Source organism: Carex rostrata, chromosome 9, assembly GCF_964058835.1.
Source record: "Carex rostrata chromosome 9, lpCarRost1.2, whole genome shotgun sequence".
Classification (NCBI taxonomy): Eukaryota; Viridiplantae; Streptophyta; class Magnoliopsida; order Poales; family Cyperaceae; genus Carex; species Carex rostrata.
In genome coordinates, this window is record NC_135926.1 from 7,545,992 (window position 1) to 7,618,080 (window position 72,089).

The 72,089-nt window shown below is 34.0% G+C and overlaps 4 protein-coding genes and 1 long non-coding RNA gene across 6 annotated transcripts in view; 2 read left to right on the forward strand and 3 right to left on the reverse strand.

Moving 5' to 3' along the window:
- The first annotated feature begins 19,786 nt into the window (after window positions 1-19,786).
- Window positions 19,787-20,209, forward strand: LOC144559928 (monothiol glutaredoxin-S2-like). The gene has a single exon (XM_078309096.1). The coding sequence runs from the start codon at window positions 19,787-19,789 to the stop codon at window positions 20,207-20,209; it is 423 nt and encodes a 140-aa protein (XP_078165222.1).
- Window positions 20,210-20,285: 76 nt separating this feature from the next.
- LOC144559860 (uncharacterized) lies at window positions 20,286-20,882 on the reverse strand. The gene is made up of 2 exons (XR_013513274.1): window positions 20,808-20,882; window positions 20,286-20,759 (listed from the first exon to the last, which is right to left on the reverse strand). It is a non-coding gene; the product is annotated as an uncharacterized LOC144559860 (long non-coding RNA).
- Window positions 20,883-33,000: 12,118 nt separating this feature from the next.
- Window positions 33,001-38,077, reverse strand: LOC144559012 (auxin response factor 15-like). The gene is made up of 11 exons (XM_078307909.1): window positions 37,439-38,077; window positions 37,292-37,348; window positions 36,945-37,112; window positions 36,471-36,555; window positions 36,287-36,377; window positions 36,046-36,210; window positions 35,592-35,711; window positions 35,440-35,515; window positions 34,561-34,729; window positions 33,838-34,481; window positions 33,001-33,172 (listed from the first exon to the last, which is right to left on the reverse strand). The coding sequence occupies exons 1-10, from the start codon at window positions 37,694-37,696 to the stop codon at window positions 33,874-33,876; spliced, it is 1,797 nt and encodes a 598-aa protein (XP_078164035.1). The 5' UTR covers window positions 37,697-38,077; the 3' UTR covers window positions 33,001-33,172; window positions 33,838-33,873.
- Window positions 38,078-61,212: 23,135 nt separating this feature from the next.
- LOC144559013 (uncharacterized) lies at window positions 61,213-67,406 on the forward strand. Its single transcript, XM_078307910.1, has 12 exons — window positions 61,213-61,777; window positions 61,863-62,024; window positions 62,123-62,188; window positions 62,784-63,140; window positions 63,222-63,407; window positions 63,537-63,626; window positions 63,708-63,842; window positions 64,019-64,141; window positions 64,664-64,749; window positions 65,135-65,747; window positions 65,819-65,896; window positions 66,008-67,406. Exons 1-12 carry the CDS (start codon window positions 61,496-61,498, stop codon window positions 67,037-67,039), a joined length of 3,210 nt encoding a protein of 1,069 aa, XP_078164036.1. The 5' UTR covers window positions 61,213-61,495; the 3' UTR covers window positions 67,040-67,406.
- Window positions 67,407-68,469: 1,063 nt separating this feature from the next.
- Window positions 68,470-72,089, reverse strand: part of LOC144559570 (NAC domain-containing protein 73-like) — a 5,035-nt gene continuing 1,415 nt past the window's right edge. For both annotated transcript variants that reach the window (XM_078308632.1, XM_078308631.1), the window contains exons 2-3: window positions 71,614-71,809; window positions 68,470-69,432 (exon numbers count right to left, since the gene is read on the reverse strand). In XM_078308632.1, the coding sequence (XP_078164758.1) occupies window positions 68,885-69,432; window positions 71,614-71,809 (744 nt within the window). In that variant the 3' untranslated portion in view covers window positions 68,470-68,884. The remainder of the gene's footprint in view (window positions 69,433-71,613; window positions 71,810-72,089) is intronic.

The following is a 72,089-nucleotide window of genomic DNA, read 5'->3' on the forward strand; positions in this document are numbered from 1 at the left end:
TTTAAGGTTAAAGGGGTCAATTTTACAGTATTCATTATTTTGATGATTTATTTGTGTGTTCATTAAATAAATAAAAAATTTAAAAATTATTCGGAAAATTTAATTTTGCCGTTTTATCACGCGTTTTGTCGAAATAACTGCTAATAACTAACATTAACTACTAATAGCTTTCTATAACTGCAATTTCTGAAAGTACAACAAGTGGTCCTTCTGAAAGTATTTTTTTTTGTCCTGTTGTGCAAGTTGCAAATTATTTTTAACAAACTTGGAACCACTTTGAATACTAGCTGGCTGGTATTTTATTAACAGACATATTTTATGTGATATATTGTGTAAATATAAAGCATGAAGGAACAGTTTTATAGCATTCGTGCAAGTCAAATGTCAGTTTTTATGTAGATAAACTGTGAACAACTAGTTGTGGACAATTAGACGCTTCATTTTTTTATTATTAAAAGATGAGGGTCTAGCCCCATTTATCATCACAAATATTTTTATTATAAGAAATATTTTGTTGAGTATACAGGGGAATTCTTTATAAAACTATTTATTTGCCAAGCCTGTTGATGAAGTGTTAAAAGTTGAGCCCAGGTCAGGGCTTGCCACCCCTTGTCTAGCTCTTGCTCACGGGCTTGCCACCTTATCCACATATTTCTTTCAGCAGCTGTGTGAGAAAAATAAAAATGAGCACGGAATTGGAGATCTCATAAATTTCAAATATTCAAATTATTCAAATTATTTCTCAAAAAATGATGTATGGATTAAACATTCTTATAATAGAAAATTTTCGGCCTCTAAAGCGCAACCAATTTCAAGTTTTCAACAGATAGATACGTAATTAAAGATTATTTAAATTGGAGACAGCCGGAAGTGTTGTATTGTGCTAGTACATTGTGGTTTAAATAATCATACTCCAAGCTAGTAAGCAATTACTTAAATAACCTTAGTCCAAGCTAAGCTAGTAACAAATTATCAATAAATTACAACGCAGAAAAGACAAAAATCCTCTATAATAAACTCAGTGCAAGCTAGTAACCAATTACCATTTAATTACAACGCATGTAAGACAAAAAATCCTCTATAATCTATACCAAACATATAGTCATACGGATGCTTAAAGAATAAGAGACCAATAAAAGATGGTTAAGAAAAGCAATGAAAAAGAATTAACCAATGGCAAGTTGGCAACCATGTAGGCATGTGAATAGAGTACAGAGTCACCACACTATGGTTGTGCACACGTGCATTTCCCTTTCTTCACGGCGCTCCAATGAAAAGATTCTCTTTATTTTCTTAACAACAGTTTAGAGTTGATGACTCAGTGTTACTGGTAAAACAATCTGTTGATTATTGCAATTTATGACCTGTCCAAACATAAAACAAATACTTCCCTTTTGGGTTAATGCCATTGACATTCCAAACTTTTTAAATTTTGTAATTGACCAATTAATAGCTAGGTTCTAAACTTTCTATTTGCTAGAATAATTAATTCTATCAAAAGTTTATTAGCTAGTCAGTAAATAGTACAAAGCACGAGGCATGCTGTCAAGATTCTTATCCATAATTGTCGCTCACTTCATCATTTTTTTTCAATGAAGTCATTGTAAAGTTGTGAGATAAAAAGTTAATTGGAGCTTGCATAATTTACATTATTAAATAAGAATTTTTTTATTTTTAAAATATCATCTTATCCTGCAGAAACTAAAATAAATATGCCCTAATAAAATATAAAATTTATGGAGGACAAATCAAATTTACAAAATGAAATTTCCATATACAAAGAATATACAATTGTTCAGATACAAACACAGATAAACAGAGGCTACATATTTACCAAGTTTCAAGCAGATCAGACATACTGAACAGAGAAACCTCAAATCGGAATGTTATAAGAAGAAATAAAAGCAAAGATTTACAAATTAATCTTGTGTATGGGGATTTTGCTCTCTGATTTATGCTCTCTAGCTTGTTGGGTTTGATCCAGTCCATCTCCTTCAAATTTAAATTATTGAATAATTGGAACTCTCTTATCAAGAACCATGCACTGGTAAAAAATTATTGAATCTTTTGAGTTCTATTAATTATGATCACAGTACTATTATATTCTTTTATTTATGCATTTATTTACTTTTTATGTGCTGATGTTGTACTGGCACGGGCAATACAAATAGGCAGAAGGTAATTTCATGCGATAATTTAAAACAGAGAGGGCAAGCAAACAATCCTGATTTGCTAATGGACAGAGATACATCTGAAAAGACAAAAATTTCCCATCAGGATTGATATCGACTGTTATTCAGATTCCAGACTTTTACTGCTAAATAGGTTCTATTAACTGATTCCTGTTCTTTTCAAGAGTAAGAACCACGTATCTCATCACTGTTACTTCACATGGACCAGTTAAATTAGTCAGTAAACTTGGAAATATACAACATTAATTGGAGCTATGTTATAGCATTATAGACATGTCTTAGGCACTGTTACGTCACAGGGCATTTAAGTTTGCATGTTTCATGCACATCCAAGGATTACTGATTTACTGTTCATTAGATATTATAATAAAAACAGAGAAAAAACTGTGGTGTTTTGTTGAAAGTAAATGAAGGGATTGATCAGTGCTATTGCTATTCTAGCTTATTGGAGAATTAGGCTCCAGGTTCCAGCCCATCTCACTGTATTTTAGAAAAATAAGGAGAGGATTATCAAAGAGGTATTAAAGAGATAAAGATCTTGACTGAAATTTGTGGGCTCTGTTTAAAACGCATCAAAAATGAAAAAGGCGGATGAATGATCGAGTAAAAAGGTAAATGGAATTTATTTTGCTGTTGACCAACAAATATACGATACATACTTACAACGAAGCCGACATTAACCAACCATGATTGATTGATTGATTGTGATTCAAGATCCATATTTCATTGATTGATTGTTATTCAAAATTCATATTTCAGACACGGTCCAGAATCTCTAAAGTAACTTAAAATTTAAGTTTGGATTCAAACCGTCCAATCATAGAATCCAGATCAATTTGATCCGAGGTAGAATTTAGAAGACCCCGTTAATATTTGTGCATATTCTCCTGAGATGATCCGGATCCATAGTCAAACTTTGAGTTACTTTAGACTGCTCCAAAACAAATGCAAAGAATAGAAAGGGAAAGGGATATCTCTAAATTACATTTCGATTTGAAGGTGAGAGATATCTCTAAATTTCTACAAAGCTTTTCTGAACAAGAAAACTCTCCAGTTAAATTATACAGGACTCATTTCATTTCACTTCTCTTTCTTTTCTTTAATCATTGAGTTGTGAAGCACACTTTTAGAGCGTGTTCTGATGTCACGGGATTACGGAATGAGAATGAAAATGGAAATAAGAATTTACTTTTGAAAAAGTGGAAACTCACGGGTACGGAATGCACGGAATTAATTATGGGAATATGAGAAAATGAGTGTTCGTTTGTATCATGAGATTAATTGTGAAAAATCTTTATTTATTTTAAAATATATATATTTATTTAATTATTTTAGTTTAGTTTAGTTAGAAAGGATTTTTTATTTAATTATTATTTTTGAATAGTATAGCATTCTGTTTTGTATTAATAAAATTATATAATACAATTAAATTAAATAGATTAAATAATAACATTAAATAGATGAAACGTTACCTCAAAATAATATTACTAAAATAGATACAATAGATGAAACATTTGCTCGTATAATTATTATTTAATTACAAAAATTTAAATTTAAATTTAAATTAGCAATTGATAACAATTTTTAATTTTCTTGAAATAAAATAAAAAAATATGTATATTTTTAATTTTGGTTGAAAACTATTATAGAAGGTTGGTTTTTACTATTTAAAAAATGAATTTCAATTTAAATAAGACAAAAATTGTACAGCATATGTAAAAAAAATAGCTGTAATTTGTAAAAAAAAAAATATGATGTCCGAATCTATCATATATATATGTTAGTCCCACGACTTATTTAAACAAATTCTACCTAATTATTTTTTTTGAGAGAAAAATTGGGAGTCAAGCAAGTTCTACCTAATTATTTATAATACTCATTCTTCGTGCTTGTGTTGTGTAAATTGGATGAGTCTTCAAGAATTATTTTATACGGAGACAGTGGAGTGAGTCCCCGTGGCAACCAATAAACTTAAAAAAGTAGTGGATAGACAGTAGAGAGAGGAGAGAGAAAGATTGAGAAATAAAAAATTCAGTCAGAATCCAGGTTCATTTGGCTGAAAAATTACACTAGTAGGGAAATTATTTGAGAAATTACAATGAAAACGAGGGGAATGAAAAAGAGCAACCAAACGGGTATGGGATAAATTGATGGGTTCTGCCCAAAATCCATCAATTCCCATCAAATTAAAAGGCATCCGAACAGGTCTTAGAATATAAATTCTATTACATCTCTTATTAGTTAATTATCACTGTATTTTACACAAATATCAACTTTAAATCAATATTCGACATCAATAATTCAGCCCGGCCGTCATTTTCATTAGAAAAATTAAAAATGTTTAAATGCGAGCACTTGAATGGTCAATCATCAAAAACCTGACGACAAAATAAACTTGTTAGGTACAAGTCGGCTCCTGCCACTGCGGTTGGGGATGGATAATGACGTAATATTTTGCAATTACTCGAGTCATAATCACAACTCATACCCCATAAACAGGGTATAGATTATTATATGACGTAATAGAGATATGGGAATCATGCCTATGAATATGGACACAAATAAACCGTCCTCGGTCCCTAGTCCCTACCATGTTAAGCTCGCTTAAAATTAAAAAGAAAGGGTTTAAAACAAATTCCAAAACAAAAAAAAGTGTATATTTATTTATTCACGTGACGTCATACATGGACCACTTCTCCTTTCTCAATTTGTGACAAGAGAAAGTGTCCTAATAAGTAACACATCAGCATTCTTTTATTTATTTGGTCTTCTTTTTTGAGAGAATATTCCTCATCTTTTGATACAATAGTGGAAGAATCTGGATCCTCTGCATTACCTAATCGTTTAAGTTTGAATCTGAATCGCCGGATTAGATTTGAAACCAATTCAGCTCAAGACTGTGAGTGCAAGCTCCGTTTAAATTTTGTGCCAATATATAACAAATGGACTAGATTCAATCTTACCATTTGAGGTACCTGATGACATGAATCTAGTAACATGGTAAGATACAGCATAACAGCAATCTCCTATCTCCCGGAGTAGTTCATTGGTTTATCTCTTAGTGCGTTTGGATCGTCAAAAAGTAATGTAAAAACAAATTTATCCAAATTAATTTGAAAAAATTGTATACAAAATCATCAATTTGAATAATGTAAAGTTTATGCTATTTAAAGTAGAGTAAATGTTATTTGTATAGTATGATTAAAGCAGCGTTAGTCCAAAGAAATATAATTGGGTTGCATCCAACACTATTTCGAGAAGAGAGAAATATCATCCGATGTTTCATCAAATATTATATTAATTAAATATAGACCGTTGCAAATTTTATATCAAAAGATGAACGTTCAAATTTGCATATTTTTCATAAATTTTTATGTACACGATGTATAAAGTATAGATTACCTTCTACTTGTCAGATTTTAAAAACACAAGTTATTTTTTACGATTATCAAATTAACTGGGTGTTGAACTGTTGATGGATCCTAGCTACTCAGTATAATAATAAAAGTAATAATAAAAAGTGACAATTTTAATTATGTAAATAATATATTTCAAATAATAATAAAAATATGATAATAACAATAATATTAATATTAATAACGAAATAATGCAGATTATATTATATAATCATAATAGCTCATAAAATATATGAATTTCAACAGTTTAGATTGGTCACTTAAAATCATTATGATATTTTTTTTAATTGTATTTACTAAATTTTTTTTTGTGTGTGAGCACATCATATTACTGTCCGTCACAAATTTACATATAATAAAGTTAGTTACGACAAAAAGATTGCAGGAGAAAATCATTTGAAATAAATTACGAGGACCCTTTTAATTTTGCTTCTCTCGAAGAACGATGGCAAGCTGCTTTTTTTTTTTTTTTTGCGATTTATGATTTTTTAAAGAATTCACCAATGTAACCATTATGCAGAAATGTGCAAGTTGCATATATTTGATGGCAAAGTTTCCTTCAAGATGTAATCTCTGGCTTTTTAATTCTTTCTTCGTTTTTCCTTTTCTGGGTTCTCCTTTGAGTGCGGAGCGCGGTTGCCACTTGCACAACATGGCAACGCTTTGGATACCCGACAAGCAACCTTACTCGTGCATGATCGGACCCACTAAGACCACACGTGGAACCTTCTTATTGGATTGATGATTCTGGTTCCACTTCACTTCCTTCTCACTTTATTTCGAGATGTATATTTTATTGAACAATATTTGGTTGTCTTAATATGTGGATAAAAGGTAAGGAAACTAAAGGAAGAGATAGAGGATTAAGATCCGGATAAAAGAAGGCTAAAGGAGGTGATCTTAATCCGCGTTAAGGAACCAGTGTTTGGCAGGATTAAATTACTAAAGAAGCTAAAGAAAGTGAATTAAGTCTTAAGGAAGCTTAATCATTTGTTGTCGAACAGCTCCAATGAGATATTTATTGCGATCTTGTTAATAATCTATTGCTGATGTATTTTTTTTATTGTACCTTCTTTTTTGCTGGTGTACCTTCCTTTTTTGGGCTGCTAAACGCATGTTCCAATTCCTATGTAACTTTTCAGTCTTTCAATCAATGTATAGTGAATTAGACATGCACGCCATCTCAAAAAAAATGCGTATCCTCTGCATTAACTCAAAAAGAAATCTTTTGAGTTAATGAATCTTAACTATCTAATATGTTTTAAGATTCATGCTAACTATATCTGCACTAATATTAAAGAGCTCTTATGTCATAGACAAGAGACGGATTGACTCCGTTTAAAATTAGAAGGTTGAGAATTTTGAGTAGATTATCCACATTATCCGCTCCGAATACGGATATGGTATTAGCATTATCCGCTCCGAATCTGCTCCGTTTACAACTATAATTTTGAGTAGATTAATTTGTTTACACCCGTAATTTTGAGTAGATTAATTTGTTTACCCTAAACCCTAAACCCAGTCAATTATGGACAATATTTTATATCTCTTTTTTTTGGGATTGTTGTCAGTGACTTTTCTGCACCGCTCTCCCTCAACCTCTGTGACGTTTCATCTGAAACTCTCTTACAATATCAATAAAAATCTAATTGCATAATTTGTGACATGGTCCGACCAAAAAGATTGAACAAGTACACTAGTTAGTTCAACTAAATATCGTTCAAGAGGAACAAATCTCAACCCAGGAGTGAATAAGAAGAGATAAACTCATCTCAAACAGAATAAAATTTGTATTAATTCATTAATCTCAATAATCTCATTAAAAATGACTTTTGGGTGGTTATATAGCCATATTTTTATTCTAGAAACTATCTAACATTTATTCAGAGGCGGATCTAAGGCTTAGCCAAAGATGGCTCAGTTATCCCTATGATTTTAAAATTTTAATTATACGTATAAAAATTTAATTGAATTTTATCTTTTTTTTTAATGTTTATATATATAGTCTAGTCACCATCAATAAATGACATATATTTAGCTACAACCTAGTGGTTAAAGCACTATTTTATACTTGAGATGTCTTAAGTTAAAATCCCACTCACTACAATTGTACATTTTAATTTTCAGTCACTTTTATCAAAATTTTCTAGTTCCGCCCTTGCATTTATATTACAACTATCAACTACTTTTGCACATGCCAAAACACATTTAATAACCTCCTAGAGACTCTAAAAAGACTCTCATAGAAATCCACAAGTAAACATAATTCAAACACAATTTTACACATTTAAAACTCACTATCAACTCACAACCAATTAATTAATTATAACACACCATCCAAAACTGACCACCTCTCTTGGCACGCCTTTTTGACTATGATGACTTTTGATTATGAAAAAAAACATAATATATCAAAGTTGTAGATAATGTTGTTAGCTTTTCACAGAATTTTGAATCACCTTAATCCGAGTCGTATGAGAATTCTATGGACAAAATACTGAAGTGTGTCAAACTTTCCAGAAAACGGTCCAGAGAGTTTGGTCCATTGCTGACATGATTTAGATTCATATTAACTTGGGCCATGGTAATATAAAATTGAAAGGCTTAATCCATCGTCCTCCAGATGGAGCATTTACTTTGATGACATGAAATATATTGCTTACATGGCTTGATAGGTTATCTGGGCAGAGTCAACTTGTATGTTCATATTTTTTTAGGAGACATTTCATATGTATGGAAAAAATAAAATAAAGATTTCTTTGATTACCGGTATAAGAAGTGAGCTAGCAAGATAGACCTCTAAAATGGGGAATGAAATCCGCTGTTATTCAAATTTGCTGCTCTCCCTGCTATCCTCTTTATCTCTCTACCTTTTCTCTCCACTCTCTCTCTCCTCCTCTTTTGAAGAGAGAGATAGACACATAAACAAAAGTCGAAACTGTTATTCTTAGAAGAATAACAGCAGATTCGTATCCCTGAAATGGAGTGGGTTTTTATCCAAAGTCCTTGTTCATTCAAAGTTGTTCTAAATTGTCTGATTATGTTAAAATTGATGTGAATGGCTTTTATTCAAGAAGTCAATCAAATTTATTAAGTTTAAAATTATTTGCACGAATCTTAATACATAACAGATGGTAAAAGTCCGGCTTTGAACGAGATTATCCAAAACTCTTTGGACAAAATTCAATTCATCTAGAATGAAGGTAATGACTGTATAATTAATGAAAATTTGAAATGAATTATTGTTTGAAGCAAGCACAAACTGGTAAAATATGAGATCTAAATCTATTGCTCTTTTTTAAAGAAATCCATAATTTTGTTATTTTCTTTCTCTCTCTCTCTTCTTCTCTTCTTTCTCTATGTCTTTCTCTAAAAGCATTATCATGCTATTCTTTAAGAAGAGCAATATATTTCAATTTGAAAAAATATGGGATCTATACTAAAACATTTTCATGTATATAGCCACAATGAGCAAATTATATCCCGGAATTATTATGTATATTTATTTATACTTAATTAAATACTAGTATTTATTTTCATGAAGTTCTGAAAACACAAATTTCATTAGAAATGAAGGATTGATGTTTATGGCATCGATTTATTAAAATTGACACATATATTCTAAATATTATCATCCACTTGTAAGCATATATGCACCAATTCATATCGATACATTAAATATTAACAAAAAGTCAAAAACAACATGATGAAATATATTTATAATACATTATGTGAATCTATTAAGAACTTTAAATAGTTGAAATCACATTCAAGTCCAATAATTATCAAAACTGACAAATACGATCGACATGTTGCCAACTTGTCATTTATTTGTCCGTAAGTTTATACGCACTTCAAATCGATGCATCAAATATAAAGCAAAAAGAAATATACTCAAATGCATTTCCAACACATTGTGTGCATCTATTCAAATTTATAATTAATTAAGGATACATTTGAAGTGAGTGGGGATCCTCTGAGATATTTCATATTTTGCATGACCGGCGTGTCCGGTGCCTATTCGGAGATAGCGCAGGAGGCAATATTATTTGAGCTTTAAGATTTGTGCAGAATGTATTTGAACATTTGAGATTTTCCAAAAAGTAACGTAAAATATGAGATATCCCAAGGGATGCGAATTCATTTGAAGTCTGACAATCTTCGAACCTATAAATATACTCTTAAATGTTGTACGTCGATCATCTGCTTGTCTGTGAGATTGTATTTACTAATTTAAAAAGAGAGGTAGCACATGCACTTAGTTAGAAAAAAAAGTCTTAAAATTATGATTACTCAAAAGTTTGATTTATCTTCACAACTTCACAGTTTCTGAAAAGGTTTTTTTTTTAAAAAGAAAGATTGTATTTACCATTGATGTATCAAATTCAAACATTGATCAAAATAATCTGCTGAAATGCATTTATTATACATTTATACTTTGTGTGTGTCTTTTCAGATATTTTAATTAATTGAGATCCCATTTGAAAGTCCAATTGTAATCGAAACTCACAGGTGTGTTATCATTTATTAGTCCGTAAGTTTACATGCACTAATTTATATCGATGACACAACTATTAAGAACAAAAAAAATATATTCAAATGCATTTCTAGCACATTATGTGCATCGATCTTTTCATTCTTTTAATTAATTAAGGTCGCGTGTCTGTGAGTTTATACGAATCAATTCACATGAACGTATCAAATATTAACCAAAATAAAATGCTAAAATGCATATATAATACAATGTATCTATTCAAATGTTTAATTAGTTAGAACCACATTTGAAGTTTACGAAAATTGACAAATTTGATCTACATATTGTCATTTATTTGTCGGTAAGTTTATAACTAATCCAAAAGATGCATCAAATATTAATATAAAAATAAAACAAATTTTAATATGTCAATACTTAATGTGATTTATTTTGAAAAAAATAATTACAACGAATACGGATATGATTTTTTTTTTAAGTTTTGTCCTTGTCTGGAGACTGGAGGTAGTTCAGTCCTCCGGTGTTTCGGACTGTGTGACATCGCACCTCAATTTCCGCATAGCTGACGTGGCACTCGCATCACAAAAATTGACGATCCACTATGCCCAATCTTGATCCACGCCGAGCAGACGTAATTAACCTCACACGGTCCGACAATGGATTGATCATTGATCTCGCACCACTGAATAAAATAATGCCACTTGGCTGGATCATATGGTGACGTCATCTGCCAAACAAGATAAGAAGTGAGGAGTCATCTAAAATTCATTTCACATGATCCGCTTGTCTGTTTATGATAATTCTCTAACAATTGTTGCATATTATCTCATATAGATATAGATTTAATAAAATTCTAAACAATTCCGATGTGCAGTTAATCTGACGGATAAGTGGCGTTTGAAATATTTCCGTAAAAGTAAGCAAAGAATTCGGAAGTAAGAAAATCGCGAATTAGATTCAAACTTATCAACTAATTGAGTACTAGATAAAAATAATTATTTTTTCACTTCTAATTTTTAATTCTAATTATCAATTAGAATTTAGAAAAAATATCTTAATTTTAACTCAAATTACAAACTAAAATTTCCGAGGACCAACAAAATTTCAAGAAAAATCAAAACTAATCTGAACCTATAAATCTTCATTAAAAATTAATTCAGAGGAGACGGTTGCCTCCTGACTTTACATGAGTCCGTCTCTGAAAGTAAATAACAGTGAACTTAAAAATATAAAATATTGGAAGTCATAATTTGTATGAGATAATTAAATAAATTTAAAATCTGGTGTATCGTGCAATCAAAAATTGCAAGTGCTTTAAGGATAAAATAGAAATCTCGGAATGAATTGTTTATTGAACACTAGAGTTCCCATATCAATCAAATATCTTGTCTTTTCTCAAGTAGTGCGATATCAATCAATGATAAGATAATATATATTAATATTTGCGGGAACTTTTTAAAGAATAGGTAGAAAGTGTTTTTCTTATCTCATTGATTTTTCCTTTCTATATTTACATAGAAACGTGACACACAAGAGTACAAGTGGGTGTGTAAAAATATTTAAATGAATGAAAAGGTGTGCTAAACAGCAGGAATAGAGACAGAAATTTAGTTAATGGTATCAATTTTGAGATTAATTCTTAGTATGGGAGAGAAAAAGATTGAGAGTAAAAGAAACGGAGAGTCACATGTGAAATGTTAATTTTTGGTAAAAACAAATATAAAATAATAGAGTACTCATATCAGCTTTCTTTTTTTAAATAAAAAAACGGTGATGGACAATATAAACTTTTCAAAAAAAATATAGAGGTCATTTTTAAGTACCCAGAGTATTTTGTCATATAATAATAAAATGAGGAGGGATGAAGTTACAACAATTTTTGAGTTACAACAAGTTACAACAAACATTTTCTAAATTTTAAAGTTCAAATCGTCAATCCAAACTGTTAAATGTAATCTCTATAATAAAATGTGCTTGGAGACCAAATTTTACATTTTTTGGAATTTTTTTACTATTTATTAAGATGGATACAAAATTCAATGGTTTGAATTTGACTAATTTTTGTACCCATCTTAATAAATAGTAAACAAATTTCAAAAAATGTAAAATTTGGTCTCCAAGCATATTTTATAGAGAGATCACATCTAACGGTTTGAATCGACGATTTGGACTTTGAAAATGTAGAAAATTAATGCTTGTTGTAACTTATTGTAACTCAAAAATTATTGTAACTTGATCTCTATATAAGAAAAACATATCTAACTAGTGGTTTTTGAAAAAAAAAAAAAATTAATTAATTGACCCCTCATTATATCTGTGTCTCCATTCTTAGTAAACAGTAAGAAACCTCACACCTTATAAATTTATAATACTACAATAAAATATCTTTTTTAATTAAAAAAAGAAAAAGACTCATATGCGCAAGCTAAAATCGCAAAAAAAAAAAAAAATCACAATTAGGAAAGTAGTAGACTCTTTGAATTCTTTTACATATTTTTTTAAATTTATCGTGTTTTTTTCATTGTATATGTTTATAATATTTTGAATTTTTTTTTGTGCTCAAATTTTCTGAATATATGTATTTTTTTCAAATAAACTTATAAGTGAGAAAAAAATTATGTAGAAATTAATAAAAAATGAAGAGAGAGACAGAAAAAGTACATCAGATTTTTTTTTATTAATAAAAAAAGTCAGTAGAATTTTTACGGATCCTAAAAAAAAATATTATGAATTCTACCAATCCAAACTAGTTTTTCTTTTTTTTCCTTCTCATTTTCTCCGGGCCTAAATTTATAGGTAGATGTGTACGACTTTGATTCTTCTCTGGCGCACAGGAAAAATCTTGCACGGGTCTGATTCCTTGATTTCATTTGAATATTTATCTATTCAATCTCAAAAACTCGTACAAAATCCTTTGTTTTTTCTGAAATACCATGGTAGAAACTATCAGGAGTATTTGCATTAACAAGTGCAGCACAGCACATCGATTAATATTTATAATTACATCATACATAGAACTAAAACAGTGCGCTACTCAAAATGCGTAAAAATGAAATAAAGTCTCTCATCAAAAACCCACATCAACAAAATATAAGAAACAAATAAAATAAGCCAAACTACCAATTAATCTACTGAAATTGGTTTAGCAGGACTTCCTCCACAGTTGAAACAAAACTCTTACAAAATCAACACCGTGAATCCGTGCGGATCGCATTCCGCTTTAAAGCCATTTTATCTGCAAATTATTTTTTATGTTGTCATATTTCTATTTGTTGATAGAGGAGAGTTCAAATAACTTTATTTTTAGTTTTTTCATCGTGCCTCCATTTTTAAGAGCTTTAATAACTCAAAATTTAAAATTTAAAAGTCAAAATAAAACTGTTGGATATGATTTACATCATTTATCTATGCACGTGTAAAAAATTATGACATTTCAACTTTATTTTGGTTATCATCAAGAGCTTGTAAAAACATAATAATGTGGATAATTTCTAAACGTTAATTTTTCAAATGATTGATTCATACAAAAATAAAGTCAAAATGTAATTTTTATTTTATAAGCACATAAATAAAATAACATAGATCACATCCCACAGTTTTATTTTGATATTTAAGTTTTACATTTTGAGTTATTAAAGTTTTTCAAAATGGAGTCATGGTAGAGACACAAAAAATGGAGGTATTTGAACTCTCCTCTTGTTGATGTATCTCTAATTGTAATCACGCAAGTTAATCACATATTTAGCTCATATATATATATATAGGGTCTGTCTAAATTGCTGCTGGCAGCAGTTCTGCCCAGGTGCTGCCGCGCGTGATGTCCAAACAACAAATCCAAACCGTTAGATGTTTAATCTATATTATAATCTACCTGGAGACCAAATTTTAAATTTTTTGGAATTTTTTTACTATTTATTAAGCTGGTTTGAAAACCGCTGATTTCAGTAATTTTCTGTAGCATTGAAATCAGCGGTTTTCAAACCAGCTTAATAAATAGTAAAAAAATTCCAAAAAATGTAAAATTTGGTCTCCAAGTAGATTATAATATAGATTAAACATCTAACGGTTTGGATTTATTGTTTGGATATCACACGGCTAAAAATAGTCCCGGCAGCACCTGGGCAGAACTGCTGCCAGCAGCAATTTAGCCACAGCCTATATATATATATATATATATCTTTAATAAATTTCATAGATTTATCGTACATGAAGAAGTAAGCTTTTCTAAAAAGTAAAAAAAAAATCAAATCAAATCCATTATTCGTTTTTTTTTTTAAACAGAAATTTATCATTAATGCCGGACATCTGTTTTGTATTGAAATTTAACATTTCCTGTGGGTATTTGTCTACGAAATAGGGCTGCAATTAAAGGAATCGGATATATATATATATATATATATATATATATATATATATATATATATATAGGCTATGGCTAATTTGCTGCCGCTGTTTTTTTTATTTTGTGATGTCCAAACAATAAATCCAAACCGTTAGATGTTTAATCTATATTATAATCTACTTGGAGACCAAATTTTACATTTTTTGGAATTTTTTTACTATATATTAAGCTGGTTTGAAAACCGCTGATTTCAATGCTGCAGAAATTTACTGAAATCAGCGGTTTTCAAACCAGCTTAATATATAGTAAAAAAATTTCAAAAAATGTAAAATTTGGCCTCCAAGTAGATTATAATATAGATTAAACATCTAACGGTTTGGATTTGTTGTTTGGACATCACACGGCTAAATATAGCCCCGGCAGCACCTCTGCTGAAATGCTGCCAGCAGCAATTTAGACAGACCCTATATATATATATTACCCATTCATATCTGAATATGTATTCGAATTTTGTTAGATTCAGGTATTCAAATTTTTGTAGATTCGGTATTCAAATATGAATACAGATACATATATAATTTATGTGGATATGTATAATTATCTTGATTTTTTATTTATTTAGTATTTTGGATATCTGTTTGTGCGGATTCGAATAATTATTTGTATTTGTATTATTATAATTTCTCCGATATCCGTTTGTACATATTCAGATAAGATAGAGATAATTATATGTATTCATATTAGTTTGTACGTTTGTTTTGGAATTATATATAATTAGACAGAAATATTTTTTTATTGATTTAAAATATATTCTTCTTGTGTGATTAAGTTTTGTTACAAGATATATATTTTGTAATGGCATTACAAATTTAACTTCAAAAAAATATTATTTTGATCATCATAATGAATAATAATTAGTGTCTGAAAATAATATGTATTTATGTTATTTTTATGTCCTTATGAAAAACATAATTTGTTTAATAGCATATTAATTTTTCACAATATTTATATTAGGTATCCGAATTAAATTTGTATCCGTAGTCGCATTATTTAATATCCAATACGTATTCGTATCTGTTTAACACCGATCTTTATCCGCTTAATATTAGATCTATATCTGCATTTGTATGAATCTAATTTATTTGCACCCCACTACGAAATGGCACCGACATTTTTATTTTTACTCAAATTTTAAAATATTTTAATAAAAATAATCAGGGTTTTGAAAAAAATTTAAAAATACCCAAAGTGCGGAAAAAATCCCCGGCCTGGAATTAAAATTCGGGAGTGCAGAAAAAATCCCCGGCCCGGAATTAAAATTTGAAAGTGCGGAAAAATTCCGTAGCTCCGAATAAAAATTCGGAACCATGGAATATTTCCAAGATCTGTGCTAGATTTAATTGGGTGCTTTAAGATCCATGCTGGATTTAATCCAAAGGTCCAAACAATTCAAAATTTCAATATGGTCTCATTTAATTGGTTTAAATTTCATTTCTTTCATAAATTCAAATCAAAAGGTCGTAAATTTTTGTAATTATATTCATACATATAATTTGTATATTTATTTTTCAATTTAAGACTCAAATAATTTGATTTCCTTTTATATAATTATATATATTCAATTAATTCTCTAAAAATCCTAAATGAACGAGTTTTATAAATTCTATATTTTATTTGTACGAATAATTTCGTATAATTATACTTTTAATTAGAATTCAATTATTTATTTATTAATACAAATCCAATTTTAAATTTCTTTTCTAAATGGTTCAATGGAACTTGTAACGAATTTTTGATTTATAACTAATTATGGGTTCTATACTTTATTTTATGTTGTAAATCTCAAAGTTTTAATATTCATTTTCATAGTTCATCTATATTTCAAAATTTTAGATTCATTTTAATTGGTCGTTCAAAAATTATCTGAATATAGAATTTATAAATCTCGTACATTTAGAATTTTTAGAGAATTAATTGAATATATATAATTATATAAAAGGAAATTGAATTATTCGAATCTTAAATTGAGAAATAAATATATGAATTATATGTACAAATATAATTACAAAAATTTATGAACTTTCGATTTGAATTTATGAAAGAAACAAAATTTAAACCAATTAAATGAGACCATATTGAAATTTTGAATTGTTTGGACCTTTGGATTAAATCCAGCACGGATCTTGGAAATATTCTGCTGTTCCGAATTTTTATTCGTGGCCGCGGATTTTTTCCGCATTCCCAAATTTTAATTTCGGGTCGCGGATTTTTCCTGCATTTAGGGTATTTTTAAATTTTTTTTCAAAACCCTGGTTATTTTTATTAAAATATTTTAAAATTTGAGTAAAAATAAAAATGTCGGGAAATGCCATTTGAATGGTTAATTAGCATCTAATTAATTAGTAATTTTAAATAACTGTCAAAGAGTAAAGAGAAATTAATTTCAAACTTAATTTTTTAACTCCTATATTTATGCAATCGATTAACAAATTCCTTTTAATGTTAAGACAGTAAATTCGATTGAATGTGAGAGAGTGAAAACGGAGATAAAAACTTTAATTTAGTTAAATCTTTCAAAAATTTACAATCACACGGCATCCATAAAAGTAAAATTGAAAATGTCAGCATGAATTTTAAATGTACTAATTAAGATTTTACAATTCAATTTACAAACATATAAAAATGTTTTTATCTATATAACACAAATAGGGGTGGCAAAAAAACTCATAGCTCGTGGCTCGATCGTGACTAGTACCTAACTCGCTCGTTATCGGCTCAAAATAAATGAGTTCAAGCTGGAGCCTAGCTTGTTCGCCAGCTCGCAAGCTAGCTCGGCTGGCATTAATTTGTAAATTTGTATGAATTTGTGTGCATTTTATACTGTTTAGCTCGGTCCAAAAAGTTTATATAATTTATTTTCTTCTTAAAACCAGATCTAGTCAGACTCAACGATCCAGCTCGTGAGCTAGCTTGGACTGGCTTGTCACGATTTCAAGCTAAGGTTTTAGCTCGGATGTCCTAGATCCAGCTCACTCGGCTATAGCTCGGTTCAAAATTAATAAACTGAGTTAGAGCCTAGCTCGACGCAAGCCAGCACGTTGACACCTCTAAACACAAATAGAGACACGGGTCCGGAAAGATATAACATAACAGATCATTTTAAAATAAAATTTATTGAAATACGACCATAAAGGTTACATGAAATTTAATGTCCATAATTTATGGTGTCAAAGTACTAAAATTTAAATTATATAACCTTTTTTTAATAATTTTAAATAATAAGAATAATAACTAGATATATATTATTTATTTGCATATTCATTTTGGGCTAATAAAATGAACGGATTAAATTTAATGATCAAAACCCCACTCATGAGAATTATCGAAATTAAATAAAAATTTCATAATTTTTATATACATATAACAGAGATTATTTAAAAAATATTTAATAATTTACATTTCAAAATTTAAATACCAATTTAAAAATTGACACCGTTTGCTAGTGTGAAAAAAATGGCACTACGGAGCCAGTTCCGTATCGGAACGACATGACATGTGTTACTGTTCTGTGCTGTGACTCGCGTGTTGTGTGCCATGACCACCCCTTAACATTTTGGTCACGGCACGTAATCACGCGAGTCACGTGTAATTAGAACCGTTAGGTCTTAATAAAATAGTGAATCTTGAATAAACTAATTTAAATTATGAAAAAATAGTTAAATGTGATAAACGTGATCATTTACGTTTGAACATAACATGCAAATCACAGCGTGACTCGTGTACCGTGACCACTCCTTGATATTTTAATCACAACACGGCACGGCACATATCACTATTCACTTAATCAGAGCACAGCACAGCACTTTTTTTCCACTCTACCGTTTGGCGATAATTACTCAATTCACTTCTGTCACATGACTTTTTTTTTTCGGAAGTAGAAATGTCGATGTGTCAAGTTTTTACTTCTGTCGCATAATTTGAGAAACGTACATATTCAACTGCGTAGCCTTTTATATTCTACAAAATTTCCTTGTTCTTTCTTTTCAAGAAGAAAACCGCGGGCGGCGGGCATTGAAATTTCCGGTACAGATACAAATTGAAATTGTTGGCTTGCTGACCCGCAGCAGGTTCGTCGCTTTGCCTTGAAAATTCGCTTGATCCCGGTTCACTAGGCCGAGAAGCATCGATCGTCTGTCCATGGTAACTTCAAGCACCTTTTCATGAACCCATGAGCCAGATGTTCCGGATGTTCAGATTGTACCGGTTCCTTTGCTTACACTGCCCCGTAGCCGTAAGCCCGTAAGCGAAGATGGGAACTGTTTGATTACTAGTCTCGTGACGCAAGCAAGAGCCCACTTTTCCCGTCACTCGTTTTCGTGACGTCATTGCTCCCATGTGATCGCTCTAAATAGTCCACCCCACAGTGTTTATCCTATTTAATATTGGTCTCTTTACCCCTTCGTCCTTCAAATATCACGTTTTTAGTTCTTCCAAGTAAATAAAATAAAATGAGAAGAAAGTACCACTGAAATACACCTAGAATTGGACGTGAACAAAGTTGAAATGTATAGAGCAATGCATCCGTATTTTCCTTCATCTGTCTCTATCTACTTTGTGCAATTAAATTTAGAAATAAAATTAATGTAGATCTTTCTTCTCTTCCTTTTTTTTTTTTTTACTCTCCATTCAACTATTCGAACTAAACTCGAAAGTACACTCTAAGTATATACAACACAAATAATAGATTAATAGAAGTCTCTTTTGGATACAAAATAAATATGATATCAAAACTAGTGTTGTGTAATATTGTTTGATATTTTTGCAGCAACATAATTTTTTATTATTTTTTCTTAAAGGGGACATATATTCGTAGATAATATTCTCAATGTTATGCTAAATTTGTAATCATCATTCAGGATATTTTAACTCTTAAATTAATTCATTTATCATGAATAAGTGTGATTTTCTCCCAATCATAACGTGAATTTTAATTTTACGTGATATACAACTAGATAAAAATTAAAATTATTTGTTAGATGCATCTTCTCATCATCTCATGCCATGCCAATAAGTCGTACAAAAACTCAGCACAAATAACAAAAAGTATAGGGAGTAGGAGCTAAATCATCCTGTTTAAAATCTATAAATCCTTCTCACTTCTCTCTCAGTCCTTACATCACAGATTCACACCCCGGCTTTAATTTCTCTTCCTTCCCTGTCCCTGCTCTCTCTCTTTCGACAGCTCTTTTACTTCTGCGCATAAACCAAAATTCATCAATAGAAAGACCTCAGAAAGAGAAGTCAAACTCCTCACACACATATCTTCTACAAAACAATAGCAACAATGCAAGGCGTACGATGCCTCCCCTTCCCTCCCAACCCCGACCGCGACTTCTTAACAATCCAAACCAACTCCAACCCGGTTCCCAGTCGTCAGCGGGGTCCGCGCTCACTGACGATCGACGCGGGGGAGGAGACTCCTGAGAGACGCATTGAGCGGCTGATCTGTGAGCACCCGGTCGTGATCTTCGCACGCCACGGATGCTGCATGAGCCATGTCATGAAACAACTTCTCGCTGCCGTCGGATCCCACCCATCTGTGATTGAGATCGAGGAGAGCGAGATCGGAGGAATCGAGGGGATCACTGGGTTCAGCATGCCGGCGCTGTTTGTAGGAGGCTCACCGGTCGGAGGAATCGAGGGGCTCATGGGTTTGCACCTCAGCGGCCACCTCGTGCCCCGGTTGAGAGAGCTAGGAGTGATTTGATGTAGGGCTGAGATGAAGGGACATCCAAGTATCAGCCTTCGGGTCTTCTTCTCGGCGGTGCTTATTTTATTTATATTTTGTTTTAGTTTTTTCTTTCTCGAGGGGTCTGGGGATTTAGGAATGGAAGGATCCGAGTCAGATTAGGAATTTAGGATGAAGTAGGGCGTGGCGCACGAGCTAATATGTGAACCGGAGAATGCATTTTAATAAGAAGTCGTGGGTTGCTTGCTGCTTACAGATGTTGTGCAATATGCAAGCTTGCAGACTTGCAGCACATATCAAGTTGGTTGATCCATTATGATTTATGAATGTAATATTTCATAGTCTCCTGCAATTGAAAATACATATTGTTATTTGTCTGTTCAATCGTAAATCATTTGATCGTTCTCATGTTATTTTCAGGACAGAAACAATAAAGAAAACTTTTAGGGGAGGACCAGAAATAAAAATCTTTCCCAATAATTTTCATACGTTTTGATCCTATTTATGACTGCTGGTAATTAAGTGGATATCACTGTTCAACAATAACAAAATATATAATTAAGTTGGGCTATATGCCTATACATCGATCTCACATAAAAAATTCATTTTAGAAAACTGATCGAATAGTTCAATTAAGTTGAATGATTTATACTTCAACAGCGGGCCTTCTTATCCAGACAAAAGGAAAAAAGGACCACCATTGCATACACATAAAAGGACTAAAAATGATTGGTTATTTCTCATTGATAAAATAGAGAAAAAATTACAAAATTGGCAAGGAAGTTTACTCTCTCTTGAAGATAGACTTATCCTTCTTCTTATCAGCAGTTTCTTTATATGCTCATATTTCGTATACTCATAATACAGATCAATTAAGTTGGAGATGGGAACAAAATGGAAAATTTACAGTTAGGTACCTATATAAAATTCTTAATGATAGAGGAAAACTACCTCATCAACCTTACTACGGTGCTCAGTACCAATTCCCTTGAAATTCAGGCTTTTCATGTGGCTTACAACTAAAAAAGAATACTTACCAAAGATAAACTCACCAAAAAAGAATGGATTGGTTATCAAATCTCAATTTTGTGACCAAAACAAAAGAATTGATCATCTGTTTGTTCAATGTTCATTTACAAGACAGGTTCGGTTCTAAATGGGGGCTTGTTAGACTATCAGTACATCCTGCCAAACATTCTCAGATGTGATAAAATATGCTTATCAACTACTTACAAAATCTTAAAAAGTCTTTTTGTTAATTAGTGGTCAGTGCAGTGTGCTAGACTATATGGGAGCATCGAAATGAATTGGGTTTTACAACATGCTCTCTTAAAAATCCTAGACAAATTATATTCCTAATATTGTCTTTAATTCATACTGGTCGGGTCATGTGCAGCAAAATATCAGGAATGAGACAACCATTTGGATCCCTGGAAATACTAATGAAATACCTATCAGCAGCTGGCACCCTGCACCCAGATGAATACCATGTGGTGATCTATGAAGGAGACACAACTCTTGCCAATGTTTAGAAGATATACCTATTATATGTTTTGTAATAAGCAGTTTCAACATACTTACCTCAGTCTTTGTTGGTGCATGGCTTAGTGATATCAGCCCTTCTGTGTGGTTTAGTGTTAGATTATATGATCTAACTTTGATTTCAATTTTATAGTGTCCATATGAGACACTAGACTGCAAGTGTCACATGGTATTATTTTGATGATGTGAGATATTTCTGTTAAAATTTTCCTGTAACTTAACTTGTTTCTGTAATGAGACTTAGACCTTGTATCCAAAAAAAAATCAGAACCTTAATTATTCTTGCATGTTAATGTCATATCAAAGCTTTCTCATTAATTTTGAACACTTGGATCTGACACTTGTATTTTTTGTCAATGGGCAGAAATCAGTTGAGCAATTACCGAGTCATGATAAGTTGTTTAAAACAACAATTTGCAAGCAACTATAAAATATCACCATCAAACATTGAAAACACAAAATTAAAAATACATTGTAATTGATGGTACCATGTTTGTCAACAGAACACAAGTCATGTCCTAATTATTTTATGTTTAAATAAGATAAAGAGCAAGTTTTTAATATTGTGTTTTACTGATAGAAAGAAAAACTCAATGAGTCATGAGCGTTAAAAGTAAGAAAAAGGCAAACAAAGAAAGAAAGAAAAAAACAAAACAAAACAGAGATTAACTCAACATATATGTGATGACTTATGAACCAACCGAACAATTGAAGGAAAAGCACCGTGAAAAATACATCCATTACAATGTGGGAATTTCACCAATAATTAAATGCCATATAAATTTAGTGTCACTTGATTTTGGATCATCATATTTTATAGACATGATATGTAAATTATATAAATTATGTTCACAATATTGAATTTTAAATTTTATTTTTATAAAATTATTGAAATTGTCACAAAAAAAACTCCCAATTAAGTTTGGTCCCCTCAAGGTGTGACCAGACAGACATTCAGTCGTTTCAATACTGTACCAGTACTCTTCATTACTGGTACAGAGATTCTGTGCGTAATCTTAATTTGCTGCACAACTACCTTAAAAGAAAAAAAAAAAAAAAAAAGCACTGAAAAACTGTGGTTGGGTGCACGAATAGTGCGTTCTAATTATTGAGAAACAAACCCAATGCAAACAGAGAGGTGGGAGTCCGCATCGTCTGCATTAACTCAAAAGAGCATCTTTTGGTTAATGCATCTCAGCCGTCTGATAGTAAATAGAACTCATCCGGTTCCATCTATAATATTGGAGGCCTTTAATATTAGTGCGGATCTAATCCGTACAAATCTTAAAGTTGATTGGACAGTCGAGTTAAATTAACTCAAAAGATTCCTTCTTGAGTTAATGCAGAGGATATGAATTCGAAAGGTGGGACCCGGATTTCATTTAAATTCTGTTATAATTCGTATTAAACGCACTCAAGGACTCAAAACGGTAATCATATGACATTAGAGTGATGTTAAAAGCTAAAAAGGTATATAAGATATTTGTACACTAGTTAACCCTTGATGAACATGTATTAGAATAATACAGAGAGGCTCCTGGCAACTTAACTAGGCACCAAGAAGCAGATCTGCAAAGAAGAACAAACGACAACCAACTGATATTTTAGTTCAATAATGTATATATATATATATTTAATAGAAATGAGAGTCATGCCCTCATTTATATTGAGATATAAAGTTCAGTTACATGAGAATGGTAACTACCACCTAAAAACACAAGAAAAATTGCTCAAACAATTGAGCAGTTACATGAAAGGGCAAAATAGGAAAAAATTGAAAAATAAAGGTAAAAGCTGTAAAAAAAAACCAGAAAACAAAAGGAGATCTCGCTGCTTTAACTTGAACTGTTGTTCTGTTGCTCTATTACTTGAAATTCTTCATCTCCATATACATCAACTGAGTTGACACTTCTTGTGCCAACTGTTGCGTATCCTTTTACAAATCTCTGAAAATTCTTGTCCCCCTCTCCCTCCATAGAATGAATTGTGTGATCAGCATTATTGGTAAACAATTGATATTTGTAAGAGATCGAGAATTAAGTAACTCGCATGGCAGCGAAAATTGATATTCCAAGATCTTATTACACGCTTTTTTTCACTATTTGACGCTTCACGAAGCCCCCTTTCTGGCTAAATTCCTGAAATTTAAACTTAGTGGAGACTCACTTGGAAGTGGATACAACAGAGTATACTATGTTCACCAATAATGACAGAGGTCATCACACAAAGAAACAAAGGCAAGAAAGAAAGGGGAAAAACTAATCACACAATTTGTTATCTGGAGGGAGTGATGCCATTTGCAGAGAACCAAGAGTGAAGAAGAACTTTCAGAAGAAGTGCATAATCAGTTGGCATACACAAAAATGTAGTACAGTTGAAGAAATGCAACTGCAACTACAGATGGGTTGGTGATCACTACTGTGTTTTAGGCTTCATTTTAATTTCATTTCATATCAACTTATAATCTCAATCACTATTGAGGTTAACTTTTCTTTTAATTTCCAAAATTGTGGTTACAAAACTCTGGTAACTGGCTTAATATATCAAACAAGGACATGACCCCTCCATTTCTTTTAGACATATTCTGTGTTATGTAGAGAGAGAGAGCTTCTGATTATATATAACTTAAATGTATTTAAACAAAACAGATTTAGTTTAGAATCCGCAACTATCACTTTTTTTTTTAAGGGTAAGGTGGCAAAATGAATTCCATCTTACAATTTTCATTAATAAGAAAAAAATATTTACATCACTAAAAACAGAATCTGTAATTGAATTAAAAGTAAGACTCCAGCCTAATTATAATTACAAACAATTTGGCTATGTCAGATGTTAGAGCTCCAGTGTTGGATCGTAGATCCTACTTCCCAGGCTAGTAGCGGTCTCATGTTAATTTACTCCCGTATCTGAAAATTTGTCTATTTCATTCACACCATAGCGCCCAAGTACCCACTGCCAAACCTGTTTCTCTCATTTTGATGTGTGGCCGGCTCTGCCACAGCTAATGACACACCCCATTGTAGAAGTGTTTACCAGTCCCGTACTGGCAGTCACTAGAAGTCCCCTCCAGAAATTTTGTGAGTAGCTACACGTTACCATCAAGTGATCTCTGGTTTCAAGCAGCCCATTTCCACACAGAACGCATCCAACTGAGACATTGCATACCATTAACTCTGAGTGTTTCTTGAGCCAGCAATTTGTTCTGTATAGGAACCCATAAGAAAATTCTTACCTTAAGTGGAGCCTTGATTTGCAACGGCCTAGCGTAGACATCACAAGTTATCCCACTGTCGTACATCATTGCGTACGCCGAAGCGCACGTAAACACTCCTTTTGCCGTCCACCGCCATGTCATAACACCGCTCTGCACATGCAGTTTTGCAAGTGTGTTGATGAAAAAGGATTGTGACCCTACTGCTGTAATTTTCTGAGGATCCGATATGCCGTACAGCAGAAAATGAGATTTTTCCCAATAGTAATTTTCGGTGAAATAGACAGGTCTCCTTCGAATTAAATTGTATTCTAGTCCCAAAATTTGTGTATGTTGCAGGGTATTTGAAGACCAAGAATCCGACAATAATTATGTCAGGCATAGAGTAAAATTTCAAGACTAAGGCGGAGAATAACATTACTTCAAGAATAATGTTCAGTACAGTTAGCTAAATATTGCTTTAAAGCCGTTCATCTCTTACTTGTCACAGCAGATGAACTGAGAACTTCAATCCTAACTTGAGTAGAACTAGGGTGTTCTTAAGTTCACCAAGTTTCTTGATGAATTTAAGTCTAAAACCCATCAAATCGGCTTTAAATGACAAATCCGAACTATTGAAACCAGCCTACCTTACGAATGATGCATCTACATGTAAAATTTTTAAACACTCGAATTAATTTAATATAAAGTAAATCGGTCAAAATTAGAACGTTAATAAATTAATTTTAATGCATTCATTTTTTGAACTTTTTTTGACCGCTTGACTTTATACTAAAGTAATTTGAATGTTTAAAATTTTCACATTTAGACACGTCACTCGTAATGTAGGCAGGTTTCAACGGTTCGAATTTGTCATTTAAAGCCGATTTAACGGGTTTTATACTTGAGTTCAACAAGGGACTTGATGAACTTAAGAACACCTAAGTTCTACTCCTAATTTATGCTAAAATAACATAACAAATATATCAATAATTCGATCATCATACACGAGTCATCTGCAGTTGCATGACTGTGTTTAATTTACTTGACGAATCATGTTTTACTTTATCTTGGTAACCAATTAATATTTTCTTTTAACGGAAGCAGCTAACAGTCCTCCAACTCCAGTCCTCTAAAAATCCCCGGATATTTTCAACTAATTCTATAAACATCAATATTAAATCCTGTAAATTAATTCAACAAATCCTGTAAACATAAAAACGCGCGAAAGCTGTTAAAAATGTGTGACAGCTGTTGAAAATGCGTGACAGCTGTTGGGGACCACCTTCTGTGAACATACACATAATATCCTGTAAACATACACATATTATCATGTAAACATACACATATTATCCTATAAACATACACATATAATTCTGTAAACATACATATTGTATTTGAAATTATAGCAGTTGAAATTATGGCAGTTGTGGCAGTTAAAAACGCATCAGAACTAAGCTAAAAAGGAAAAGTTTTTATACATGGAGATTTTTGAGAGACTGTAGCTCGGGGGACATTATCTTTTCTCTTTCTATTTATTCTTCTGTTTTATATCAAAAACCCTCCTGGTTTTATAATTTTGGCCGATTTTCATTATTTCATTTTGAATATGGTTAACGTGCCTTAATTGGGCGATTATCTTTTAAAATAAAAAAGAATCAGGGATCAAAGTGGCATAAATAAAAAAAAATTATCCTTATAAAAGATGATGGATTCAAAATCCGAACAAAAAATTTTGTGAACATCAAGTAAAAGTTTGAAGGCAAAATCTCAATCCCATGTCAGTCATATGAGATCAATCATGTTCCCAAAAAAGTAACCGCTCCCTTCATTATTTCCTTCTACGGCCCAGATGCGTTGATTTGGATTAATCTGGGCTTCTATATTCTAATATTGTTCATAGGCTGTTACAATCAGCGCATTTTAACCAGCTAATAGTTTCATTAAATAAGATAAACTCATCGGATTTAAGTTTTTTAACCTCGAATCCAACGACACCAAAGGTCGTTATTACCAAACATGATGCTCGGAGGCAAGGTGCAAGGGAACTGATGGAATCCCATTGTAATTTTTCAATCTACTGAATAATTTTGTCTTCGCTGAACTCTTTGGCACATGATCTGTCCCAAGGTTGAACGGTATGCTTTGTATCATACTAGAGTCAAGATTTTTTAACACACACACACACAACTACATGCTAGTTTATAAGCTAATCTCTCTATAAAATATACGTGCTAAGAAGTAAAACCATCTGTATGATGTCGAAGGAAAACTAAGATTTATGTATCATAAGATTTAATGCGAGTAAAACCAAAATTTTCTATCATCCTAAATTAAATTAACATGATAGCTTGTAAACGAAAAAGATCAGGTTATTAAGAAACATAAGATATATATAGTATAAACAGAAAAGCCGTAAAACAAATGAGAGTATCAATTTGTTACTTCTATTTATGTGAGATCTTTCAGGACTTCCTCTACAAATTTAGAATTATGGGGGTAAGATCCCACGGAGATAGGAATATGAAAAAAAAAAAAAAAAAAAATTACACATGTTCACTACTTGAACCTAACATATAAAAACCAACCAAAACAATTAACTACAACCCTCAAAACATAAGCTGACTGATAAAACACATAGCAGCAGTTCCCAGAATCAAAATACAGCATCATTATTACAGCACCAGAATTACGAGTCCAAACATCATTTTGATGTGACCTTGTAGAAAAAGATATGGGCTGATCCAAAGCTCCTTAAAATAGAAAAACAACTTGGCCGGGTCCCCATTCATCCATGCAGTGGTACCACCTCCATCACATCCGTACCGGATAGAACTTGTGGCTGTAGACCCTTTGAAAAGGTAATAATTTGTTACGAGTGAGTCTATGGTACTATGCATATTACATATTACAGGTTGTTACTGTGCTACGGCTCTATATTTGAGTTTTCAAATCTTAACGGTCGATCCGAACCGTTCATCTTGTTCTCCATATTAATATGTGTTTGGAGACCAAATTTTACATTTTTTGAAAAAATTTTACTATTTTTTTAGATATTTATAAAATCACTTGATCTGAAAATTCTGGACCATCCAAAAACAGTGATTTTCAATAAATCTAAAAAAATAGTAAAATAATTTCAAAAAATGTAAAATTTGGTCTCCAAACACATATTAATATAGAGAACAAGATGAACGGTTCGGATCGACCGTTAGGATTTGAAAACTCGAATATAGAGCCGTAACACAGTAACAAATCGTAATATGCATAGTACCATAGACTCACTCATTTGTTACTAGCTCTTATTAATTTAGAGGCTTTGCTTTTCTCAATTTTTTGTTATTTCTTGTTTTACGAGGTTTTATTGGATATATTTGTTGGTCTGTCAAACGAAAATTTTTTACCTATAGAAATTATTAAATTCATACATATGAAAATATAAAGAATACTTGGATTCCAACAAATCTAAAAAAATCTGGCTCAATGAGTCAAATTCAAATATATGAATTGGTCTCAATAGTTCAGATCCATAGATATATTTTATTTTAAAAAAAAAAAAGATGTTGATTGGAAAATTTGAAATTTAGATGCCACAGAAAATCAGATAAGAAATGAATTGGTCTCAATGATGAAGATCCAAGTTGGATTTTTTTTTTAAAGAAAAAATTAGAAAGACCGGCCTCTAACGAATTATATAAAAAAAAATTGGATCTGACTAATTGAGTCAGATCCACTTAGTATCAGATGAAATGTGGCATACAAATTTCTCTTTTATATATATATATATATTTATTGATCCGGACCATTGAGACCGATCTATATATTTGGATCGGACTCATTGAGTAGATCTTTCTAGATTTATTGAAAATATGATATTCTTTCTGTTTCCGTACATGTGACTTTAATCATTTCTATAGATAAAAAATTTCCCTGTCAAACTAAGTCTGACAGTCCCAGAAAACAATGATCGTAATAATGATATGGAAATTCGGTTTACCCGATTGAACCGACTTAAATATCTGTTTTAATTCGGTTGGCATTTTTATTTCTTTATTTCTCTTTTTACCAACCGAATTAAACTTTGCTTTATGTATATATTTGATTAAGATAACAGCCCCCCGAATGGGTTTAGGACAAAACGGCCCACTGGGTTGAAAATCCTAAAATTCCCCTGGATTAGGCCTAATCCAGTATTTGTTAGGATGTATATTCTCGATTTAGTAATTTCCTAAATTTTATAAATTATTCAACAAAATGTATCCGTATTATTCTACTTACTAAAATTAGACTAATTCTTAAATTTTTAGTTTCTCAAGTGGCCAGTAACTTAATTATTTGCCAATTTATGAAGTTGTAGACACAAATTCCAAAGACATTTGAGTCTTTATTAGACGATTTATATGCTCTGTAAGTTTATTACCAAGCCCCGTTAAGATTGTGCACTGATGCTCCAGTAATAGATGATTATACAGAAAGTTACTGTAATGATTTATTGATAATAATGAATGTATGGATGGTAAAAGAAATAACTTTTCTTTAACCTATTCTCCTAGGGTTCTCCGCTCGTAGAGTTCTCCGCAGAAAAGGAAAAAAGGCGATTCAATTGAGCGGATGAATTCGTTTAAGGATTCTATCGCTTATTGTCTTTTTCGTTCGCTTCGATTTTTTGAATTCGACTGAGAGTTTGTGAATTCATTCCGTCCCGTAGTATCTACTATATCTATATATGAATAAGGTATGTATTTTGATTGTTGTCGATGACGAGAACGTGAATAGTTGTCTCATTCCTCTCTTTCTTCTTTTTTCTCTCTAAGTGGTGACTGTCCTGGTTCGGTTTATTCAGTTTCTGGTTCCGGTTTGATTCAGTGCCATCTCGGCTGAGTGGTGACTATCCTGGTTCGGATTGATTTAGTGTCCTTTTCTTCCTCCTCTCTGAGCAGTGACTGTCCCGATCCGATTTGATTCAGTGCCTCTCGGCTATGAACTCCTCTGTGCAGCGTCAAATTCAGAAAGAAGACAACATTTCGTCCTCAAGAAAGAGTTCGATGTGGCATAGTCTGCGGGATATACAACTCGTATAAATTACTCCTATGTCTACATTCTCAGAGAAGAAAATCGAAACGCCCACTTGTTATTTGAGCGCGAATAGACCAATTCGCATTCTTTGACTTCACGTTTCTTTTATTTTTTCTGACATGGCAAATTAGATGATTGTACAAGTAGCTCAATGTATAGATTTTAATGTTTTTTAATTTTAACAAAAGAAACCTATGTAATAGCTACTCTGTAAATCATTGGATCAATGTATATCACCTACGGGTTTTCAACCAAAAAATAATAATTATTATTATTATTATTATTAATATATGACCATATAAAAAAATGAGGGTTCAAATGACTCCATTTTTTGTGCCTCGATCATGCCTTCATTTTTTTAAAACTTAAATAACTCAAAATTTAAATTATAAATGTGAAAATAAAACCGTTAGATGTGATCTACGTTATTTTCTCTATATGCTCATAAAATATTATCACATTTCAATTTTGTTTTTATGTAAATTAATAAGTTGAAATGTCGTAATATTTTACATGTGCATAGATAAAATGATGTAAATCATATCTAACTATTTTATTTTAACTTTTATGTTTCAAATTTTTAGTTATTAAAACTTTAAAAAATAGGAAATCCAAAAAATAGAGGCATTTGAAACTCCTCATAAACAAATTACAGTGATGATTGATTAATTGATTACGCACAAGATTTCCTTTGATATGGCTACCAATAATCTAGCAAAAAAAAAAAAAAATCCGGCTAGTCATGTTAGTATTAAAGTTAATATGCAAATAATACATTCGTTTCCACAAAATAAAGAGGATTGATTTGCAAAACAATTGTTATTTTTTTCTGGGCCTGATAATTGTCTCTCCATTATTTCCTCAATTTTATTTGTTCAATCTTATTCACATTTTTAACGATCTAGAACAAATTTTGCGAATTTAAAACCACAAATGTCTTCTACGCAATTTTATCTTTCAAATGAGATCCATGATGACACTTTCGAGCTCGTCGTCACACAAATATTTATACCTCGTTATCTTAGTATTTATACCTAATATTTTTCACATATGACACTGCTGATATTTAAAAATATTAATATCAAGTATTACAAGTATTTATACCTATGCACTTTTAAAATTTATACCTATGTGATCAACTATTTTTGTTAGAGAAAGGTTGACGCAGAGACAATTGGGGAAGGTTGATGCAGAGATGCAGGGTCCACGATTGGGGATAAATACTTACAGGTATAGGTATAAATACTTGTACGATGAGGTATAAATACCTGTGTGACGATTAGTCCGAAAGTATGTTATCATGGATCTCATTTGAAAGATAAAATTGCGTAGAATACGTTCGTAGTTTTAGATTCGCAAAAATCCTCATAAATCGTGAGAAATGTGGACGACATTGAAAAAAAAAACTCCATTTCTAAAAACGTGTATGATTCTTCTTCTGATGCAGTTTGAGTGGTCCTCCCATATAGTCATATCAAGTAAGATATGCAAGTATTAATATCTTAGTTTGCAAATATTAATTTATTATCTTTCAAGTATTTATGCCTATGAATTTAATTAAACTTGGAAGACCACAGTGTTTTAAATAAATTTAATTAAACTAGTTAGTTAAGTTAGTTTATGGAAGTTAAAATCTGTTTAAGAGATGGGGAGATGCGGGATCCACGATTGGGGACAAATACTTACAAATATAGGTATAAATACTTGCACGATGAGATATATAAATACTTGTGCGATGATAAGACCGAAAGTATGTCATCATGGATCTCATTTGAAAGATAAAATTGCGTAGAATATGTTCGTGGTTTTAGATTCGCAAAATTTCTTATAGATCATGAGAAATATGAACAACATTGAAAAAAAATACACCTCTAAAATCTGTTTAAGAGATAAGAGAATGATGGGAGGGATGAAAGTGAGAGGATTCATATAATTGTTCTTTTTTCTGAATGTTAATAACAATTGGCTGTTTACATTTCAAAAGAACGCTAGGGAATAAGGATAGTATCAAAAGTTGTTTTTTTTTGGAAGAATTTTCTTTCTTTGATTATGACGCAAAATTGGAAGTTTCATTAAATTATTATTTGTTGAGAATAATTTTAGATATGTCTCACTTTCATATTGCATCCAACTTCATAACATATTCAACAAGACTTAAATGTCTCATTATTTCATGCTCTAATCGTATTTCAACATCTTTATTTTCAATTTCAAAGTTCAAATAAAAGATTTGAACCGCTCAACATGACATCCACATTTAAATATATTTAGGATCAAATTTTATATTTTTTTAAAAAAATTTACTACTTTTTAAGATAAATACAAAATCACTATTTTTTAGAAAATGATGAACCATCTAAATACAATGATTTTGTACCTATCTTAAAAAATAGTAAAAAAATTGTAAAAAATATAAAATTTGGTCTCCAACCACATTATAACGTGGATATCATGTTAAGTGATTCAAATCATCTATTTAAACTTTGAAATTAAAGATAAAGACGTTAGAATACGATTAGGACATGAAGCTTTGAGCCATCTTCAACTATTATGTATATATATTTCAAAATATCATTTATATTACAAAATAGAATTCTAATTGTGTTCTCAAATATTTCGATAGAGCATGTATCAAATTCAAGTCAAATTAGACAAGCATCTAAATTGAATCAATTTAAAATTTAATTAGCTATGCTCATTAATCATCAGCCATAAAACTTCACGTTAAAAATTTAAAATTGCTTGATGGAAGACTAAAGATCTTATAAATTCGATTTCAATTGTATACAGGCCCTAAATACTTAATTTGAATAATACTTTCTAAATATATGTATTATAAGAATTAGACGCATCATAAAAGTTGAATGTATGTTAAAATTAACCTTTGATTACACAAAAACTGAATAAGGAGAACCAAACCTGTGCACAAAGGCAAAAGGATGGACAAAACAAACTTCAAATTTAGTTTTGATGTAGATTCAAGAAAATATGCATAAAAATATAAAACAATCCAAACATCAAATAAATTAGGGGAAGTGGTTTTACATATTTTACACCAATAAGCTCTCTGAACATAAACCAACAGAGAGAGGGAGGTGTTAGCAATATACTCAAAAGTAGGCAGAAATTTTGGTAATCTTTAGAAATGAGCATGGTAAGATGACCTAAAATTCCTGCGAAGAAAAAGCAAAAGAAAGCAGTAAGAAAATATGGAATCAGTTGGAGAATAAATAAATCGATTTATGTCCCACATATTCATCAGATACCAATAATCTGAACAATATACACTGAGTTTCTTTTTACTTTCTGAATTGAGACTTCTCATCAAGGATGCACATCCTCAGTCAAATTAGTTTACCAGATGTATTCCACAAAATCAAGTGCGTGGAATTCCCATATCGGACTACCATACAAATCTGGTATCATAATAAGCACAAATATGACAGAATTATGCCCTCTACTATGTCAATAAATCCACAACAGTTAAGCATTCATTTGTCAAATTAAGCTTTAATTTTAACAAGCTAAACCAACTAGTCCTTTGAATAGTTGCAGAAAGCCTCACCTGATCAACTTAACCTAACATAGCTTCATCATATAGACATAACAGTGCAAAACATTTCGGGTAAAAGTTGTAAGAATTTGAATACTTGATCGATGAATATTACTTGACAGATTCTTGGTATTCTAACAAAATTGGACAATACATGTTGCCATAATAATCCCAGTCAGAGAAACAAAGTGAAACAAACGGCAACAACGAGTTCTAATACTTGTTTTTTACTACAATTGAGATATGAAATGCATAAAGGCAACAATAAGAAGAAAAATACATTACCTAAATTAAAAGAAGGCTTCAGGAAAAGCTAATTAACTAAGGGCACCTAACAGTAGCACAGTTATTTCCCAAAGGTTTGCTAATTGATCTTGGGTTCAGAGCTTCAAATTTGAATTCCTTGTCAACTTGACATGGAGCCACTTCATCTATTACCGGGTTAAGAGAAAACCCAAAGATCCGGCAACCATCTCTACCACCACTACTTTCAAGCTTATTTTTGGAGGTGGTATTCATCTCCACTTGGTCCTTCCTGCCTCTGACAAAATTGTGATTCACACGACTTGGAATTGCCAGATTGGGGATAGCTTGAGAAACAAAATGGCTGGGAGATACTTGATTGGCATAACCTTGTACTTGCAGAGCTGGGGTCCATCTAGATCTATAAGCACCATTATACGGAGCAATAGTACCAGCCAGCGTTGAGGTGGTACGATAGCATGGGTGAATTTCTTGACCTTGCAAGACCTTTTGGAACCCAACGGATTCGGGAAAGCCTGCTCCCAGGAGTTGGGATTGGGGTTGGGGTGTTGCGACAGGGATGCGGTCCCAAGAAGACTTGATACCAACAGAGGAATATTCTTGACCTTGCAAGACCTTCTGGAACCTTCTAGAGGTTTCTCTAAAGTCTTGATAACCATTTCCACCTGAAACCCAAATAGTTAAAAAAAACTAAAATTGATAGACAAATATTGCCTTTTCTAAGGTAGAAGTAAAGGAACCTACTAGTGCAGACAGGGAATTCGGGACCGACAGTCGATGGGTTTGGCTTTAGCCTTTTTGAAATAGGTGATACAGTCAGGCCAGGTGAGCCTGCCACTACATTGCTTGGTTCTATCTCCCAAGGAGATATCCTGCTGTTTTTCCTGCATTCTTCACCTTCGTCCCATCGTACCTTTACAAGAAAATAAATTAGAAATTAGATCATATAAAAAAACTGCTGTTATTTCATTGTGGAACGAACAAAAATTGGGCATGCCCTATATTTTCTAAGAGATAAGAAATTCCCTCGTCTATCATGTCTTTACCTAATCAGGGGACCCATAATTTCAACTCTCTACTTGGGAGTTTGAAATAAGCAAAATTAGATACTGTTATGGAATTAGTTTGCCTGTACTAAAGTGACCAGCTTAAGGGAGATATGAGAGAGTGACAATTTTGGTGCATAACTCTTCAGTATTTGCACTGCTCTATCTTAACCAAGCAGATATTTCAGGAAATAATGTTGATCAACGAAAAAATGTTTGGCTCAAAGAATGGATAGTGTAGTATGACCTAACAATAATAATATGCATCCTTTTGTAGTGAACTTATTAGTTAGAAATTCATTTTCTGTTAATAACCCATTAATTTTAAAAATTGATATATGAACTACCAAGTAAATGATTCAGCACTTTCTAATACACCATCTGAAAGTATAAAGTCTACTGATTCAATTAATTAATTCATTGCAGGAGTGTAGCTTCGGCCATAAACTGCAGGTGCTTTTGAGGATATGAAACTAAACAGATAGCAACTTTCAAACCATAGACGTGTTCTTATCAACATTCCAGCTGTAACAACTTAAATATCAAAGTTGATAAAATAATATTTGAGAACATATACCAATAAGCATCTCCATTTTGAACCAGGCCATCTCAAAGGGTCCATGTCGCCGATGCCAGTGATCAGGCCCGTACATCTGCACAAAGTATATATCAACAAATTGGAAGCATATATTTCCTGACAGAAAGATAAAATAAATATTCATTGTTCACCTTCGCTCTGATGCATCTTCACTTTCACAGCGCATTTTGAACCTCATTCCAATCGAAATAGGATGGCTGAAGCTCTTAACAAATTTCCAGTACGGGATGATGAATGATGAATGGCTGTCTCTGGAGAACCAAAAAATAGGATCATCATACTTTCCAATAAGAGACAAAATTTATGCTTGGATTAAAAAAATAGAATTATCATACTTCCTGTAAATATACACATGCTTCTTTCGCTCAAAAATTACCAAACCCAAACCTTCAACACCAGCTTGGGGAAGAGAAGGAAATTAATTTGAGCATTTGTTTGAAGAAAACAGATTATTCTGCTACTTTTTGTAAGGCCAAACCAGTAAGGGCCTGATATATTTGCCATGTTTTACCAAACAAGGCTATTTCAGGGTTTTACACTATTACAGCAAAACAAGAGAAACTCTGTACCAGCAAAGAAACTAACCTTGGATTATAGGAAATATTAAACACACTTTTGGTGTACAGAGCATGTGCCACGGTAGCCAATGTACCATGATTTGAACTTTGGTTGTGAAGTACAGGAAATGGAGTTGTATCTTTAAGTTGACCAGCTCTACGTATCCCCAATCGTAGCTCACCATCCTCACCTCTAAAGAATGGATGAAGATGTTATAGTGAAACAATTGAAGAATTACTGGTACTAAAAATAATATCAAGATTTTTACCTCAGAAAGAGCACCGCATCCCCAGAAACCAGTTTCTTTTTGTTAACAAACGCACTCCAGCCTGTTGTCAGAAGATGCCTACGTGGCTGCCCTGTTATTGACATTGAAAATGTTTAGGTGGTGAAATATGAAAAAAGTAAACTCGGGGCAGGTATGGAATAGCAATTTACACATGTAAATTTACCTCGGTAGATGTGGCGAAACCTCCACTCTGTACCATGCAAGTCCTTGGCAACAAGTTCCTGAGAAGGCCTTTGCAGCTTGTAATCCTGCTCCATAGGAAAACAATCCAACGGGAATTAGAGAAAACAAGAGCCAGTATTTCTGTGCTTTTGTGCATTTAGCTATTAGTTTCTGCTATATTTTAAATAATTTTCCATTGAAAATTAGTTTTGCCAAACTGGTGACTTGAATAATTGGAACTCCTGAGTTGTACCAATTACTTATTTGTTGGAGCCATAGAAGTATGGGACAACTGGTACTGATAAATGGTACTATAACCCTTGCTTCCAGTACTACATAACCATAAATTGAACTTTAAATCCTTTGATGCTCATAAATAGCGTCAGAGGACAGCATCGGTCTTATTTGAACCTTTTATTTGACTACCTAAGAGAAGTACCCGTCCAAAGAAATTATTTAATATGAAGGCAATTACCAAGGGAGAGAAGCAGTCCTCTGCTGCACGGCGAGGCACAGAGAAACCACCATGTGTGCTTGTGTCAGAGGCAGTCAGTGTCTTACAAAACATATGAGGCATCCTCGCCGGCCGCCTCTCACTGTCAGACTCGTCAGACCCACCGTCTCCTTCTTTCGGTATCTCCTCCTGTTATTTTTGCAATGTTGCAAATGTTAAATAAATATACTAAAGCAAAGTTCATATTTTTTAATTGGTATACAAAGAACAATAACTATATAGAAACTATAACCAAACAAAAACTAGAGAAAAAAATATTAAACTTGCACAAATTAATAATATTCATCAAAGAAATTTCGATCAGCTACCTCACTAACAGCTATCAGAGCAAGCTGTGCATAAACCTCATCCGTCGCCACATCAGCCTACAACAAGTCAATAACAAAACTTAAATAAATAAACAAAGAGATCACACAGAAAGGACACAAATACTTCCAGAGGCTCAAGAAGCTGACATGGAGTCTGACGTGGACAACTCTGCAGAAGACATGCGGTGGCACATCAAACCGGCCGTTACCAACGTCTCCACCATAGAAGTCGCCGAGCTGCTCGGCGTGGCCTTGCGGGAAATACACGACAAAATTTCCCTTATTTGGCAGTGAGACCGCCGGACCAGCGCAAGCGTGCCAGAGCTCGAGGCAGACAGGCCCCGCATCCTCCTCTTTTGCCTCTTCTTCTTCTTCTTCCTCCACTGTGTTCAAATCAATACCCATGGCTGGAGTAAAAAGGAGAGAAAGCACTGGAAGGAAGGGGAAGTGAAGAAGCAAAATCAAATAGAATTGAATGAAAAGGGATGGGGGTAGAGGCAGAGTAGAAGAGATAGGTAGTGGGAAATGATAGGGGGTTGAGAGGGTAGGCAGATAGCGCTAGGGGATGGGGCTGGTTTACAGAGATAGGATATGGTCAAGAAATGATAAAAAGAGGGAAAATGAAGTACAGAAAATGGAAAGGAGATTATTAAATAGTGAGGAAAAGGGGCAGCGTAAGAGACGGGAGACGAGCGCAACAGTGGGGAACAGAGAAAAGAGCTGAGTGCCTCAGTAGGAAAGAGAGTGAGAGAGAGAGAGAAAAGCAGGACAAGGACTGAGGCAAGCAGGGAGGAGAGAGAAAGGAAACAGACGCAGTACTAAAGACCGAGTACTGACTAATGAGCAGTGAGAGCGCTTTCTCTCTATCAATCTCTCTCTTTTGTTATTTTCATTATTATTTATTTTAAATTTATAGGCAAATATGCTGTCGGTCACCAGTTGGAGCTTCATGAATCATGACTCCTGGCATTCTCATCTTATTTTTTAAAGTTTATTTTTTTTAGGAGATACGTTGGTATTTGAACTTTTATGGTACACAATTTATTTTTATGTACGGATGATTTATTCAGACGGTTAGATGTAATTTATATATTATAATATTATATAAAATTAGATTTTATTATTTTATTTTCAATGAATTATCTTATTTAATATATATATATATATTTGTATTCTTACTGTATTGTTATCATTTTTCAAAAATCTGAAATGTAAGAAAAAATAATCAAACATATTTCATTAATATATAAATATATAGATTACATGGAGACTGGAGCGACAAAAATACAATTATTATACAGTAGCATATCTCTTGCTTTGTTTTTGAGTTTGTCGTATTTTTTTGCAAAAATAATTGCTTTTGAGGTTAGAAATAAATTTATTCTACATCCCGCAAATTTAAAGATAAATCGTCGTTAATTTATTATAAATTGAAGAAAAGTTGACTTTGAAAGATGTTGAATTACGAGAATGAGCTAAATTTGTAGATCATAAATGTAGTATTTATTGATCTTGTTTAAAGTGATATCATCGTAGGTTAGTGCGTCTTGTCATCAAGACGACATTAACTGTATAATTAGTGCAATATTCATTACATACTTCTGAATAGACAAATGCTAAAACCCGAACGGGTATGACCCGTTTTACCCGACCCGTACCCGTTACCCGAGGTACCCGTACCCGTGCCCGGGTATAGGCGGGTAAACGGGTACACGGGTATGGGTTTGAGACGGACCGGACTCAAGGATTCGGAAAAAAAACCCGCCCAACCCGTACCCGTCTTACCCATACCCGAAACCCGCCTACCCGCACCCGTTTTACCCGTACCCGCACCCGTTTACCCGACCAACTTTACCTGTTTACCCGTGTACCTTTACCCGTTTACCCGTTTTTTTTAAATTCAAAATTCAAAATTATTTTGCCGCCAAAAAAAATAGTATTAAAAACAGAAAAAAAAAACTAAAAAACAGAAAAAACAATATTAAAAAATGAAAAAAACCAAAAAAAAAATAAAATACCCGTACCCGTTACCCGAGACGGGCACGGGTTTGAAACGGGTAGGGTACACTCTTTTAAAAACCTATCCGACCTACCTGTACTCGTCTACCCGACTACCCGTCCTACCCGTACCCGCCCTACCCGACTACCCGACCCGAGTATACCCGAGGTACCCGTACCCTACCCGTTAGCAAACCACTACTTCTGAACAAATACTTGGGCTTTAAATTATAAAATCAACTCTACCAATTCTGGTACGTTTGGATGAGAGCTATAATAGTTAGAATAGTGAAATTTGAAAATATTAAATAAGAATAGAGAAAAAATAGTGATTTTTAGATTAGTGTAAAAATAGTGCTATTCAGATTATTAAAAATGTTATTTATATTGTATATTTGGAATAGTGAATAGTTGTAGCCGATAAATAGTAATGTTAACAAGGTGCTAATTAAGAGAAAATATAGGTAAATGGAGTCTTAAACAAATTGTCACAACGTGAAAATAATATAAAGTAGTGTCAATTTTGTCATTTCGGGAGTGTGTTGACGAAAATCCGAGAAAGAATCATTTTTTCTTCTCTCTTCACATTTTCGAATAGTAGTTATTCCAACATTAAGAGTATGTTTGGTTGCAACTTTAGAATAATTAGGTGTTTGTCTTATTAGAATAGCTTGTTTTAACTTTTTGTGAGAATAGCTTGTTCTAATGAGACAAACAAGTTTGAGTCCTTATTCTAATTATTCTAACTCAACCAAACACGGAATAGCTTGTTCTCAAAAATTGCTTATTATCATTGCAACCAAACATACCCTAACAAAAAATAGAGAATAACAACTATTCTAACTATTTCGAATAACAAAAATATTATTTTGACACACATTGCTATTTCGAATAGCCATTATTCTAAAATAATCTCTATTTTTGATACATCCAAACATGCCCTCGTAAACAAACAAGCCGTTGTCCTTTAACTACGTAAGAGTTCCCCACAAAAAGTATTTAGTAATAGAAAAAATAACGGGCAAAAGGAAAACTTTTCTGAAAGTGAGGGAGGGGCTAAAGATTTAAAGTTACTTTGGTAATTTTTGCAAGTAGAAAATGGTACAATTGCGGATGCACCCTTTCAAATGTTGCTCTTCGCCCATCAAGTTTTGAAATATTATGGATGACAGATTTTTCAAAGGTGTACAGATCTTTCCAAATTTAAAATTGGATCATTAAATTTTGATTATTCCTTTATAATCACTGAAAATATATACTTGGTTTTCATCATAATTTTCATCTAATGAACGGACATAACATGTCCAAAACAATGCGAACTTCATTGTTCGCGTCATATTTCATTGGTATTTTTTTTTTTGAGGAAAATATTTCACTTGTGTTGAATATCTTAATAAAATACCAATTAACAGTTTAGAAAAGATAAAAAAAATTAATAAATAAATATAGATTATGGAAAGTAATCTCCAAAAGAATTTTCATAAATATTATATATTTTTGTATTAGTTTTTAGAATCGTTTTGAAAATCACTCCAATACAAAGGTTTATGCTCATATGATTGTTTGGTAATATATGTCACTGTGATTTTTTTTAATTAAAAGATAAGGATATTATTGTAGTTGAATCGTAATCTATATTTATTGTGGAATAATTTTTTCCCAGAAAAAAAAATTAAAACTACTCTTATTTAGTCATATGGTCAAAATTAATTAATATTTTTTTCCGTAAAATGTGATATAACGAAGTAATACTATTTACTAGTGAAGTGCGTCCCGTACGTGCGCGTGTTTGTGTGGCGTGGTGTTTCATGCTAGCACACACTTCTTAGTTCTTACTGCTTACGCATGGCATGTGTGTGTGCGTACTACACAGTGCCTGAGCTGATCACAAGACGCTTACGGTAACGGCGCATCATGTCTTGGCACGGGATGTGTGGACAGGCCAATGCTGTGCGTGTCCATTTTTAACAAAACAAAATCGAGCAAAAACATTAAATTAGTAATAAAACTGAAAATTGGAAAAACGCCAAATTAATAAAACTTGGAACTAGGGGTGAGTAAATCGCTCATAACTCGTGAGCCGCTCATAACTCGCTCATTAAAAGCTCGCCTAAACTCGCTCATTTATCCGCTCATTTAAACTCGCTCATTAACAACTCGCTCATTTACTTAATGAACGAGCATGAGCATGACCCAACTCGCTCATAACTCGCTCATTAAGCATTTGCCACATCTAATCCTTGCCACATATGGGCTTTTTTTTTTGGATGAGGGGAGAGAGCGGTCACTAGAGGCGACAGAAAAAGCGATCAAAAAAGCGATCAAAAAAGAACAAACAGCAAACAAGAAAAATCGAAAAATTCTCGCAAGTCACAAATCGCTAATGAGGCCTACTAACCCTCTCTCTCCTTCTGCTGATCCAGATCCAGCGAAACAAATTGAGGCCCTTGAGGCACAAATACGGGCTCTGAAGGAGTCGCTAATGGCGGATGGGCCTTCACAAGCGTTTTCTTACAAATCCACGTTGCTGAAACCTGGGCCTGCACAAGGAGACAAGTTGAAGTCACGCCAAACTGTCAAATCACACTGGCAACCTCGCGGTGTGGCAGGGGATCTGATCACGCGAGGCGCCATCGTTCGCAAGAGGTTAGAACAACTTCGCGCCTCTTCGTCTCCTAAGACCCCTGTGTGCTTTAAGTGCGCTGATCGCGGTCATACGGCGATTGAGTGCCGAAATGTGGTTCTTTGTTTCATCTGCAACCAGCTAGGTCATCGCTCCTCGGCGTGTCGCACGGTGACTGATAATCCCCCTTCTCCGCACAAATCGAGCGTCGTTCCGCCGATTGCTCTCCCGCAAGCGATCACAGCTCCACCGCAATCTGTTTTTCACTCTCAAACCTCTTCTCCGCCATTGTCTTCTCCGACTTTGTCCAAAATGAGCTCTCATGCCATGCGTGCCCCGATCCGTACTCTGTACTCCACCGAGGCAAGTGATCTTGAAGAACAGTCGTTCTACCGTAGTTTTTTTCTTACCGATCATCTCGGCTGGGGGCCGATCAAGATTGAACAGGCCTTAAAGAAACTAGTGAACTACTTCCCCTGGTTTGCTAGTAAATTTGACGATCACCGCTACCTCATCGAAGCACCTACTCCTCAATGGCTTGAATCGACTCTGGCTCGGGGACATGTTCTCTTGGCCAATATACAGTTCAAGGTTTCCCCGTGGGATCCTTGTTATTGTGAAGGTCTGCGCATGATTCCTCAATGGGTGAGGGTGCGAGGTTTTCCGGCCAAATTTTGGAACTGGGATGAATTTGAAAAAATCTTCACCGATTTTGGCGCTACGGTGTTGGAAATGGACCCTGGTACACGGATGAAGAGGGACCGCCAGGTGGCCCGTCTCCGGCTCGGCATGTGTGATCCAATGCTCCTGCCACCCACCCATTGGGTCATGCACAGAGATGCGGGGGGTTATCTCTCCCGCTTTGATCTCATCTTTGAACTGGAGCAGCCTAAGAACTCTGGCCCTGGTGCTTGGGCGCAGAAAGCGCAAAAAACTGATCCTGTGAAGAAAGCTAAGCCCCCGACCAAAGGGGTTAAGATTCAGGAGCCTTCTGGCTCAGTTTCTCTTGCTACTTCCACTGTATCTGTCCCTACTGCTACTGCTTCCCAAGGAAAAGGCAAAGCTGTTGCTACAGAACTCAACCCTGTTGATTCTGAATCGGATGAAGAACCTCCCCCGGCCTCTGGGGTGGTCGACGGCCGAGATTCTCATGGAAAGATTCGTGGTGAGTCTTCTCATAACTTCCTCCCACCATGGCTTCCTGCTGAATATGGGCCTGGATCTGGTCGATATCCATCCTCGTATGCTCCGTTCTTGGGTGACGAACAGGGGCCTATTGCGGAAATTGAGCTTAGTGACCCTTCCTTCCCTCCTATTCCAGCTCTAGACCAGGCTGCTGTACCTACTCACGACCTACCTGTGCAACCCCTACCAGAACCCACCGAGGCACCTGCATCTACGCCTTCTCCTGGTCAGCCCTTGCCAGTGCCCACAGAGGACAAGGCCTTTCAGCCGCCTCCTGTCCAAGTGAATCCCGAGACTAACTCTCTGTCTTCTGCAGTTTCACCTACACCTGGGATTGAGCCTGGTTCAGCTCAACAATGGCGCAATGCAGACAGATATGGCCTCGTTCCTAATGCTGAGGTAGACTCCCTACCTAACAGAGAAGTGATACTTCACTCACCCCAAGGCAATATTCAGTGCCCCACTAGACCCATTCCGACTGTGTTAGCTGCTCAAGGAGTAGTTCCTGGGAAATCACCTAGTGCTGCTGCTGCTGATACCCTCCATACCATTAATACCATTGCTGCCCTCATGTACCAACTGGTCACCCCCCTTCTTAACCAGCAACTAGATAGATCTCCCTCCCCTCTAGAGAAGGACCCCACTGATAGTGTCACCCCCCCTGTCCCCCATGAACCAACCAGCTCTAGGAAGAGGGGTCTCAGGGTTCCCACTAGGCGCAGTGTCAGGATTCGATCTCAAGGTGCTGACACTGTCCCTATACTGGATCGAGCAACTGATAGAGTGCGAACTCGTTACAATCTTAGGAGTGCATCTAGAGGTAACTCTTTACTTACTAATTTCCCTTACAATAGATTGGCTAGTGATGAGATTTATGATCTGTTCCAAGCTTATCATATTACTTTGGGTTGTGGGGATATTACATCTGTAGAGATTATTCAGGCTTTGCAACTTTTGGATAGGCAGGCTTTTGATTCTTTGATTTTGGAAGCCTTTGCTCTCCTTAAATCACAAGGATCAGAACATGCTCTAAAAATTGTAAAGAATGCACAGGGTCACTTAGTGGTACAATGAGAGTTCTCAATTGGAATGCTAGGGGGCTCAATGCCCCCAAAAAACGTAGGATACTTAAAGATTTGATTCTAGATAATTCTATTGATCTTATTGCTATCCAAGAAACAAAAAAAGAAAATTTCACTTTGCGAATCTTGAAGTCTATTGCTATTAGATTTGATACTTGGGTTTGGGTAGAATCAAAGGGACGCTCTGGTGGCATCCTTGTTGGATGTGATAGTAATATCTGTCTTGTAGAAAGTTCTGAAATTCTCACTTATTCCACTAACATTTTCTTGCAAAATCGAAAGGATAGATGTAAGTGGATGCTTACTGTAGTGTATGCACCAATTGCTCGATCCCTCAAAACAGAATTTTGGAATGAACTTAGGCATAGTAGAGTAGGTAGGGATGATAGGTGGATCATATGTGGAGATTTTAATGCTATTCGAGTACGTAGTGAAAAGTCAGGCACTAATTTTGATATTAAACTGAGTGGCAAATTTAATGCATTTATTGATGATCATCACTTAGTTGAACTCAAGTTGCACCACAAGAAATTTACCTGGGTTAGTGGTAGAAATAAAGCCTTATTAGATAGGTTTCTAGTTAGTTTAGATTGGTTAGATCAATATCCTCTTGTTAGTGTGCAACACTTGAGTTCATATGGGTCAGATCATACACCCCTGGTTCTGGATACCGGGTCCACTCAATCTCCTTCTAAACAATTTCGGTTTGATCCAGAATGGTTGAATAATGAGGAATTTGTTAAATTAGTCATTAAATGGTGGTCTGAATTGCCTCTGTCGGACTATCGTATGGGTCTTTCATGGCATAAAAAGACCAAATACCTCAAAAAAAAAATCTTAGGCTGGACCAAGAACTATTTTGGGGAGAAAAAGAGGAGAAAAAAAACCATTCTGGATCAAATTCACCTTTTAGAACAAATAAGGGATGAGAGGGACCTTGATGCTCTTGAACAACGCTCTTGGCTTGATCTCAAATCTCAACTGGATGATATTTATCTTGAAGAGGAACGGTATTGGCATTTGAGATCTAGACAACAGTGGTTACAACATGGTGATCATAACGCCAAATATTTTCATAGAATTGCTAACACTAGGCATAATAAAAACAAGATCTTAAATCTTGAAGTCCGAGGGACTCTCACCAATAACCAAGAAGAAATACATAGCCACATCCACGATTACTATAAAACATTATTAGGCACCACTGGATGTGCTTTTGGCCAGTTAGGACCAGACTTATGGCTCCATCACGATAGAGTATCTGATGCAGAAAATGCCTTGTTAGTCCAACCATTCTTAGAACAGGAAATCCATAGAGCTGTCTTTGAATCTGAACCTAATGGCGCCCCTGGACCTGATGGCCTTTCTTTCAAATTTTATCAATTTTTTTGGGACACTATTAAAGCTGACTTGATTAGATTATGCTCTCAATTTTATTCAGGCACCTTAGAACTGCAATTCATCAATAAGTCTATTATTTGCTTGATTCCCAAAGAACCTGATGCTCAGGTTATTAAGAAATTCCGACCCATTAGTTTGGTCAATTGCAGTTTTAAGATCTTGTCTAAAATCCTCACTTTTCGAGTTGAACCAGTACTACAACGTTTAATAGACCACCACCAATCTGCTTTCTTGAAAGATCGCTACATTTTAGATAATGTGGTTCTCAGTCATGAAGTCATTCATCATTGCAAACATACTAATACTAAAGGGGTAGTAGTTAAAATTGATTTTGAAAAGGCTTATGACAAAATCAATTGGAACTACTTACTTCATATTTTGAGAGTTAGGGGTTTTGACTCTCAATGGATAGAATGGATGGCTCAATGGCTGGTTAGTTCTCAGTCTTGTGTGAATATTAATGGTACTCTCACTCCCTATTTCTTTTGTAAACGAGGTGTCAGACAAGGGGATCCTTTGTCTCCGTACTTGTTTAACCTAGCTGCTGATTCCCTTAGCAGAATGTTTCAAATTGGTCGAGAGCAAGGTACTATCACTGGGTTGGGTCCACTCTGTGATCATCAGCATGCTGTGACTAATTGTCACTATGCTGATGACACAATTCTTTTCCTCCTTGCTGACCCAAAAAATGTGGAACTCACATGGTGGATTATGATGGGCTTTGAGGCCATTTCTGGTATCAAAATGAATTTGGATAAAACAGAATTATTCCCTATCAATCTCTCTCTCGAGGAAGCACAGCTCCTAGCTGATATTTTCCAATGTAAACTATCCAAATTCCCTTTTAAGTATCTTGGAGTACCTCTCTCTGACTCACCTCTTACTACTAGGGATTGGGGGTACCTCATTGATAAATTTAGGTTTAAACTCCAAGGATGGAAAGGTCAATCTCTATCGTTAGGGGGCAGAATTACCTTACTTAACTCCGTACTTTCTGCTGTTCCTTTGTATTCTTTGTCTCTGTACAAGGTACCTACTACAGTCTTAGCTGAAATCGATAAAATCCGACGACAATTTTTGTGGCAAGGTACTCAATCTAAACGTAAGTATGCGTTGATGTGTTGGCAGGACTTGTGTATTGCCAAACAATTTGGGGGGATGGGGATTCTTGACCTTCATCAAATGAATTGTGCCTTGCTATTAAAATGGTGGTGGCGGTACAAGGATCCCTCTTACTCCAATTTGTGGAAATCAGTGTTACACGCAAATTTGACCTCCGCTATTCCTCCCTCTCCCTTCTGGAAGGAGGTATACATGCTCTCACATCTCTGTCGCCTAGGCATTAGCTACACACCTGGCACGCATGGTGCAGTGTCCTTTTGGCATGATACCTGGTATCAGCAATGCCCTCTCTTGGTCTCTTTCCCACAGCTGTTTGACATTTGTCTCACACCTAATATCACTGTTCAAGAGGTAATAGCTACTCAAGGTAGTTGCATACAATTTAGGAGGGCTCTTAGTGGAGTTCTCCTTCAGGACTGGTACGGCCTTCTGTATATTATTAGCACTACCTCCTTTACTCATGATTTAGATCAATTGGCTTGGATGTGGGACAGGCAGGGCCAATATACGGTGAAATCTATGTATCTATTCTTTAACTTTCATGGTGCCCAACCTATGAAACCTATGCTTTGGTGGAAGCTCCCTGTTCCACCTAAGATTCGAGCTTTCATGTGGCTGATGAGTAACAATAAAATTCTTACTAAACTTAAACTCCAATCAAAAGGCTGGTCCGGAGATGTGACATGTCAGTTTTGTCGGGAACCTGAATCTAATGATCATCTTTTTTTTCAATGTCACTTTGCTAAGTCTATTTGGTTTTATATGGGTTCATGTCAGTTACACATAGGTCAATGGAATTGTATGGACGATGTCATCCAGTTTGCCCTAACTATGAATAAAGCTCATCGAAATGCATTTTTGGTTGTAGTTAGTGCAGTCGTCTGGAATATTTGGAACCAGCGTAATCGATTGTGCTTTAGAGATTCAGTAGTTCACACATGTCGTAATGTGATACTAAATATTATTTCTCTTATTTCTTACTGGACAGGTCAAATGACGGAGGACGTACAGGTAGCGGCTAACAAATGGATGCCACAGGATTTAGATGAAGTGCCTCTCCAGGTGGTCTGCCCAGACGATGCACAAATGGTGGAATGGATCTCCAGTGACACTTCTTAGGCTCTGATGATTGAGCGTCAGTTTTACAATTGCCCTTCTGGTGGCATAGTTTTATTTTTGTGATAATGACTGTATTTCAGCTAATACTTGCATGTTTTATGCTTTTTGTGGGTTGATGCATGGCTGATACACATTCTGTTCTTTGTATGTTGCCTTTATGTTTTTGTTTGGTCTGTAAAACTCTATGTTTCATGGCAATGAAACGGGCTTACGCCTTTCTTTCAAAAAAAAATCCTTGCCACATTTAATCCTATGTAATTCTGTGTAACATCAACCTTGCCTCATTAAGATTGATAGATAGTAAGCATAGTTTCATATTTGATCCTGTGTAATATAGTGAGCACAATGTAACATTTAATTGTGTATAATATACTAATATTCATAGTTTCATATTCATTTTTTTTTAGTCAATCGGCAGAACCAAAACCTCCGCCTAAAGCCCAAAACAAGTAATAGTCATAACAACCCGCTCATTTAAATGAATTATGACAATTTGTTGGATTTTGTTATGATGACTTTTAACAAATTTTGTTATGCGTGGACACACTATATAATTTTGTTATGAGTCATAAGTTATAACTCGTGAGCCGCTCATAACTCGCTCATTAAAAGCTCGCTCATTTACAACTCGCTCATTTATCCGCTCATTTAAACTCGCTCATTAACAACTCGCTCATTTACTTAACGAGCGAGCATGAGCATACCCTAACTCGCTCATGCTCGCTCATTAATCACCCCTACTTGGAACATAGGAACACAGCCTTGGGAAGCGTATCCTCTGCGGAGCCAATCCCAGAGCTATGCGGAGCTTTTAATCTGATACGTTCATTTCGAATCGGACGGACCAGATCAAATCTTGCAAATTTTGAGAAATTTTTTTTTCCAATTCGGACAAAATCTGATCTGATCCATCCGATCCAAAAGAAACAGACCAAATTAAAAGCTCCGCAGAGAACGTGCCGAAAGACGTGCTCGCTGTAAATCCGTATTCTCTCAGGTATCTCACTCACAGAAATTACAAATGGACAGTCTAAATTAGTTCTAGTCGAACCAATTAAAGTCAATTTGATGCCGATAAAATTATAGCAGGTATGTTTTAAGATTCGTGCCAAATTAAGAAAAACTAATCTGAACCGTCCATCTGTATTTTGCTCGAATAAGGTCGTATGGGGGGATCCGAATTCGCTTGGTGTGTAGTGTACTAGTGTGTTGTGTTTGCAACAATTCACTGCAGTGCTCTTCTTTCTAACTGCTATTATTCGGTAAATTTAGTTACTTATTATTAAAGTACATATATTCATAATTAATATTGTGTTAACAAGTTAGCTTTATATACTTATATTTACTTGATCACAAAGTTGCCTGAATTTTCTCAAAGACGTCACAATAGAGAATCCGCATCTGCATTAATTCAAAAGAGTATCTTTTGGGTTAATGCATCTCGGCCGTCTGATTGTAAATAGAGTTCATTTGGCCTCCGTCTATAACGTAGGAGGTCTTTAATATTAGTGCAGATCTAATTCGCACTAATTTTAAAGTTTATTGGACGGTTCAGATATATTGACTCAAAAAATTTATTTCTAAGTTAATGCAGAGGATACTAATTCCATAATAGACCGGATGTTATAGTGGATCCTGGTATAATTAGGCATCTTACATAATAATTAATTAATTACGGCTCAACGATTTCCTTCCGTTTTTGTTTTTAGTGATTAATTATAAGTTAAAGGTTGATGCCGTTATGGTAAAAAAATTATATTGTTTTCGTACTCAAGTCATATCTCGTATTCTTATCTTTGTTTTCAACGTTCAAACAAGTGATCCAAATTGTTCAACATGATTTTTATATTATAATGTATTTGAAGATCAAATTATATATATTTTTTTAGATAGATATAGAATCACGTACTGTTTTTTCATAAAATTATGGACCATCTAAAAAATAGTAATTTTGTATCTATTTAAAAATAGTAAAAATATTTCAAAAATATAAAATAACATTAGCTAATTGCTTGTCTACATTTTAGATTAGTCTGTCCGGTTTAGAAAAACAAAAATATTCAAAAGAATGTCATTCTCCACCGAAAATTACCTAAATTACGCTGAATTATATCCACTGAAATTTTGGACCACAATTTCGTTTAATTTCAGTCAAGCCTGGACTGCCTGGTCAATTGAAGCAAACCGGAAGGGGAGAAAGGAATATAGAGCCTTTGGAATATGAACTACTACTGATAAGATATTATCACAGTGCTCTGAATATGACGTAACGAGCAATATGTAACAACAAAAATTATGTTTAGACTGAGGGTTAAGTTTTATCATATTTAAAGTTAACAGTAACATTGACTTTTTGTTGTGAACTTCTATTTTATATATTATATAACAAAAATTGAATCGTCATAATTAAGAAAAAAAACTACATATATTTTTGAACTGCATTTATCAGTATAAATTTTAACATTTTAGTACCAAAACCTTGCCGAAATAGAAAATTTTCTGAAATTTAATATGCAAAACTTAACTTCCAGAAATATGCATTCCTCTTTCAGAGGTGAAAGACTCAAAGCAACCTGGCAATTTATTTGATATTATGCTTTCGAATTTGCATAATTGGAATTTTTTATGACTTTCTGAATTTGGATGTTATTCCCACAATATTAATATAGCGTAAAAGATTCAGTCAATTTCAACAAATTACATCAGCGAAAAGATCGTTCGCTCTAAATGTTATGAAATCTAAAAAAAACATTTCTGTTTAGAGAAAACTAAAACTAAAAAAATTGTTCTTCGTATAGTTTGGTTTTACGAAGGTACAGGAAAAAAAAAATAACCAACTTTAAAAAAAATATCGAACTATATATATAAACCTTGCTGGGTTTCATTTCATATATAGAGCCATTGATTGTCAAAATATAAATTATGATGAAATATATACGAGCGAAAACATAACACTACAATGTATGTTATAATAATTACGTCAATACGGAAATACACCAATATTATTAACTTTTTTAAGCAAAACTTGCTCAGACAAATAATTTCAATTTGTCTTTCTTACATAACAAAACAATTACATATATTTTATTCTCAAGTAGGTAACTAATTAATTATTATTTGAATTATTGATATTTGCATATATGTCAATATGAGCATTGAACTATGCATTCAATTACATAACGATATTTCTAGAATTCTAGCTAGTCATGCCTACATACTGGCATGCTGCTCTGTTCCTGGTGCTCATTGGTGTGCTACAGCAAAATTCTAGCTATAATACTTAAATATTTTTTTTAAAATATAGTAAATTTGGTGTGAATTATGATTTGTGTATTATTGTCTCTGTATGTTTCTCTCTCTATGTATGATGTATATAAATGCGATGCAGTTACCCACTACCCCATCCTAAATAGTACTATTTATTTGCTTGCTGCCCCCCTTTTTAAGACATTGTCGTTACTGCCTACTGCATGCTTACTGTTGCATACACGCATGTGAGTTGTGAGAGCTGCAATGCACTGTATATGTTATTGTTGTCTCCATGACTCCATCTCATTGCAAAATTGCGCAACTTCTCTGTAATTAATTTATTGTTACATTTGTAAGTTGTAATTAATTAACACAACTATTTCATGTTTGAACTGATCTCTAGATTTCGAAGAGAATGTAAATTCAAAATTGTAAGCATATATATTATAAAATTAACAAAGAAAAAGAAGATCATGCGCGCTGATAGGAGCTGGTGCTACTCAGCTACTGCTTCTGATCATTTAGGGTTCACAAGGAACCCGGCCGAGAGCGTGAGTGGTATTCTAACAATTAAGTGGGAATTGCAGAGTTCATGGAATGGAAAGAATGAACAGTGCAATTGACTGCTGTACACAGGAATTGCACGCGCTCCTCCAGAGGTGGTGGTGTAGAGAGAAAGGGAAAGATGAGGGGGGAGGAAAGACGAGGCAACTGCCGAGTACCAACTGGGCGACATATAATTAAAGAATCGTATCGGATGGATGCATTGGATTTGGATGGGTTTGCTTTCTCTTCGCAATTTTTTATTTATAGAAATTCATTAAAAATAATATAAAGAAATAGATGAATTTTGTTTAATTTTTTTTTAGAAAAGTTGGGGTCAAATTGCTCGAGTAGAACTAGGGTGTTCTTAAGTTCATCAAGTTTTTTGATGAATTCAAGTCTAAAACTCATCAAATTGGTTTCAAATGACGAATCTGAATTGCTAAAACTCGCCTACCTTACGAGTGATGCGTCTACATATGAAAATTTTAAACATTCGAATTAATTTAGTATAAAGTCAAGCGGTCAAATTAGAAAGTTAATAAATTAATTTTAATGCATTCATTTTTTGAACTTTTGACTCTATGCAAAATTAATTTCAAAATTATTATTTTTTACATGTAGACACATCACTCGTAAGATAGACGGATTTCAATGATTACCATTAGTCATTTGAATCCGATTTGACGGATTTTAGACTTGAGTTCACTAGAAGGCTTGGTGAACTTAAGAACACCCTAGTTCTACTCCAAATTACTCAACTATTTTTAATATTCATTCGAAATTTTCATTCGAGTTTCGAACCAATGATCTCCCACACGGTGAGCATTATCTTTATCACTAGATCAAATGATGGTTCTTAATTTTATGTGAATGACTGAATGTTGATATCATAGAAGAGATCGAATTAACAATTCAAGTGACAGATTTAAGTAGAAGGAATAGGGATTAATTGACTTTATTTAAAAAAAAATTGTATTTATATATATTTTTCTATATATAGAGTAAAATGCCGCTATAAAATTGACTCTCATTCTTCTCTGCAGAAAAATATAATTGATCTCTAATGTGCATTTAACTCTCATTTCAGAAGTTGAGCTCCGTCTCTAGATAATTCAATTCTTTTAGAAATAAAGAGTCGGAATGGATTTTTTTTGGTTAATTGGATATGTGGACTAAAACGGTTGACAAATTAATTTAGTTTCTTAGAAGTGTTTGAAGAGAAATAATTAATGTTTCTAATTTTTTCATAACATAAAAATACTATCATCATCTATCTATTTATTTTATTATTTTTTAATTATTTTCTTTAATAAAAAAGGAAGCTTTCTCTCCGCCTCCTCGCTTTAACCGGAGTGGGTCTTGGAGCTGCTAGCGGCCGCTATCAAACTCTGCGCCCATGTTGGTAAGATGGATATAAATTAAATGAATTTTTGTTCCCGTCTATCCTGCTTTTTATAAATATAAATGAAGCATTAATATTCTTATTAGGGGTGTCAATAGGTACGTTACGAATCGAATGAGACATTTTCATACTCATGTTCATTAAAATTGACTTTATTCATACTCTAATCATATTCATTAAAAATTAATATGAATAGTGGCGGAACACTGTGGAGAACAAAAGGGCTATGCACCCCTTATAAAATTGACATTTTATACTTTAGTCTATTAAATTTTGTAATTCTCGTATGAATTAATACTTTTTAGCTCCCCTTGTAAAATGAAATTGCACTGTATTTGATTTTTTAGCCTCCCAGTCTCTATTTTATAGTTCCGCCTCTGACCTTATCCTATCCTACCTTTATCCATTAATATTATCAAATAACAAAACGGTAGCACCGTAGCAGGTAAATAACAGATAATACTAATATAATAATTAGATTTATTATCTTTTACAAATTAAACATTAAAAATTACATTCATTTCACACATGTAATTTAATTTCTAATAAAAAATAAAAATAAATGTGCAACCAATTCCAACTAAATTGTTTTTTTATAAAGGAATAAAATTCAAAAAACACGAATATATATTTAAGTGGGTTCGAAATTGAATTGAATATATTTAGATTTTATAATTACCCTATAGGGTAATGGGTACGAAATAGTCATTACCCATATCCTTACCCATTTGATTAACGAAAAAAATATTATCCATACCCATATCCAATAAACTAAAAAAAAAATCTTATCCATACCCGCTTTATCGAATACAATACAGACCGGATAAATGGCTAAAAAAGTACCATTGACACTCCTAATTCTTATTTATGTCCAAGAGAATCACACAGATTAGAGGCAAATATCTAACTTTTAGAATCTATCATTTAAACGAAAACATTGCACCGGATGTTATATTGTTCCAATTTTTCATAAGGGATGTATTTGTTTAAAAAAAATTGTGATAAAAATATGCAGCTTATTTTATGGGATTAGACTGCAAAAGTGGGTCTAGTGCTGTAACACGGTAACTTATCAAAAACAAAAAAAAATATATGCCTGATAAAACTATACTGTTACTCTAAAAGATTGTCTGTAATGCGGTAGCTGAGATCAGATCATCAGAAAGACAGAAACTATTAGGAATTAAAGAGGGACATTATGCTGGGGTTTGTGGAATCTTTCCAAGAATAACAATCATGTAATTCTTGAGAATTTTGAAAATTTTATTTTGTATGAAAAATTTGAACTGTTTGTCCTGAATTTGAAAGCTCTCCAATACTTATCAGTATGCTTCGTGAATTTTTAAATAAGCTCAAATTCTAATCGGACGGTTCAGATTGTGAGCTAAATTTTAAAATTAGCACAAATGATACGGACTCAATGCTCGAGCTAGAGCAGTCTGTATGTCGTTTGATTACAAAACTGTGGAATATAAAAGGAACCGCATGATTTCTTCCACGGACTCTTTCAGAGAGCTGCAGTTAATTACCCGAAATTTTTATTATTACCATATTCCAAAAACAAAACAAAAAAAACATTTTTTTCATATTTCGAAATATACTAAAGACACAATGACACTTGGCGGCCTTTTTCTTGGGAGACGCCATTTGCCATAACAGTCCCATTTTTTTTTAAACAAATATAAATTGTATTATTTTTTTGGGTTAGTAATTTTTTTATATAGTTTATGAAGAGGGTTCAAATGCTTTCATTTTTTGTGTCTCCACCATGCCTTCATTTTTCAAAACTTTAATAATTCAAAATTTAAAACTTAAAAGTCAAAATAAAACCGTTGGATATGAACTACATCATTTTATCTATGCACGTGTAAAAAATTATGGCATTTCAATTTATTTGGGTTGTCATCAAGAACTTGTAAAAAATGTACTAATGTGGATAATTTCTAAACGTTGATTTTTGAACTTATTGATTCAAATAAAAACAAAATTGAAATGTGATAATTTTTTATGAGCACATAGAGAAAATAATATAGATCACATCTAACGATTTTATTTTAACTTTTAAATTTTAAATTTTGAGTTATTAAAGTTTTAAAAAATGAAGGCATGATGGAGGCACAAAAAATGGAGGCATTTGAACCCTCCTCATAGTTTATTTATTAAGTTTAATTGTTATTTTGTTTTAAACATTATTTATTGGATATGTTGTTTATTTTTAAAATATCATTCGTTTGTCGGGTCAAAATTCTAATTATGTCGTTTATTATTAAAATATCAGTCGTTTAAAATATCGTTTGTATACAAAAAAAATAATAATATAAACAACAAAGTAACAACAAAATGTAACCAACGGCCCTTATATATAACACAGGGCCGTAATGGAGCTTGGCAGCCCCCCTGGGGCTGCAATGCTACTGGCTGCCTTCATACTAGAGTTATCAGTGCGGTCTTGGTACTGGACCAATTTCAGCTAATTAAGGTTAGCGTCAGATGGACTGGATTTTCTTTTAACAAATGAAAGGTATTTTTTTTAATAAAAGGGAATACTATTTTTTTATCTTTCAAATTTAGCAAGTACTGGACCAATTTTTAGTGCAACCTTGAGTGTACCAAAAAATTTATTCGGTACGTCTCCAGTGACATTTTCACGGATCCAGATCTGCTAAAATTCCAAAGGAAATTTCAGAGTCCCTCCAACCCCCCTCTCCCTCTCCCTATCTCTCTCCTCTCTCTTCTTTCTCTCTCATTAACTCTTTGATGAGAGAGAAAGAAGAGAGGAGAGAGATAGGGAGAGCGAGATTGCAAGGATCCTCAAATTTCAGCGAATTTGAATTCCATTTTCACAGCACATCGAACTGAAATCAGACTTTTACAATTAAACCATGATTATAAAAACGGTGAACGTACTTGTAAATTAAGTATATATTTTTTTTATATAAATTCTACAAATTCGGATGTGCCGATAATTTAATTAGTTAATTTACTTTAAACACGAAGATCTTATACGGTTATACCCCACCCCAAATATACTATTGCTTGATATTGACTGCTTTGCTCAGAAAAATTGTCTCAGGGGCCTGCTTGCAAAGGAGTGGGGTTTCATAAGATTTTCAAAGAAATGAGATTCTTTTCCGTGGTCCTTTCGGCTGTTAAAATTTCATCATAAGAAAAGTTCCTGAGAGAATCGAAAAAGTTGGGAATCATCAAAGAAATTTTCACATTACATCCGAGTTATTTTTTTTTTCACAGTCACATGCAAATGACGGTCTGTGTATATTTTATTATTTCAAGTGGTCAAAAAATTAATTACTGGCATTGTGACAAGCACCATGTAAAAAAAAAAACAATATGATTTGAATTTCTAATCTCAACAAAATATCAAGCTATTCTACGATATCATTTAAAATATAATGAAAATTATTAATGCAAAATAACAACAGAAATGAAAAAAGAATCAGTACGTATTAAATTGATAATTTGCTAATTAGTAGCGAAATCTATTTGCATGGTTATGTTGTCCTTTAAATTAAAAAATATACATTTTTGCACAAATGTTTACTTTTCTGTTTTGGTAATTTCCTATATTATTCCGAACACCTCATTTTTGCATCTTTCCATGAGAACTTGTACAATAAAAGTGTGACAATCCCTTTTGGTGTTGTTGAATTCCTGTCACATTTATTCAGTTGTAAAAATAGTCATTTAACTTGCCTACTTCGTAGAATTCATCAAATAAGTTACAAATTGTGACAAGATGCCAACTGATAACATGAATCAATGTAACTTGAAAATTAATACAAGAAAAACTACTAGCATACTATTTATCAAGTAGATTCAATGCAACGGTTACAACTAAATGTAGTGTTACTAAAATAATTGAATGTCTGTGTGTTTTTGTTGTGTGCACGTGTGAGTGTGTGTATATATATTAATTTTAAATCAAGATTTATTGCATCAATTATCACGATACAACTGAATATTTACTTCCGCACATTCTAATAATCATTTGTGCATATTCATGATTATGAGTTTGGTATTATAAAATTATATCTCACATAATCGCATGACAACTCAAGTAGCCACAATATATTCAATATTTTTTTCTACATTTTTTATAGGTAAAATTTATGTTTCTATTATTTATTGCATTGCCAAAATTGTGGTTGTTTTACACCTTTACTTGCGGTCCTTGCGGATAATCTTTTAATTCAAAACGTGGACGACATCATACCAATGCGTTGTTATCGTTATCACGTTAGTCAATTATCAAAGCCAATCATGCGCTGTATACATTGTTACGATCACAACAGTACCAGTCGTTAATAAATTATTTCATAGAATCAACCAATTAAATCGCAATCCATAAAGCATATCTCACATCCATCATAAAAACAAGGAACAAAACACTGATTCAACACGAACCGGTTAGTTTTGATTGGTCGACATCTGGACCACATAGCGACAAATTATCCATCACGAGCAGATACGATACGAATCAATCAAGCGTCGTCTTATATGCGCTGATGAGTCGTTTTGACCGACAACCTATGAAAGTGTCATGGTGATCAACAAACATGTCATGTTGTTACTTAAGGGTGACATGATATGTGATAAAAGGAACGCCTTTTCTCTGTTGTATCAAGGAATGGGTCACTAGCAGTCAAGCAGTATGGTACGTGTCAGTCTCGTAGGAGCTTTATTTGGAATTCGTATCCTCTGCATTAACTCAAAAGAAAATCTTTTGAGGTAATGAATCTGAACCGTCTGATTCTAAACGGAGCCAATCCGGTTTCTACCAATAATATAGGATATATTTCAATATTAGTGCGGATCTAATTTGCACGAATTGTAAAACAGATCGCACGGTTGAGATTTATTAACTCAAAAGATTCCCTTTTGAGTTATGCAGAGGGTACGGATTGTCTTTTGGGTTTCCACGATGACTCGTTCTTCTTTGTCTATCAAATTAAAAAATTGCGCCATCAGATGACAAGACCTAGAGCCTTTCTGCTTTCCCGGGAGGTGATGTGAATTTTCATGCATTTTATTTTGTTGCTTTTGCACATTTACCATTTCTCCTCTCATTTATAGCTCGTTTGCTTTCTTTCTCCTTTTATTTTATTTTATCTTTTCCTTATTTTATTCGGGATGCTGCTGGTACCTGTGGTCAACAAACCAGGTGCAGTAGGTCACAATCCAACAACTTACTTAAATACTGGTAAATTTCAAAATTCGGGTACACAAGCCGACGTGCAATTTTCTATTGTCGTGTGCCTGGTACATCAAGTTAATAATTATCAGTACCGAATTTTTTTATAAATATTCAAAGAAATAATTAAATTTCAAAAACTAACTAAAGTTGCGTAGAATTTCAAAATCTACCCAAACTGCAAATTTTTATTGCGGTAATTCAGTCTAAAACAGCAAAATAATTTTGCGATTTTACAATTCCAAAATCACTGTTTTTTTTTTAAAAAAAAGCAAAAAAAATTTTGCGGTTTCATTTTTTTGAATTTTTCAGATTTTTTATTTAAATATAAATATTTATTATTTATTTATTTTTTGTATTAAAAATTAGAAATATTTAATATATTTCTTCGAAAATAGATGTAATACTATATAATTTAATTTGTTAGAAAGACTACTACAAATAATCCGGATTAACATTTTTCATGCAATATTTTTTGCGGCTGTAAGAAAAATTAATATATTTCTTTATGAGTTATTGGAAAAAAAAATGCTTGGATTCTGAGTTACTGATCATAGTTTAAAAGTCACTTCTAGGTAATATAGAAAATATTGTGATCCTTCTAGTACATTTAATTTATAAAAAGTTGTATCTATTTTGAGAATTTTTTTTAATAACAATTATTAAATAACTTAAAATTTTTGTTTTTTTTATCAAAAATAAATACAACTTTTTAGAAATTAAATGTTAGATGACAATATTTTTTGTATTTACTTAGAAGTGACTTTTGAACCGGGATTAATAAATGAGAATCCAAACATATTTTTTTTTTCTTCCAATAACACATAAGGAAATATATTAATTTTTTTTACAGCTACAAAAAACCCGACATGAAAAATGTTGATCCGGGTTATTTGTAGCAGTCTTTCTAATAAATCAAATTATATAATATTTCATTTATTTTCAAAGAAATATATTAAATATTTCTAATATTTCAATACAAAAAATAAATAAATTATAAATATTTCTATTTAAATAAAAAAAAAGTGGAAACCGCAAAAAAAATTTCCGTTTTTTTTTAAACCGTTGTTTTGGAATTCTAAAACCGCAAAAAAAAATTGTGGTTATAGGCTGAATTACTGCAAAAAAAATTTGCGGTTTGGGTAGATTTTAAAATCTTGCACAACTTTGGTTAGTTTTTGAAATTTAATTATTTTTTTGAATATTTATAAAAAATTCGGAATAAATTCACATGTACCGGTATGCAAGCAGACGTCTATTTCTTTTTTATCCAGTTTTTGTATCTACTATTTTTTTTTCCCAAAGTAAATATAATAAGTCATGGTTGTACTGCAAACTAAGATTAACAAAAATGGCATCTAGCACCCATAAAATCTGAGGTCCTATCATCTCATGTAACAAAAACCTCACAGTATTAAAATTCCAACCGTTTATGCATTTCAAAATCCTCGATGTATACCAAATACCAATGGTACAAAATTTGTTACAAGATGCCGATTCTAAAGTTAGGTTGTACTTTTCGGCATTATTCTCGTACAGACCTGTATCTCTCGATGGACAGAGCCAGAAAAAAAGAAGAAGATGAATTGGAGGGGTGGGGGATTCATATCATCTTAGGTACCTCATTCTTTTAGTTTGAATCTGGTCCATTCATTTATATTATAAACTAGCACGAATTTTGAAGGAGCACCGTGTTTTATAGGTTTGGGCTGGATTAGCTCATATTCTGATCGGATGGTCCGAATTGAAACTCAAACAATGCATTGCCTCAGAGAAAAAAAGTTTACTGATTTACTGGAGGCTTGGCCATCTCCTTCAGCTCTTCTTTCCTCTACTGATTTTTTTGTACTTAAGCAATACACAAACTTTGTTCACAATGTTACTTGAAATGTTGGTGCTATTTCTTTAACTTGTATCACTAATCTGATACTTAATTACTTACAAAATGCATTATTGTTGGTCTAATATGCTTGTGCTATTTATTATATGACGCCATTTTTATTCTGATCAGTCAAAGCAACCGGACGGGTCGTGAGCCTTGGATAATTATCAAAGCTCAAATATTGAACGACAAAGAAGGAAGTGATAACAGAAAATGAATAGAAAATTTGCAAAATGAAGATAAGGGAGACACAAGTAATTAATGGAGTAATTAAAATGGCACAGTGCAGTACAGGTGAATAGGGATCCGAGAATCAGAAATGACTATTACAGTATTACTATCCTCCTCTGAGGAAAAAGCTCATTAGGTGGCACAGCTAGTTGAGCAATGTGGGGTTGGTTCCAAAATGGACAATATTGCCCAAAGCAATAAATGGAACTATTGGATTGTAATTGAGGCAGCCTTACAGAAACTACTGTTGTGGTCACCAATTCTCCGTCCACGCACAATGTCGACAACTATTTACTCATATGCTGACATGGCTGTCACAGCTGAATAACTCTGTTTTTGTTATTTTTCATACTGCAATAACTGTCGTTTACATCACATGAAGGTCTCACTTGTGGGGGATGAAAACTGATAGCAAAAGTGATAGAAAAAAAAAACACTCTCTCAGCTAGGTGCAGTAAATAATTTCGTTTATTTTTTGTTTCAACAATATATTTTATTCCATGTAGCATTTTCATCTCCAGCTAATCAGCTATGCTTGCAAATGGAAAATATATAAAAGAAAGAAAATAATACTGGTCACTAAGTCACTATTCAAGGCTCCAGATCAGGTTCAACAGGCCTATGAAAATTTAAAACATAGTTGGTCCAAAATGTAAAAGACCGAATTCTAAGAACCATTCTAGGCTCCGAAGTCCGAACGTATTTCGTTTTGGGCCATGTAGCCCAAGAGTCTACCAGTCTAGTCATAGTGAAAGTCTTCTGCTCAGAATCCGAACAGAAATGAAAGGCCCATAAGTGTTTTTCTTTATTGAAGAAAAAAAGCCCATTAGTTTTCAATGGCAAGAACGCCTAGGATACCTGGGTCGGCAACCGACTCGGCGTAAAAACCACGCGACAGCGTGCCATTCGATCCGACCAGACCCATTTCCGACCGACTCGCTCTGCTTTAGGACTCGCTTTTCGTGCCTCTGCTTTCAGTTGTCCGGTTCTGACTCGCTTCCCTCTTAGCCTTTTTGAATCCATTCTCTCTTTTCCGTCTCCTCTTCCCTCCCTCCTCCATTTTCGCCGACTTCAACACACAGCGAATCGATTCGATTCCAAGAGTGGAAATCACAAAGATAGCGAGAGAGAGTTAGTGATATAGGGTCTAAAGAAATGATGCAGATGTTAGGTCTGAGAGGGGGAGCCTCTCGCGCTTCGTCTACCTCAAACCCTAGCCATGAATCAGGGAATGCTTCTTCCTCGTCTAATTTCAATTCTAGTTCTACCAAAAATATGGGACCTGCGAGGCCCCTTAGACTGGTCTACACTGATGAGAGTGGAAAGTTTCGCATGGACGAGGAAGCCGTCGCCACACTCCAGCTTGTCAAGGGCCCCATTGGGGTTGTCTCTGTCTGCGGCCGGGCCCGACAGGGAAAGAGTTTCATCCTTAATCAGGTACTCTCTTTCCTTTGCAAGTTATAGGGTTTTGCAAAGTTTTAGTGACGCTTTATGCTTAAGTACACTGTTGTTTGAACTGCAGCTCTTGGGAAGTAGTAGTGGTTTTCAAGTGGCGTCAACTCATAAACCCTGCACAAAGGGGCTTTGGATGTGGAGTGCACCTTTGAGGCAAACCGCCCTCGATGGGACTGAGTACAGCCTGTTATTGCTTGATTCAGAGGGGATTGATGCCTATGATCAAACGGTTTCTTACCAGTTCTCTCTAATCTCACTATATTTTCATCTTTGTAGCATCATTTTTGCTCAATCAATAAATTTAATATTTTGACTTCCTCTCTGCAGGGTACATATAGCACCCAGATATTCTCACTTGCCGTCTTGTTGTCAAGTATGTTTATTTACAATCAGGTACAATAACTGACCCCTTTCAGTACCAGCTTTGTTAGGCATTTTGTAATTATGGTAAGCCCACAGGCTTATTTTGTCAACCAATTGATAAAGCACTTACTGCTACTGGTATATTCATACGTACACAGCTACACTGTTGAGAAACAAGGATCGTTGTACCCACCAATATCTTTTATTATTAATGGGTAATGGATAAAATTAGTATGCTGTTACTTATTAGTCATTAGCATATGGAATGGTTAACTTTTTATGTTGTGTTCAAAAATTAATTCTATCTCATGCTGATGTAACAGCTGAAAAATATGATATCTACAAATCCATAAACAGTAAATCCACTACAGATTATTTTCCATCATCCAGAGGCACTAAATATTTAATGCATGCATTTAAGGCTGTGTTTGGTAGCAAGATCAGTTGGGATAACTCAGGGATGAAGTTATCCATTGTGAGAGGTGTGGATGACTTTTTCCTTGAGTCATGCCTCTGTCTAACACTGCCAAATGTGGGTATTAGCACCTGTTGTTCCTGTTCCAAACATCCTTACTGTGTGAAGGTGTGGCTGTTTTCATATTTTTCTTGGATGCTACTGTTCCAGATGGGAGGCATTGATGAGGCAGCGCTTGATCGTCTTTCTCTGGTGACGGAGATGACAAAGCACATAAGAGTGAGAGCATCTGGAGGGAGAACGACTGCTTCTGAGCTGGGGCAGTTCTCTCCTGTATTTGTCTGGCTATTGAGGGATTTTTATCTGGACTTGGCAGAGGACAATCGCAAGATAACACCGCGTGACTACCTTGAGCTAGCACTGAGACCGATGCAAGGTGGGAGGAACACGTCCGCCAAGAATGAGATCCGTGAATCCATCCGTGCTTTGTTCCCAGATAGAGAGTGCTTCACCCTAGTGCGGCCTCTTAACAATGAGAAAGATCTCCAGTCCCTTGATCAAATTCTTGTAAGTCCTATAGATAATCCTTTCTCTTTTATTTTCATTTCCTCAATGCAAATAGGTCTAATTGTGGTATGTGAATTGCAGCTGGAGAGGATGCGACCGGAGTTCAGAGCTGGTCTTGATGCGCTAACCAAGTTTGTATTTGAGCGCACCAAACCTAAGCAACTTGGATCCACAGTCATGACTGGACCTATACTTGCAGGTCTCACGCAGTCATTTCTGGATGCAATTAACAGCGGTGCTGTCCCTACTATTTCTTCATCTTGGCAGGTAAAAAGTGTTGCACTGTGTTCTTAGGTACAGGAAAGTGCCATCTTTAATTGTTTCTCTTTCTCATAATTTTCTGCGTTTCGATGAGAAACTGTAGTTACTTTTTAATTTGTCTGATTGTGGTTGCAGAGTGTTGAAGAAGGTGAGTGCCGGAGGGCATATGATTCTGCTGCTGAAGTATACAGTTCTTCTTTTGATCGAACAAAGCCAGCTGAAGAGGTACCCTTTTTAATGTTATTTTTGCGGTGCCTTTTAGTAAATACTTTGATTAGTTTTGATAGTGACTGATAATACTTGAAGGATACTCTGAGAGAGATGCATGAAGAAGCTATTGCGAAAGCTATTAGTGTTTTTAATGATTCTGCGGTCGGCTCTGGATCAGCACGGTTGAAGTATGAGAAGCAACTCCAAAGTTTCTTCAAGAAGTCATTTGAGGTAATTAAAAGCGAGAAACATAATTCTTTGGAATTTAGAACTTTGTCTCTTTTCTTAAAAGACCAAGACCAAAATCTGCCTTGAAAATTGAATTATAAACTCTTTTCCAACTAAGGCTTAATATATATGAAGATTAATATCATTAATTAACTATCCGACGCATACTATTATTGTAGGATTACAAAAGGAACATTTATCTAGAGGCAGAGCTACAATGCACAAAAAAAGTGCAAACCATGGAGACAAAGCTGAGGGTGGCTTGTCATGCTTCAAACGCCAAGTTGGATGATGTGGTTCAGGTTAGATGATCTGTTATGGTCATTTATTTTTCTCATGCCATTTATCTTCTAGTTTGTCCGACTTTAATTGAAAAAATATATTAGTGATGCATCACAATGAGCCAGTACAGTGATCTGTGCTTATACCCAATGACAAGTCGGTTCTGTGTAGACTCTTTATTTATTCCAATAATCTTCCCTGAACTTACCCAACCTGATGACCTGAGTGAGTTGGTTAGTCATGCCCATTTTAATTCTTTGACCGACTCACATGTCAGGTTAGATATTACTGGGTCAGATCTGATAGATAATCAGTGGTTTGTGTGTGTTGTTAGCTGACGAGTGGTTCATACACAATGAACTGGAAGTGTGAGGTTTTTGTTTGAAGCTAGCACTAGCTAATGCAATGTGGATGAATATGCTATTTGTTTTTATTTGCTATCCAATAGTAATGTGCTCCCAAGTTTTGAATTTGTATAGCGGACATATGTTAGTTGGATTTGACTTTATTACTTATTTTTTTATGTCCCATATTATCAACAGCTTCTTGATGGTATGATAGCTGAGTACGAGTCATCTTCTCTAGGTCCACGGAAATGGAAAATGCTGGCAGTATTTCTACAACAATGGTCTGTGCCTCTCTACCTTATTTACATTTTCATATTTTAGATAATTTATGTTCTAATACATTCAAACTCTTAATAGTATAACTTGTTAATTTATTTGCACAAAATATAAGAAAATTTTCAAATAAGCTTCTGCTCCATTTTTATTAAGAAAATGCTCAACTCAAGCTAACCCCTCTCTTCATTAGTTAACCACGAAGGAAGAGAGAGAGAAGGAAGCTCGGTGAATTTAGTTGGGGATTTTATGTGTACAATAATACATTTTTTCATTCTCTCAAGGATATCTTGGGTATAGATTAGAGAAAGATAATGCGCCTTCTGACAAATAGACTTGAACTTGTTTGATTTGTATTTCCAAGCTTGAATAATTTTTTGGCATATGGTGCAGTTTAAGGGGACCTCTACTGGACCTGTTCAAAAGACAATTGACTCAAATTGAAACTGAAAAAGACTCCCTGAGATCACGCTGCACCTCTAGTGAAAACCAATTGGCACTATTGAAGAAGCAAGTGGAAGCAAACGAAACTCATCGGACTGAGTACCTGAAACGGTATGAGGAGGCGATAAGTGACAAGCAGAAGATATCCAAGGACTATGCAGCACGTGTGACAGAGCTCCAGAGCAAATGCAGCAAGCTGGAGGAGAGATGTGTTACTCTTGCAGGCACATTAGATGTTACAAAGCGTGAGTGTACTGAGTGGAAGAGGAAGTATGACCGTGCTAGCATCGAGCAGAAAGCTGAGGAAGATAAACTGCGCTCTCAGGTGGCTGCGCTGGAGTCGAGAGTGAATCTGAGCGAGGGTCGACTTGCTGCTGTCAGAGAGCAGGCAGAGTCGGCACATGACGAGGCATCAGAGTGGAAAAAGAAATACGAGCTGGCAGTAGGTGAGGCCAAGTCAGCCCTTCAGAGAGCTGCTGTAGCCCAAGAACGCACAAGTATGAAGGTGCAGGAGCGTGAGGATTCTCTTCGTGCTGAGCTGGCTGACCAGTTAGCTGCAAAGGTAATTCACCACCTCATTTTCTTTTTGTCTTTTATCTGGGAAACGTGCTGACTGAATTTTATGTTTGTTAGGATGACGAAATAATAAGGTTGACTGCACAAATTAGCCACTCTGAACTGCAGTCTGCGGGCTTGCATTCACGTTTAGAGGTCAGAGAAGTTTCTAATTATTTTGCTCCATCTTTTTAAGTTAGTTTTTTTTTTGTCTCACTGGGTCTATTTTCAAACATGTAACTGTTATCTAATTGCATTTTTGTACAGAATACTGAGTCGAGATTGAAGAACCACGAGTCAGACTCCTTGCATCTGAAGGAAGAGATTAAAACCCTAACTGAAAAGCTAGATTCTGTCAAGGCCGAGGCTCTGTCACGAGAAAAGGAACTTCAAATCCTCAAGCAAGAGAAGGACCACCTCCAGGAAAAGTACCTCTCTGAGTGCAAGCGGTTTGATGAGATCGATAAGCGCTGCAAGGATGCTGAGCGAGATTCCAAACGAGCCATTGAATTGGCTGATGAGGTTCGTGCAGAGGCGGCCACAGTCCAGAAAGAAAAAGCTGAGTACCAAAGACTAGCCATGGAGCGTTTGGCTTCTATTGAAAGAGCCCAGCGCCATGCTGACATGTTAGAGAGAGAAAAGGCAAAATTAGCGGATGATATAGACAAGGTGAAACAATCAGAGGCTGATGCATTATCCAAGGTGAATTTACTGGAAAAGAGAGTCGAAGAGCGTGAGAAAGAGATAGAGGAGATGTTGGACCAAAACAATCAGCAAAGATCTAGCACAGTGCAGGTGCTTGAAGGCCTGCTCGCAACAGAGCGGGAAGCTCGTGGAGAGGCAAACAGGAGAGCCGAGGCATTGTCTCTGCAGTTGCAAGCAACTCAAGGAAAGCTCGATATGCTTCAACAAGAGATGACAGCAACTCGTCTGAACGAGTCGGCATTGGATAGCAGGCTGAAGGGAAAGAGGTCTAAAAGCGATTTTATGGGCACAGAGTCAGTGCATGATATGGACATAGATGAAGAGGAAGGGGGGAAGAGGAAAAAGAGGTCCAAGAGCACTACAAGCCCATTCAAGGGTAACAATAATAATGTCACTACTAGCGAAGATGGTGGGTCAGTATTTAGAGGGGAAGGGAATGTGGAGAGTCCGGGAGAGGATTACACGAAGTTTACGGTGTTGAAGCTGAAGCAGGAGCTGACAAAGCATGGGTTTGGGGCTCAGCTGTTGCAGCTAAAGAACCCCAACAAAAAGGATATTCTTGCCTTGTATGAGAAGCATGTTATTTCCAAGTAGTGCTGTTCTCATGTTGTTCTAGGGCTTTTAGACTGCTAGGTGTGTTTTAGGCATATGACTGGTTTCTGATGTCATATTGCAGCATAGGAATTTGGTATTTTCCTTTTCTTATTTTTTGTGTTCTTTTTTATTAACTTGTGCTGAGTCATTAGCGACAGGAATGTTTTATAAGTGGGTACAATCATCAGGTTTTGTTGATTTGAAATTTAGTGTTAGGCACTGCGAGGCTTGTATGTCTGTGATTTTATATTTTTGGGTAGTTACACTTGCTTGTGCGCATGTCTATGTTTAGGGACTTTGTGTGTAAAATTTTTCTTTGTAAGAAACTAAACTGTGCTTAAGATATATGCAATTTGTATTAGAATTATGTTTTGATGACTAGTCTGGTATCGTCCATACTGTGCAATGTGGTAGAAAGCAAGATGACACCGTTTTTCCCTTGGTAAAGTGTATCAAATCAATCTCGCTGTCCTACATAAATCCAAGTTGAGAAAGTAATGATTATGTTACAGGAGATGCTAAAACTAGTGCCTGTATTACGTAACCAAGTATAAGTTTCTTCACATTTGAAAGCTGCAAGAGCGCAAGAGCGTTGAACTGAAGCCGATTAATCCATAGCTCTAGTATGGTTTCTTTATAAATCTGAGCCAAATCAGTCTAAGACTCATGAGTTGTTTTTCCAAACTTGAGCTCTAAACGAGCTATAGTTATTGGTAATATTGACTTTATATATTACATTATCTTAATAATAAATGTAGGACATCTAATTTTCTATATTCTTCTTCGAGTGGAATTTAATAAATTACCACTAATCTAAAGGTTCCGTTAAAATTTTAAGTTAATAATGTATACAAATTGAGAGTGGTGAGTATTTTGTAGGCGATAAATGGCTGGATCCTTGTACAAGAGTTAAAAATATTTAGCTATATTCAAATTGAGCCGATCAAACTTATTAAATCAAGTCTTAAGCAAAACGAAATTTAATTATCAAGTCGAACTTGAAAGGAAAACAGATTTGTGTGCACATGAGCAACGGACGAACTATGAGCAGAACATGAAGGGCTGATTCAGAAGAATGTAGTTTGATCCAGATTTATTCCAATTTTTAAATAGTAGTTAGTTGCAAATTTTTCATTTTGAATGTATTTTTATAGTCAAGATAATCTGTTTAAATTATAAGAGATGATTTTCAATTTTGAGTTTCGTTTTGGCTCTTCAATTCTTTTTTAAAAACTTTAATTTTCTCAGTACCCTCTAGTTGGTATATGGAAAGAGATGACTTCTTTAATTTTTATATGTTCTTAAATTTCAATCTCTCAATATAAAAAAAAATGCAAAAATATGTTAGGAGTAATAACATCTCGGTCTGAGGCAAAAGCATTCCTGACCATATGACAGAATTTTCAAGCATGGCTAGGAGCAATTCATAATTATTGTGTTATACAGCTTTTCTTTATTCCAAAGTGAAAAAACAATACAGGAAAGAACAAATTGTCAGGGTTACATTACAGTCACGAATTGTCTAACTACAAACATCATATTAAAATTCAACATTATATTATAAATGTGCCGCTCTTTTTACGATACCTCTAATTATCAACAATTCTACAATCTCTCCCCTGGAAATTTGGCTGAATGAATAATAAAAGGGATCTGACTCCATTCATTTGTACCAAAAACTGGAGGCATCATAGAGCCCTCTAATATGTACCATCTGAAATGGAACAAAATAAATGTGAGGACTGGAACGCAATTTGCTTTAGTTAGAAGGGACAACTCCATTTCCAGTTACAAATGGAGAAAATCAAACCCCTAGAAGACTAATTAAGTCAATCTTGCACAATTTCATGGAAGGAAGCTGGTTCCACTTCCATGCAATGCAAAGTTAGGAACCAAACGAGGAGTGGAGGTTGTCCTATCCTGGCCTCCTTGGTTATATGCCATGAGATGAGATGTATTGTAGAAATCTACAACACTTGTCTCTTTTAACATGGTAGTTGCATGATCACCTTCATTCAAACCCTTAATAGTGTCATTTGCTAGTCCATCTTTTGCACCACCACATTGCCTTGGTTGTGTTTGGTAGAACACCTTAGACACAACTAGCTCACCATCCTTTTCTTCTTCATCGGATCCAAGGTGATACTGATGCATGACCCAGTTCGTTTTTTCTGGCTTTCTCTGCTTCCCGTAATTAGTATAGAGCACTAGTATCTTTTTGTAGCCCTTCAGTCTTCCGTTGATAAAAACCGGTCTAGTCTTGCCGGTTTTGTGCCAACGTGTCTCGCCTCCTTGTTCATCTGTGTGTACCTTTCTACGTTTTCTCGTACCAGTTGTATATGCCTTTGAGGGACGGTGGAAGAAATGCCGGATCATGCCATCCTTGCCAAGGCCTGCAACAAATTTTCTGAATTACTGAGGGGCATCTTAATTTAAGCTTTTCAAATGTTCCTATTTATAGAAGGGAGAATGATTGGAAGTCATTAAATTTACAGTAAAATATGCATCCAACCTGTCAGATTTATAATTTTATATATAACAGTTCTCTCTTCTTTCATATATTGTTAAGAAATCAATCTTTTAAATCTTCAAGGAATTCTAGAAGGTTCACTGAATGAAAAAGTGATGCAATAGACAATATACTAAGATGGAAAATTTAGAACGGTTGCAAATGAATTTTGGTACGATTGAAAACAAAAAAAGGAATATTTTTCTCATCCATACTCCAGAAATTAGATATGTATCCATCAAATTTCTTAGTGCTTGATATTTTCTCATAAAATGGTTTATTTTACTAATTAAGTTGTAACCTTTAATTAGAAAAATAACTGACAAATCTACCCTATATGTCATTTTCTCTCTAAATCTCTAGGCTTAACCTATATTTCAATAAGAAAATATTTTGGAAATTAATATCTATATCATCCATATTACTAGGTGCTGGCCTATACTATATATGTTCTTATATTTATGATATTGGCCCGTATCAGTTCTCGTGTAAATGTAAGCGTAGGGGCGCACTAGAAAATTTTGATTGGGGGACTAAATGTAAAGTGTACTGTATGTGGTAAGTGAAATTTGAATTTAAATCTACACAATCATGAAGTGAAATTCTAACCACTAAACTGCAAGTACACCTTTAGTAGTTCATGAGGAAGGCTAATTAAACAATATAAAAACTTAAAAAATTAAATTAAATTTCAATATACATAATTAAAATTTTAAAATCATAGAGACGAATAAGCACTATTATATGATTGGAAGTAGATTCGCCCCTTGTAAGCACGTGTTTTTTACATTGTATTGTCCAAGTCAAATTATCTCAACATGGAGGACAATATCAATATTTGAAGTTTGTATTGGAGAATTACCAAATTAAATACCAGATAGTCAAAGTACCGTGGGAATGAATTAAAAATATATTGCCAATACAAAATTGTAGTGGCCTTAATTCTTTCAAGAGAGGGGCTGGGTTCATGATGCATTTTATTGGATGTTAGTGTCAACTAATTATCAATAGCAGCTGTTAGTGCGTCTACTGGTTGTGTGATATATATAATTAGCATACCGTTCAAAGTTTTTTCAAACATATCTTATAATTAAAATAATACTTGTGTGTGTGTGCTTCCGTCATTCCGTGCGCATGTTGAACAAATATGTAGACCCAATCATCCAAGTGCGTTGATCCCAAGAAATACGTTACCTAGAGATGATACGCTGTTTTCTAGACTTGTCATGCAAGCTATTAGTTCCTCTCTTTTACTTTGAAATGGGTTCCATCCATGCAACGACCGTACATTCGAATAATCTTTTAAAGCTTTGATCACATGAGAAACTTGTCTGTTTCATCTTTTCTATGACCTTAATTAACTTCCAACTTATTTCCCAATTAATCTAATAAATACTCTTACATCTAATTCTTGTTGTAGTCCTTGTATACATATGGGGAAAAAAGAATGAAAATGTAATTTTGCGGAAAAGGAAAATACTTAGGTATTGCTTCTTTATATTATATTATATTATATAATATATTTGAGGAACAAAAATTGAGTTTTTCAAAGTTAAAACAACCGTATTTCCTAGTTCTATATAAGTATATATACTAAATCTATATAAAGAAAAGGAAAGAATACAGTGAAAAGCAAAGTGTTGGTTCAGTCCCCACAAATCATCCATCTTGCCCCTCACTTTAAAATGTACTACATAAAGTGCTAATTTGTCATGAAGAGAGAACTGAAGAATTGCTTTCTTTACTTCAATATGAGGAAACTTTATGTCTAAAAGAAAACAGATTCGTAAAAACGTTTAAATCAAGTTAAAATATTAACAAGGGGGCCTCTGGGGATAATTATATATCTATTAATAATCTCCCAGTATTTGGATAGTATGAAAAAGTAAACTAAAAAAAAATTAAGTTTTCTTATGATAACTTTAAAAAGCTCAAGTAATGACTGAGTAGACACAGTGGCAAACATATTATTTCTCATTTCCACCAGACTTAAAAGGCATGTTTCACTACTAGTTTCATCAAAAGGCAAATAGATGTTGAGGTATGTATAATAAAAATTAATTACCAGGCAGTCTCTCAGGATGAGTATAGCAGATGCCATTTTCACCTTCGATGGTAGGGATGAACTCATCAATGAGCGGGTGAAGATTTCTCGACTCAGGACGTGCCTTCCCTTCCAAGTGCTCGAGAAGTTCTTGGTCTGTTGGATCAAATTTTACTCCTGCTGGTAGACCCGGTAAATCCTGGATAGCTGTCGTGGCCTGAAAATAACAATGTTGAGAGTGCTCTACTTAAGTCTTAATGGATTGTAGTTTTTTCAATAAGTCGGTTCGAATTTGGTTTAGGAATTAAGTTCATGATGCATGCCACATATATTTCAATGCTTCCAACTTTCCAAGAGGAGTGCAGTTTATATTAGGTCTGATGGCCATCGAAATTATTTTTGGGTTCAATGGGCTTTAAAATTCATGCGCACAAATCTTAGAGCAGAAGCATATGAATCTTAAAGCACATCGGATCGATGACTGTGATGGCCATCAG

Excerpts from the sequence above, each read along its gene's own strand:
- LOC144559928 (XM_078309096.1), top strand. The coding sequence starts at position 19,787 with ATGCAAGGCGTACGATGCCTCCCCTTCCCTCCCAACCCCGACCGCGAC.
- LOC144559012 (XM_078307909.1), bottom strand. The coding sequence starts at position 37,696 with ATGGGTATTGATTTGAACACAGTGGAGGAAGAAGAAGAAGAAGAGGCA. Across the intron at positions 37,349-37,438 it reads TTGTCCACGTCAGACTCCAT|GCTGATGTGGCGACGGATGA; the intron begins GTCAGCTTCTTG and ends GACTTGTTGTAG. Across the intron at positions 36,211-36,286 it reads GATGCGGTGCTCTTTCTGAG|AGGTGAGGATGGTGAGCTAC; the intron begins GTAAAAATCTTG and ends TCCATTCTTTAG.
- LOC144559013 (XM_078307910.1), top strand. The coding sequence starts at position 61,496 with ATGATGCAGATGTTAGGTCTGAGAGGGGGAGCCTCTCGCGCTTCGTCT. Across the intron at positions 62,025-62,122 it reads TTGATGCCTATGATCAAACG|GGTACATATAGCACCCAGAT; the intron begins GTTTCTTACCAG and ends TCCTCTCTGCAG. Across the intron at positions 63,843-64,018 it reads TCTTCAAGAAGTCATTTGAG|GATTACAAAAGGAACATTTA; the intron begins GTAATTAAAAGC and ends CTATTATTGTAG.